The sequence below is a fragment of the Nicotiana sylvestris genome, chromosome 5, assembly GCF_000393655.2.
Source record: "Nicotiana sylvestris chromosome 5, ASM39365v2, whole genome shotgun sequence".
In the NCBI taxonomy this organism is placed as follows: Eukaryota; Viridiplantae; Streptophyta; class Magnoliopsida; order Solanales; family Solanaceae; genus Nicotiana; species Nicotiana sylvestris.
Window position 1 is genome coordinate 173,689,085 of NC_091061.1, and position 72,089 is coordinate 173,761,173.

The 72,089-nt window shown below is 36.9% G+C and overlaps 4 protein-coding genes across 5 annotated transcripts; 3 read left to right on the top strand and 1 right to left on the bottom strand.

Moving 5' to 3' along the window:
- Nucleotides 1-13,818: 13,818 nt before the first annotated feature.
- LOC138869670 (secreted RxLR effector protein 78-like) lies at nucleotides 13,819-14,244 on the bottom strand. Its single transcript, XM_070147309.1, has one exon. The coding sequence runs from the start codon at nucleotides 14,242-14,244 to the stop codon at nucleotides 13,819-13,821; it is 426 nt and encodes a 141-aa protein (XP_070003410.1).
- Nucleotides 14,245-16,493: 2,249 nt separating this feature from the next.
- LOC104238663 (hyoscyamine 6-dioxygenase-like) lies at nucleotides 16,494-23,103 on the top strand. 2 transcript variants are annotated; one of them, XM_009793089.2, is made up of 5 exons: nucleotides 16,494-16,722; nucleotides 18,284-18,448; nucleotides 20,644-20,894; nucleotides 21,535-21,853; nucleotides 22,596-23,103. In XM_009793089.2, exons 2-5 carry the CDS (start codon nucleotides 18,374-18,376, stop codon nucleotides 22,848-22,850), a joined length of 900 nt encoding a protein of 299 aa, XP_009791391.1. In that variant the 5' UTR covers nucleotides 16,494-16,722; nucleotides 18,284-18,373; the 3' UTR covers nucleotides 22,851-23,103. The 2 variants fall into 2 exon arrangements, with proteins under 2 accessions (XP_009791391.1, XP_009791390.1); XM_009793088.2 differs by lacking the exons at nucleotides 16,494-16,722; nucleotides 18,284-18,448 and adding an exon at nucleotides 19,637-19,926.
- A 1,029-nt stretch (nucleotides 23,104-24,132) lies between these two features.
- LOC104238665 (uncharacterized) lies at nucleotides 24,133-27,511 on the top strand. Its single transcript, XM_009793091.2, has 5 exons — nucleotides 24,133-24,449; nucleotides 24,787-24,885; nucleotides 25,097-25,283; nucleotides 26,777-26,878; nucleotides 27,151-27,511. Exons 1-5 carry the CDS (start codon nucleotides 24,231-24,233, stop codon nucleotides 27,204-27,206), a joined length of 663 nt encoding a protein of 220 aa, XP_009791393.1. The 5' UTR covers nucleotides 24,133-24,230; the 3' UTR covers nucleotides 27,207-27,511.
- A 7,781-nt stretch (nucleotides 27,512-35,292) lies between these two features.
- LOC104238664 (uncharacterized) lies at nucleotides 35,293-38,616 on the top strand. The gene is made up of 5 exons (XM_009793090.2): nucleotides 35,293-35,599; nucleotides 36,515-36,613; nucleotides 36,739-36,925; nucleotides 37,936-38,037; nucleotides 38,332-38,616. The coding sequence occupies exons 1-5, from the start codon at nucleotides 35,381-35,383 to the stop codon at nucleotides 38,385-38,387; spliced, it is 663 nt and encodes a 220-aa protein (XP_009791392.1). The 5' UTR covers nucleotides 35,293-35,380; the 3' UTR covers nucleotides 38,388-38,616.
- The last annotated feature ends 33,473 nt before the right edge of the window (nucleotides 38,617-72,089 follow it).

Genomic DNA, 72,089 nt, shown 5'->3' on the forward strand with positions numbered 1-72,089 from the left:
GATGGTCGGGACAGGGCCTCGACCTACCTATTAAACCTGTATATATATAATGGACTCCAAGGTCTAGAACTGGTAACTCCAAAGAAGTGGAGCTTACCAACCAAGCTGATGTTTGACTCTATCTGTTGGGAAGGTCTCTCCAATTCTCAATGAGGACCTGTAGGCATGAAATACAGTGTTCCCAATAAAAGGGACGTCAGTACGAAATAATGTACCGAGTATGTAAGGAAACAGGATAACTGAAAGCTGAAACTGAAGTGATAATATAATAATTGAAAGTAACTAGGGTCAAAGATAATCTGAGGATATGCTTACCTGCTGATACTGATTCAACTCTCTCAATATAGTAATTAAAATAGTTGTCCGGCCTTATAAGGCTCGGTATGTGTAACTGCTCTGTCGTAGTAGGCTCGATCATAGGCACTCGGCCATACTACACTCTGTATCTCGGCCATTTTGGGCTCGCTCATAGGCGTTCAGCCACAGTAGACTCGGTATATAACTCACCATCTGATCAGAGGTTGCCCAATAGGGTCCTGGCCATCGATTATAGCTCGATGGTAGTCAAAATACTGTAATACTATATATATATATATATATATATATATATATATATATATATATATATAGAGAGAGAGAGAGAGAGACTCTCTGCTCACTTAGCTGAAAGAAGACAAAACTAAACTGAATATGAAGTCCTGATAAGGGAGAACGCTGTAACTTATGAGACTAGGAAAATGTACATAAATTCAGGAATATGAATATGAAGTCCCCATAAGGGAAAATGTTGTAACTTATGAGACTAGGAAAATATAAATAAATTCAAGAATATGAACTTCTCTTTATGTCTTATCAAACACATGTAGTTACTATATTATGCCAAAATGAAAGAAAGGTTTAACCTTAACATACCTTAGAAATCTTCCCTTCAATCGTCAACCAAGCTCAATATGATCTTCTTACGTCTATAATGAGTAACCCGCCTTCTTCGTCATCATATAAGCATTGTAACACTCATATTTCAAAACCATTATTCTACAAGAAAATGGACAGCACCTCCCCTATTTTTATGACATCCCATAAGTGACTAAAAGTCACCAAAACAGCCCAAAGAACAATAAAATAATTTACAATAAGCTCTCTGATTACTTCAACAACCATTTTGAGCGACAAGCTCGATATACAATTAACAAAATATAATTTAATCCAATTCCTTTTCCATGAATCTTACTACAACTTATATAACATCATACTTATGCTTACCATATCATTTTCAGCCCAAAACATCATAAGAATAATTCTTCAAAAATAGTCCACACGCCTAGCACCTTAACCTTTATCGTCAACCTCTTGTTTTTCATTTTATTTTTTTCAATCCATTGAATTAGCACATAGAAAAGCTTAAAAACAACATCCACAATATAATCAAACTATTTATAACAATTTTCAGCCATAACAAACCATATATATAGACACAACACAACCCACAGAAAAAGATAATGATTTCTTATGCCATGTCAATTACTATCTTGTAGATTTTCACTTAAACAGCTCAACCAACACATGATTAATCTTAAGCACAAACAAGAACATAATTTAATTACTTTATGTTGTAGATAAAACTTGAAATCCCCAGCTTGTGTAGCTCACAACAACCCTCAATCACACCACAACACTATAGGAGTTGTATTCTCTTCTTGAATCAACTTTTGTATTCAAGTTGATGTGTAAACACTTGTATTTTGCCTTGCAACTCTAATATATATGAAAGAGGGACTTACTATTATCTTAATAATAAGGAACAACACTAAATATGAGGTAACGCACCTTTGAAGAACCCTCCAAGTTAGCCACATGATGAAGAACTACGATCTAGCAAGCACCACGGGATTTCTAGCGTTGGATTCATGTTTTCATCTTAGGTTTTCACCCTAGAATCATGGAGGAACCATTGGAGAGCATTTAGGAGGGTTTAGGAACTGTTTTTGATGAGAAAAATGAGTGAAACGATTTAGAATTGACTTAAATACAAGCTAGAGTTTACACCGACTTTCTGGGTCCCATGGGAGCTTCTTTGTGTAGTCGCACGAAAATGCAAATATTTTGCTACTCAATATCGTATTGACAAACGGTTAAATGTGTTAGAAACTAGACTTGTAGATCTTCAATTTGTTAGGTATATCATCCCCTAATTCCAAGTATATTGGGAGAAAAGCTCTGCTATATTTGACCTAAGTTTCAACAAATTTATGAATGTAACTTGTGATGCCCTTTTCCAACTTTCGTTATACAACTCGCTTGACTTCAAAACATAACACACGACTAGCATACGACTAAAATAACTCAAAAAATAATATCCTTATAATTTTAAGCACCCTAATCTCATCCCAAAAGTATATGTTATAACATTCTCAACCGTCGACTTTCGACGAAACTTATTTTCTTCAATTCGTTTAGCTTCTAAACCTTCAAACCCTCTTGGTACTTGGTAATCATGATCTTAAATTTATAACCTCCAAGGTAACATGATTAACTTACTTTATATGTTTTCAAATATAATCTTATTTGTAACCGTCGACATGGGGTGTAACACTCGCGAACGCGAAGGATGGGGGGCAAGCCTATGCGAATGCGTAGAGTTATTCACGATTGCGATGGCCATTTGGGAAGTGTTCTTCGCGAACACGTCAGATGTCTCACGAACGCGATGAACACCTAACGCCCAGTTATTTAAACTTTTAAAAATGGGATTTTCTTCATTTTCACTATCTTCACATTAGAGCTCGGTTTAGAGGCGATTTTGGATAGAAATTTCATCACCATTTCATAGGTTAGTGTACTTTAACTTGTTTTCTTCCATTTCCATCGCACCTATTGATTTCTAACCTTAATTTATGTTTCACTGTAGAAAATTAGGGATTTTGGTAGAATTGGGAGGGGGGTTTTGTAAAATTGAGATTTAGACCTCAAATTGAGGTTGAATTTCGAAGCTAATTACATAATCGGGCTCGGAGGGTAAATGGGTGATTGGGTTTTGGTCTGAATCTCGAATTTTGACCAAGCGAGTCCGGGATTGACTTTTGTTGACTTTTTTTGAAATCATTAAAGATTGAATCTTTTTCACTCATGGGTAGTTTCTAAAGCTTATTTTGAATTGTTTGAACAATTTTGGAGGCGAATTTTAGAGGAAAGTCCCAGGTTGAACTTTGATTTGATTGCGAAATGAGGTAAGTGTCATGGTTAATCTTGACTTGAGGGGTTAGGACTTGTTTGCATATTTGCTACGTGATTAACATGTGAGTACAACATATATATGAGATGACGAGAATTTATGCGTTGTTGTTGGGATAAAGCATGTGGTTTGAACTTGCTTCCTTGTGATTTGTTGCATTTTTAATTATGATATCCATGCTTAAGTTAGTTTATTACTTATTTTATCATTCCTTCTGTAATTATTGCTTAATTAGTAATGGTTGAGTATTTTGGAAGTTGAAGTTTGGTATCTTGGCATCATATTTGACGTAAAGCACAATCTCTGCACTATTTATCTCCCGCATTTATAATATCTTTACTACATGATAAGGGAGAGTGTTAAAGCACGAATGGTGATGTCGTGTCATTGAATTATCTCATTTATTGATTAATACATAGTGAGAAAGAAAATTAAAGCACAAAGGGTAATGTCTTGTCATTCTTCCCAATTATTCATTAATACATGGGCAAATCGAGAGTAAAAGCACGAAGGGTGATGTCGTCCCATTTTATTTTACTTATATCATCATTTTATGGTAAGGATGAGAGTAAAAGTACGAAAAGTGATTATGTGCCATCTTTATACTGTATGTTTATCTGTTTTCATTGGTTGATGATCTATTTGGATATCTTGTGATGTCTTCCCTGTCGTAGTTATTGTATCTTTTCTCCCTTCCGCATGCCCCGTCCCAATTGTACATTGTTAAATCTCTGTTTTGCTATTGTTTTATGTGTGTGTGTCTATATATATATATATATATATGTGTGTGTGTGTGTGTATAAAATCTTAATTACGTGAGTATCTTGTCATAGCTTCGTCACTACCTCGTCGAGGTTAGGATTGACAGTTACGGAGTACATTGGGTCGGTTGTACTCATATTATATTTTTGAATTTCTTGTACAGATTTTGGTATTTGTCCTAGCGGTGCGTGAGGTGCATCAGCTCAGATTAATGCATATGGAGACTTGAGGTAGATCTGCTAGCGTCCGCAGACCTTGGAGTCCCCTTCCTCTTTCCTCTTTTACTATTTATTTCCTTCAAAACTGATGAGTGGTGATTTTACCACTCAATCTAGTCTCTTTTAGCTTTTATGTCCTTTAACTATAATATGAGGTCGTTTATGGTGTGTATTGTTAGATTTTTAGGTAAGTGATGCTATGAAGTGATTTGAATTGAATTGAAGTGAAATTGAGCAAAAGAGGGTGAAAATAATGCAAAAACTCCCTTGTGATTCCGCATCTGCAGAAGGATGGTCGCAGAAGTGACCCGCTTCTGCGTGAGAAGAACTGCTTCTGCGGTGGAGTCTGGGCTTGGAAGAAATCGCATTTGTGAGTCACTTTACGCTTCTGCGGTAGCGCATCTGCGGTGGCAAGCATATTTCAACATTCTGCTTCTATGATAAGGTATCCGCATCGGCGAGAATTCATCCGCAGATGCGGTCAACGGGCATCAGACCTGGGCAAAATTAGGCATTTCACATTTTCTCATTCCCAAACCATTTTTATACTCGTCCAGGCAGATCTTTGGATATCTTTGGGCTTATTTTCAGTTCTTAGGGCTAGAGAGAACAAGTTTTGGAAGCTAGGGTTTCCACACACACTTGGGTTTTGAAGATTTCAAGCTTGTGGTTAAGGATTTCTTACCCATTTATGTTTATTTCTTTATTTCCTTGCTTTGTATTGAATATCTAAGTGTGTAGTATTTTATTCAACACTTGAATCTTGTTTATGGAAATATTCATGTTTAAAGTGTAAATTAAATACTTTGTTGTGCTTATGTATTGAATGATTTTTATCCTTTTATGAAGTGAGTTATTGTTACTTTAATTATTCTTATTCTTTAATGTTTCCAAAGGGATTAGCTAACCCTAGGACTCGCCCATTAACTCCGAATTAATTTTGGAAAAGATAATTTGGGGTTGGAAAAGATTAATTAACAAGAACTTGAGGCGTTAACCCTCATTTTATAGATTCTACCTAGGGATATGATTGAACTACTTGTAGCCATATCCGGGTGTGCTTAATATCTTAATTAGGTTAGGAATAATTCAATTAGAAAGTCTTGTTAGTCTTCAAAAGAAGCTAATTAAGAATTATTATCCGTGGCTAATTAACATAAACTCACTCATATTTGTAAAATCGTGAAATACATTGGATCGTTACTTGAGTGTAATTCCCGATGCATTCATCCTTGCAGCCAATAATCATTTTAATTGCTTTCTAGGTTAGTTTACATTTCCGCATTTAGTTATAAAATTTTTTCAAAAACCAATTCTAAGTGTTTGGCATTGCGCGATAAGTGATAATTTTCTTACATTCCTAATCGCCTACATATTGTTCTCTATGGGATTCGACCCCGACTCATAGTTGGGTATATTATATTGCATGCGACTGTATCCATTTACTTTTTAGTAGTGGATTTGGACGTCATCAAAATTGGCGCCGTTGTCGGGGAACAATTTGGCGTAATTTAGGTTGTTTGAGAAATAAGCGTAAGTGCTTTGATGCAAACTTGTGAATATTTGTGTAATTAATTTTTCTTACCTTGGTCTACTTTTCTTGTTTGTTTCTTGTTTATTTTTCTTATTTTTTTGAAAAATGGCATCATATAATGAAAATTGGTCGGATGGTAGTTGTTCATACTTTGATGACCCTTGTCCTTATTGTGGAGGACCACACTAGTGGCAAAACTGTTGAATTCTCCCAGAGGTGGATTGTGCGCACAATCGCAAACCCATGAGTGGAGTATTTGTGATAGGTGTGGTTTTATAAATGGTCATTGGGATGATTATGCTTATTTTTCCTTCCCTTCCCCAAGCCCCCGCTATGATGATTCTACTTTTTGTGATGAAAATTATAGGGCTATGGAAGTGGAAGAAGTTGAGCATGGCCGAAATGGAGAATTCAAGCTCATGTTGGAGTGCTTACTTGAAGGAGGAAAGAAAGAACAAAGTGCCTTGGAGGAGCTTTTTGAGTATAGTCTCCAAAATGACTTGGCACTTGCAAGGTTGCACTCACAAATGGGAGAAATACTTGAAGCTTTAGAGGTCCAAAGATCCTCGGAAGTTAATGATAGCCAAGAATTATTCTTAGATGTGGAAGCCGAAAATCCTTCCTTGGCGCTTGATCAAAACAAAGAAGAACTCTCAAATGCTCCAAATGAGAAGATGATGCTCATGTTAGAGACCATTCTTGAAAATGAGGATAAGCACAACTTTGCACTCGAGGACTTGAAACAAGGCTTGACTTACAATGATGAACACTCGAGGAAGATCAAATGAAAATATTGGTTGAGGCTCACTATGCCCACCAACTTGAGAGTGTGGAAGGAAGCTAAGAAGAGTCCAATTCCGAGGAATAAAGTGAGCTTTACTTCAAGGAATCAAGAATTGAACATCCGCCAACCAACTCCAAGATTGTTAGCAATGCCAAGAAAAATATGAAATTAGAGTCAACCAGTGTAAATGAAGATTTGGTTGAGATTGGCTCTAGTTTGGGGGAAGAAGAGGATGTCAAAATCCGAGAAACATTGCAAGTTGGAGGTTTAAAGTCACATTCCAAGCATTTTTCAACATTGGAATTGTGTGGTGATATGGGAATTAAACTACACGATTCAATGAGGGATTGCGAGGAGGAAAGGCAACAACCATACATCTTACAATTTGAGGGAACAAGAAGGCAAAATGACATTCCTCACATGAAAGCCAAGAAGTGCAAAATGAAGAAATTAAGTCTTGGCTTGATCATCGACTTACCACCTCCCATCACTTGTGGTCACAAGATTGATTTCAATCTAGATGCCTAGTTTATATCATCTAAGTGGCGAGAAAAGTGATAAAGTTGACTTGCGTCATGACACGACGTTAATTGCGGTGCTTGGTGGGAGGTAACCCATCGGTTTTTCAAAATTTTTAGTCATTTTTAAATTTTTCTTTTCTTTAAATAGCTTATAATATTATTTGTAACTAATCTACCAAGTTTTAGATTTTTTTGAGTTGATTTGAGCAGGTCGGAGTGATCCGGAGGGCTAAAACCAGTAGCTACAGAATCTGTGCATCAATCTTCTGGTGTAACCGCATCTACAGATATTTGACTGCAGAAGCGGTCTCGCAGAAGTCGGTTTCCAACCGCAGATGCGCTCCATATCGCAGAAGCGGCCAGCTGGCTGCATAAGCGACGCCGCAAATTGAAAAAATAACCGCAGATGCTGTAATCGAGCAGGTTTTAAAAAATTAGAAATCTCATTTCATCAGGTATTCTCTGCACACTTCTCCCCCCAACCCTAAACTCCCCCATCTCTAACATACTCCAAAACCTCCATTGCTTGTGAATTCTACTGCACTCACACGATACTCAGGTATTTTCTCTTAGTTCTCATCTACTCCTCTCTCCCTTTGTCTTCTCTTCTCTCCCTTTTCTGTGCTTAGATGCGCAAAATAGTTAGAAAGATTCTTATGAGAAGATGGCAGCATCAGTGACCAAACTTGAGACAGCCTACAACACCTTGGCCAAGGCGCATTTAGATCTCCAGTCAGACTTTGAGAAGGAGAATAAGAACAACAAGAAGAAGAACAAATTCATGATAAAAATGTGGAGAGGCATAAAGGCCATCTTCAAATGGGGGGAACCCAGGCAAGAAGATACCAGTGGCGAACAAAGATGATAGCGAGGAGTATTCCTTCATGTCAGAGGCTGTTGGTGATGGTGGTGATGGTGATGATGAGGAGACTGATGATGATGAGGCCAGAGTTCAGCACAGCATTGATCAGACATCCTCCCACAGTCTGCTAGTCTGATGCAGACCTCAGGGAGACCCTCAAACTATTTGTGCTTTATATTTGATATTGTGCAGTGAGGACACTGCAATGTTCTTAGTTGGGGTGGCTGTAAGAGTATACTATATTCATGTTATGATATTGTGTGCCCTTGCTGGGCTTATTTTTGTGCTATGGATATTGTGTGCCCTTGTCGGGCTTATTGTGCTGTTATGGATATTGTGTGCCCTTGCCGGGCTATTTTGTGTAGCAGGTGCTCTTGCTGAGCTTGGTGTGATTAGTCTATTTTTTTATCTTTCTTTTGTTATTTATTTTCTTTAGTAGCTTGTTGTTATTAGTATTAGTCGCTTTTATTTTAGTATCCTTTTTAGTAGTGTTGTTTTCTTTTATTTTTATTTCCTTAAGTAATATTTCCTTGGGTTTTCTTCATGCTACGGTTCTTTCCCAAGGAACATTTTTTAAGTGAACCGGGTGACTTTTCCCTATGATAGATGGCGTGACAACTTTCTTAAGAGAATTAGTCATGTTTTGCTAGGAGGAGACTTTTGGATTATTTGGTACTAATAAAACTAGTCTCATGTATCTGAAATGTGAATTAAGAATACCCCTCCGAATTTTGGTTTTGAACTAAAACAAGTAAGTTGCATGATGAAGAATAATTTTTGTGTTAAATTTTTGGCTCTTTTAGTGACTCTTTGCCCACTAGTTTGAATATTATTGCTCTAGATGTTACTATTAGAAAATGAAATTGATCCATCTTGATTAATTCATGTACCATGTGTGTTAGTGTTTGTACAAATAAATCTTGTGTTTACTTCTATCATCTAGAACTTGCCCGGTTGATCTTTCAACGCTAATGATAGTATGTTTTGGTTGGAGGGATGATCTTAGGCATTCTTTGTTTTGTTTGCAAAACCTCTTTAGCCTTTCAAGACGACCATTGCATAAAAGAGATCACTAGTACCCTATTTGAGCCTTTAACCTTTTCTTTAGCCACCTCATTACAAACCTTTCCACTTTTGTAAAATAATTCCCTCTTTTGAACCCGTCCCTCCTTGAACATTGAGAATGAGGCTAAAAGCCTAAGTTGGGGGTGTGGTGTCAAAATGGAAATTGGTAAGGTTGTAAATTGAGTGTAGGAACATATACCTCAAAGTGTTCATATCAAAGTATTCAAGCTCCAAAAGAAAAATATGTATATAAAAAAAGAGAAGAAAAAAAAAGAGAAATATATGTATGTATATAAATATGGAGCCTTGAAGAAAATTAGAGAGGTATGTAAGGTGGTTCGATGTTGGTAACTAGATGCCAATGAGGCTATGTGGTTTGAAAGAAACAAAGTGCAAAAAGAAAGGCAAGTGTGAGTAGTGTTCAAGGAGGGTGAAGTCACTTGTATCCAAATGCTTATCCGACCCTTCCTTAAACCTACATTACAAGCTTAAAAAGTCTTTATGGGACCTCTGACCGAACATTCTTGAATAGGCGATGAATTAAAATAAAAGCAAGCTTATGGTATGAGATGTTGTAACACTTGAAATTCTTTGTGAGAGTGAGTGTCTTTGTAAATTTATTCCTTATGTTGTATTATAAATATAGTGATTTTGGGACTTTCTTTCTTGTGAGGGCACATGAATTAGAAAGGATTGGTGAAATTGAGTAAGCTGAGCATATGTAGTGGACTAGTGCTTTTGAGTCACTTCTTGACGCTTATTCTTGTCACTTGATTATTTTGAAACTCCCTTGTACATTCTTGAAGTTGTTTTTAAATGAGGGAGTTATTCGGGAAAGATACACATACTTGAGCCTAATTATTAGTACCAACCAAATCCATAAGTATGGTACTTAATTGGAGAATGTGATTTGTAAATAATAGCAATACCACTTGTGTTTTAAATGGTAAATCCTCATTGAAGTGTTGGTTTTGATTTGCTTGAGGACAAGCAAAAGCTTTAAGTTGGGGGTGTTGATGAGTGGTGATTTTACCACTCAATCTAGTCTCTTTTCCTTAGCTTTTATGTCATTTAACTATAATATGAGGTCGTTTATGGTGTGTATTGTTAGATTTTCAGGTAAGTGACGCTATGAAGTGATTTGAATTGAACTGAAGTGGAATTGAGTAAAAGAGGGTGAAAATAATGCAAAAACTCCCCTGTGATTCCGCATCTGCGGAAGGATGGTCGCAAAAGCGACCTCGCTTCTGCGTGAGAAGAACCGCTTCTGCGGTGAAGTCTGGGCTTGGAAGAAATCGCATCTGCGAGTTACTTTACGCTTCTGCAGTAACGCATCTGCGATTTTGGGGTCCGCATCTGCGATGGCAAGCATATTTCAACATTTCTCTTCTGCGATAAGGTATCCGCATCTGCAAGAATTCATCCGCAGATGCGGTCAACCGGCATTAGACATGGGCAAATTAGACATTTCACATTTTCTCATTCCCAAACCATTTTTATACTCGTCCAGGCAGATCTTTGGATATCTTTGGGCTTATTTTCAATTCTTAGGGCTAGAGAGAATAAGTTTTGGAAGCTAGGGTTTGTACACACACTTGGGTTTTGAAGATTTCAAGCTTGTGGTTAAGGATTTCTTACCCATTTATGTTTATTTCTTCATTTCCTTGCTTTGTATTGAATATCTAAGTGTGTAGTATTTTATTCAACACTTGAATCTTGTTTATGGAAATATTCATGTTTAAAGTGTAGATTAAATACTTTGTTGTTCTTATGTATTGAATGATTTTTATCCTTTTATAAAGTGAGTTATTGTTACTTTAATTATTCTTGTTCTTTAATGTTTCCAAAGGGATTAGCTAACCCTAGGACTCGCCCATTAACTCCGAATTAATTTTGGAAAAGATAATTTGGGGTTGGGAAAGATTAATTAACAAGAACTTGAGGCGTTAACCCTCATTTTATAGATTCTACCTAGGGACAGGATTGAACTACTTGTAGCCATATCCAGGTGTGCTTAATCTCTTAATTGGGTTAGGGATAATTCAATTAGGAAGTCTTGTTAGTCTTCGGAAGAATCTAATTAAGAATTATTATCCGTGGCTAATTAACATTAACTAGCTCATATTTGTAAAATCGTGAAATACATTGGATCGTTACTTGAGTACAATTCCTGATGCATTCATCCTTGTAGCCAATGATCATTTTACTTGCTTTCTAGGTTAGTTTACATTTCCGCATTTAGTTATAAAACATTTTCAAAAACCAATTCTAAGTGTTTGGCATTGCGCGATAAGTGATAATTTTCTTACATTCCTAATCGCCTATATATTGTTCTCTGTGGGATTCGACCCCGACTCATAGTTGGGTATATTATATTGAATGCGACCGTGTCCATTTACTTTTTAGTAGTGGATTTGGACGTCATCAGAAACAACTGTATTTATTTCAGACTCTGTTTGTAGAACTTCTAGTTGCTTATGTACTCATGATTTCGAATCTTTGAGAGTAGATATTATTACATGACTTATGTTGGTGTTGTATTACATTGAATTCTTATCTCTCGTTATTTATCATCACCTTGTTTAAACTGTTAAAATTTGGCTATTTAATTATCTCATGTCGGCTTGCCTAGCAAGTGGATGTTAGGCGCCATCATGATCCCGAAGTTGGGATTCCGGGTCATGACAGCATAACAATATTTATAACTTTTCATTTGCTTAATGTATTCAGAACTCACTAGTCCGACTAACTTAAATTCGTACCAAATAAGCTCACTAAAGGATAAAGTGTTTTCTATGAAGAATTTCTCCATTTTCAAAACATAAACGTGAGATTTTTGGTTAGGGATGAAGGAATTCCAACCATTCTACCGCACCCCTTAGTGGTCAAATGTTGACATCTCTCCATATCAAACACATACATTAAAAATTGTCTTAGTGAACCTCTTTTAACCTTCAAAATTTAAAGATCTTGTTGGTGTTGTTCTGATGGTAAGCAACCTCCACTTCCAACCAAGAGGTTGTGAGTTCGAGTCTACCCAAGAGCAAGGCGGGAAGTTCTTGGAGGGAAGGATGTCGAGGGTCTATTTGGAAACAGTCTCTCTACCCCAGGGTAGGGGTAAGGTCTGCGTACACACTACCCTCCCCAGACCCCACTAAGTGGGATTATACTGGGTTGTTGTTGTTGTTGTGAAAACTTATAATAAGAGTAAATTCTACTTGATCACTCCAACTTTTAATGATCGAAAACATTTTCTCCATCTTTTGAGTGGAACAGATAATTTTTTGAACAATATTTCCTAATGATATTTAGAATCTTAATACATGGAAAAAAGTACTATTATTGCCTCTTTTTTTCTATACGTGCGCGGGCGGGCTATTTTCATCAACAAGGATAATGTTGGTTCAGCTTGGAATTCGTTGACCTTGAACTCGGTGACGGTGTTAATGTGAACATGATCACTATCGACCAACTTTCTATCATGTTAAGGAAACTGGACGTAGCTTCGTTGGAAAAATATGAAGTACTTTTTTTTTTGTTGGTAATTAAACATTTTATTAATCACCAAGGAAAATCTGTACAAAGCCATAGTTAGTTAACTCAACTAACTATCTAAAAACAAGAAAATTATCTATTCCTCTATCTGTTATCCTAGGGAATTTAAAACAAACAAGACTGGAAATAACTCCTAGTTCTAACAAATGCTCTAGAACAACATAAATATGCTCTAGAACAACATAAATATGCTATCTCTTTTGCAATGGTGATCCAGTCTTTACTCAAAGATCCTTTGGTTCCTTTCTATCCAAATAGCTTGAACTGTTTCAGTATATAGCAACTTGAAAACCTGGGCAGCTGTTGATTTCCCCTTGGCATTCTCAATAGTCCACTGTTGATATTGGATTCATTCAGTTGGAAAGGTTGTATTCTTCTTTCCCCATAACAGAACCCTATCCCATATCTTTCTTGAGTCTTCATTGGACAAAGAGGTGTTTATTTGTCTCATTGTGTTCTTGGCATAGACTACACTTTAGTTTCTTATTGAGTCACCATTTTACTAGTCTATTTGCAGTGAGTAGTTTTTCATGCAAGTGAAGCCACATAGTAAATGGTGTTATAGGTCTAGGCATCATTGGAGAACATTAGGCATTTCCATGGTATTCTTGATAGGTCTCCTAGGAGCTGCAAATAGGTCTGCTTAATCAAGTTTTTCCTTGATGTAGATTGATCGAGTAGTTGCATCATGGTAGTTCTAGCATAAAAAATCTTCCTAACCATCCAACATGCACATTGTGGCACCTTCATACTAGCAAACTGCCACCCCTTAACGTAATAGCTATTAATCCATCGGATTCATAACCTGTCAGTTTTATGTGCTAAGTCCCAACAAGTTTTCACCACTGCTTCTCTATTCCATAGCCGTATGTTCATAAGGTTGAGTCCACCTGCAGACATAGGGGGGCAAACCTTTTCCCAGGCAACTAGAGCCTTCTTATTTATAGTGTTGACACCTGACCAAATATAACTGTGACAGTATGTATCAATGATATCCAATACCTTGGCAGGGATCACGAAGAGTTGAGACCAGTAGGCTTGAATGCCAAATATGACTGATTGACCAGTTGAATCCTCCCAGTATATGATAATTTTATAGCAGTCCTTGAGGAGATTCTTTTGACTATCTTCTGAATAAGAGGCTGCCATTTTGCTGTGGTCAGCTTCTTAGTTGACAAAGGTATACCCAAATATTTGAATGGTAGTTCCCATAGTGTATCCCAGTAGCTGTAAAATTTTATCCCTTTCTTCCTGTATCATCCTCCACATTATAATGAACTTTTGCCTAGATTAGCTTGTAAACTTGAGGCAGCAAAAAATTGATGAAAAAACTTATGAAGGTGATGTACAGACCCCACATCTCCATGAGCAAGAGGTCATCTGCAAAGGACAGATGTGTAATCCAAAGCTTAGCACATTTGGGGTGATATCTGAAGGTTTTCTCATCTTTCAAATTGTTCAATTGCCTGCTAAGATACTCCATTGCTATGACAAAAATGAAAGAGGACGTGGAGTCCCCTTGTTTCAGGCTCCTTACATCAGCAAATGGTTCAGTTGGCTCACCATTGATTAAGATAGAGTAGTTCACTGTTTTAAGGCATTCCATAATCATATCAATGAATTTCCTAGGAATAAACAATTCCTCCAGAACCTGTTCCAGATAGCACCATTCAACTGTGTCATAAGCTTTCTCAAGATCAATCTTGATCATACACCTCGGAGACACATGCTTCCTAGTGTAAGCCTAGACTAGCTCATGAGCCAAGATGATGTTATCTGCTATTTTCCTCCCTAGTATGAAGCCTGCTTGTGCTTTACAGATAATGCCAGGCATCTCCTTTTGTAATCTTGATGCTAAGACTTTTGAGATAATTTTATATAGAACAGTGCAGCAGGCAATTGGTCTATATTCTTTCACTATGAGAGGATTCTCAGACTTAGGGATCAATGTGAGTGAAGTGCAATTAAGAGCTCTTTGTAGCTTCCCTGTTGTGAAGAATGATAAACAGCCTGGTTTACCCCTTCCTTGATTATGTGCCAGGTCTTTATAAAAAAGACAGTATTGTACCCATCAACTTCAGGTGCCTTGTCATCACCAATCGAGTATAGGCTGTCATAAATCTCAATAGTGGTAACAACTTCACACAATGCCAATTGTTGTTGATGAGTTAACTTTGGTCCTTTCTGCATGATCAACCTGTTTATAGCAGGTAGCTCCTTGGCTGAGGTCCCAATTAGGCTTCTGTAAAAGGTGATGATTTCATCTCTTATAGCCTTTGGATCAGTGATCTTATTTTCTGCTAGTGTATTGAGTTCCATTATTTGTTTCCTGACTGTTCTCTCCTTGATTACTGCTGTGAAGTACTTGGTGTTGGAATCACCCAATTTGATGCAAAAAATTCTAGATTTTTGTCTCATCACACTCTCCTCTATTAAAAACCATTTTTCCATGACTTGAGCTGCCTCTTTCTCTTCTATCACCTGTTCATCTATATAGTGTTGAGCTATTTGTTCTCGTACAAGTTTCAACTGTTGTCTAGTGATGTCAATCTTTTGTGAGATGCAACTAAATTCTTCTTTATTGAGCTTCTTGCACAAAGGTTTCAAAGCCTTCAACTTCATCCATATATTCTTCATGGGGTTGTTATCTAACTGTTTTTTGCCACACCTCCTTGACAAGTGATTCAAACTAACTATGTTCAGCCCAAATGTTAAAGAACCTGAAAGGAGTCTTGGGTTATATGGTTGCAGATTTCAGGTATAGCAATATTGGAGAATGATCAGAAATGAATGGGATGTCATAGTCCACTTTAATATGGCCACAACATATCATCCAATCTCCATTATCCAAGGCTCTATCAATTCTACTGCACACTCTATCATTCTCCTGTTGCTTGTTTGACCAAGTATAGTGATGTTCTCTCCATTGCAGCTCATTAAGGCCTAAGTTGAGTATACAATCTTTGAAGTCTTTGATCTTAGAGGAACTGATTGGGTTGCCTCCTACTCTGTTTGTGGGATACAATACAACATTAAAGTCCCCACTCACCAACCGAGGGAGGTTGATTGAAGGGTCCAATGTATTCAGTGCAGCCATAAGGATAGCCTCTGCTCCACAATATTGAAACAATAGATGATTGTCATCAGTTGTTCAGTTACAGTAGTTTTATCTGTAACTTTACGATGGACCATTTGGGATGCAACAACTAACAGGTTCACAGAAAACTTGTAACCATCCCAGATTAGCCATATTCTTCCATTATCTGCTTCCTGATAATTATTATGAAATCCCCAACCAGGGGCAATGTTGTTAAGTATCTTCATAGCATTATGTTGCTTGACTCTTATCTCCACTAATCCTACTAAATATATTTTGACAGTTTTGAGGTAATTCTTTAGCTCCTTTTGTTTATAGCTCTTATTAATGTCTCTCATATTCCATGTATACCAGGTCATTGAGAGGTACTTGGATCCTCCCCTTTATCAGGAGGCATTATGTTTTCACTTCTTTGTTCCTCACGTAGGAAACACTTTTTTTAAAAGCGTTGTTTGATCATCACTCTTCTCAACGAGATTGTTATAGATTGTAAGCAAACAACTTTACTAAATATGACAGCCTTTGAATTTCTGCACAAAGCAAATTATGACGAAATTCATCTAGAAAAGCAAGAATTTGCAACTTGATCTTTTGGACAAGAAAATTAGAGAAGAAACGTAATTTTGAAGAATAAATGGAGGAAACTATTCAGGATTAACAAGTTATAATGTTAGATTTTTTTATACATTGGAAGAGCATGAGTTTCAACATGCTTGCTTATGTGTATTTTAAGTTTTGTTTGAGGGCATATTAGACTTTTGAGCTTATCTGTATACCTGGCTTTTCTATATTTACCCAATTTCTGTACGTCACAATTTACGGAGCTTCTCAGATATCTTCGGTCTTCTTTGGTTTCGACCAGGCTGTTATTTGTCATTTCAGACAAAGCTGAGGATATTTTAAACAATCGGCATCTCTTATTGATGTCATTTACGTGTCTTTTAATTGTTTAATTGTATATCTACGTGGACACTGCGGATCACTCCACCCAGCATATTAGTTATTTTCCTTTCTTTCAAGAGTTCCAGTTTCTACGGGCTCTCTGCCAACTCAAGTCCCTGTGTTCTTGCTGGTATTAATGTCAAGGATGAAGTATGTTCCTCTTTTACTTTTTCCCTGATTGCCTTCTCTATGTACTTCATCCTTTTTTCTTTTCTGTCTTTTTTTGAGTTCTCATCATGCTACTTAATTTTTGTAATCCAATGACACACATGAGTTAAATTTGCAAGTGTGATTAAATGCAGATAGAGAGTAATTACATTTGCTTTAGACTCATTTTTTAAAAAGTATTCTCTCTCGATCTGGTTAGACTCCTAATTTTGCAACTTCGTAGTTGTTGTGTGCAAAATCTAAGGGTGTGATTGGGAGTACATGGAAATTAGCTCTATAATTTTTCTAAATACGTAATGAGTTCCCTACTTAATTTGGTTGCAGATCCCTAAAAATAGATAGATGAGTTAATATTTAAATTGGGCTGTGATGGCTTGTGCTTATGTTGGTTTCAGGTCCTCTTAATTAGGGACTGTCAAAAGTGTTATGTTTTGCACAAACAATTTCTACGGTTACGTTTTTGTACTCAGAAGGCTAATTATTTAGCTACTTTAAAAGTTGTTTTGATCTTTATATTGGACTTTGAGAAGAGTACTTTTAGAAGCTTTGACGTTATATTTGTCATCTTGATGTTCATGTTGTGCTCCATTTATTTGAAGTAAGACAGATGCGGTTATAATTCGTATTTTTGATTACCTAACTATAAGTATATTTGACAATTATTCAAAGGCGAGATTAAATTAGCTAACAGTGATCCTTGTTTGTTGTTTTGTGCTAAGAGTATTGGCCGCTAGAAGCTGCAAAGTTTTGAAATGTTTCTGAAATGCCCTATCCTAAGTAGCAGCTGAACTTTTTGATGCATAACTTAGGCTTTTGTTTGAATAATTGTATTTGCTTTAGATTTGTTTCTGAAGATCTTAATCTAGGAAAAAGGGGTTTTGTCTTCCAATGTTGTTTGATTATTTGATCTTAGTCTAAATACTACACTAATTACTGTCCGAATGATAGTTCTCTTGCATATGGTAGAAGAGAATCTCAACTCTCAATACTGTCTAGCTTGAAGCTTCTGGCGGCAGTTACTTTGCAGATATAAATCAAACATCCTTTTCCAATGTTATTGAATTATGCATGTCTAGCTTTCAGCTTTTTCCTTTTTGAGCGTTTGATTGAAAGTAAACTAGCGAAGAATTGACATAATTGTTTTGACATATTTAGTTGATATCTTATAGTTGACTCTCAACTAGCAGGCATGTCAAGTCGTGGAAGCCGGTACGGGGTTGGTTTTTATTTTTGATGTTATATAGGTTGTTATTGTATTAATTTTTAAAATGGTAAATAATTGATTCTGTCATACATATTTGGGGGCGCATATGACTTAGGGGGGTAAAATTGCACACAACCTTTATAAAGCTTGAGGTTATCTCTATAGCAAATCATGTACACAATGTGTATTTGACAATGACATGCACTCCACTATAGTCTACTTATAGTGCTCAAATGATTATTGATGTTCATCAGAATTACTGACGAACAACTGATGAACTAACGTGTCTGTGTCTTGCTGCTTTTGATGGAGTAACAGCATTTTTAAATGTAATTACAGTTTCAAATTCGATCCTATCTAAAAAGATAGGGGGGCAAGATCAGGAAAAGAAAGCTGTGACTGAAGCAATTCGAATAGAAGAAATTCTTAATGCAGAGATGGCTGCTGAGTATGATAATACGGGGCAAACCCCTAAGAAGTTGCTATGATGCACTGGATGTCAAGGTTGTGAAATGTTTCATTTTCTGGTGTAAATATTCATGTTTGTTGTTGCTTCCTATGTTTTATTCCTATATATATGTAGATAAATTTTATAATAATATACACGTATCAATTTTTTACTTTTTGTAATTTCATAAATTTGATCAAAATTAAAAAATTTAGTGTCTATATTATTGGGCATCATCACTGTCTAGTTTTAACTAAGAACCGGTGATAACCAAATTATGGAAGGATTCAGCTCTTCACTTAGTAGATACTTTTTCATTTAAAATGCTTATTATTAATTTTATTTAACCAAATGGGAAACAACATGTATCTTTTTCAACTCTTCTTGGCCAGAGTCATGCAAGGATGAGTCCTTTTCTTCAATTCCTGTTGAAGATCTCATTGAGGAATAAGCTGATGCTTTTTGGAATTTTTTCAGTTAATTATTACACCTACTTCTAGCATTTAAGTATATGATTAAGAAAGTATTAGTGACGATAGAACAAACACAAGGGCTCAAGTTTATGTAGACCACAAATACGAAATCACCCGAAAGCTTAGTGGAGTATCTTTTTTCCTTGTATTAAATCCTGAATTTCATGGAAAATTTAAGGGGGTTATCGGTCTCATTCAAAAGGTGAATTGAGTATTATTTAAGGAGGTTACCGGTCAGGGGTTGTTTGATAGGACGTATAAAAATATTACTGAATATGGTGTATTAGTAATACTGAGATTAGTTATGCTGAGATTATTTCTTATCGATTATTTGATTTGGTGTAATAAAGGTTTTAAAAGAGCAGTTCTGTCTTTATATATGCTTATCTATGTATTAATAACCATGGCACTGCTGATATTATGGTTTGCTATGTATAAGAATAATACTGAATAGAGTATATAACTAATAAGAAACTACCAAACAATGGAATAATAATATCAAAGCTAATACATATATTATTTTCCTAATACATCCTACCTAACCGTCCCTAAATGCTAAGGGGATTAAACTGAATTTTCTCCTTTGATAATGCAATTCCTACACTTGTTCGTATTAGGCTCAAGGAATCTAAATGATTGATACTCTGTAACAATGGCCTTGTCCTCACATCTTGAAAATGAAATCTCTTTGTTTAATTGATAGTACTCATTCCTTAATTAATAACAATTTATAGTACTCCTTCCTTAATTAATAACAACAAAATCATTTGAATGCTCATGTTATTTATATAGATCATCTATGTACAAATAGAATTAAACACGTAAGAAAAGTATCTTTTGAAAGAGATCAAAAACTCAAGAAAATGGAAGTCTTGATTTCAAACTGGTCGAATGTTGAATCTGTGCCTAAAACATACATTTTTCCACCAGATAGTAGACCAGGAAAGTTTGAATTTCCTGTTTGTAATGATATACCACTGATAGACCTGGACCATAATCATCCAGCTGATGAGATAATTCAACAAGTTATTAGCGCATGTCAAAAATATGGATTCTTTCAGGTATAATTTTTTATTTTATTAATTTTGTTTTTCAATCCTCGTGTCCGCTTTGAGGCCTGACTAACCAAATTTCGCGTCGAAGGGGTAAAGTGTTCCTAAAAAGCATAGGCAAAGCCAGTATTCCGTACAAGGGGTAGTAGGGTTAGTTTGGTAGTTTTTTCTTGTACTTAGATTACTAACTGTACATGTTTTCATATTATCATCCGCATTGGTTTCCTAATTTCTTGATGTGCTTGATGATTGTTGCTACTGCTTCGTTCCATCTATTTTCTAGCCTTAGTTTGCTGTTATTATCTTTATGGCCCTTGATGTTAGTGTTGCTTATTTTTACTATTTTTTTTTCTTTTTTTCTGAGCCGAGGGTCTATTGAAAATAGCTTCTCTACCATCCTAAGGTAGGGGTAAGATTTGCATACACACTATCCTTCTCACATCCCGCTTGTGGGACTTTACTGGATTTGTTGTTGTTGCTGGGTTAAAGATTCTAGTCTTTTTAAGTAATTTGTGCATTTTTAGTGTATTTCTTTAGATAAAATACAAGATTTGGACCAAAGTTACTGAACTCGGCCGAACTTGTATTTAACATGCTAGCACCGCCCTACCTAAAAGCGACTCCTTACTCTGGACTCAAACCTGAGACCTCTAGTGATGGAGGGTTCCGCTACAACTTTGGTAGGTTGTTGTGTGCTTAATAATGTTTTATTTTGCATATAATCAGGTGATAAACCATGGAGTATCTGAAAATCTAATGGATGAAACCATGAATATGTACAAGGAATTCTTCAAATTGCCAAGTGAATACAAGGCACAGTTTTACTCAAATGACATCAACAAAAGCTGCAGGATATATTCTAGCACATTATCGTATGACAATGAAGAGTTTCATTACTGGAGAGATAATTTTACTCATCGTTGCCATCCTTTAGAGGAAAACATTCAGTCTTGGCCTGATAAGCCCACCAAATATAGGTAATTTATGTCTCTGTTGTACATATTTTTCATCCTTGTGTTTCACGTTTAATGACCCTCTATAATAGTAAAATGGAAACCCGAGACTGTTCTTGCAAAAGCAGCCCCCATTTGACTCAAAAAGAGTTTAGGGCTATTTGTGCAAAACAATCCTTAGGACGGACTAAAACTGCGACTCAAGGGTATTTTTGCAAAAATAACCGCTATCTACTTTTCCAAAAAGGATTTAGGGCTAATTCGCAAAAATAACCACTAAACCGGACTAAAAAATGACTCCGAAGGCTAGTGTTGTAGAAAATGGATTTCGAGCTTGCTTTGAGTCATCAGGCTAGTAAAGCGTTACTTCTATAACGATTGTTAAGGTCATTCACTTGATTCCCTCCGTGGATTTGCTACTGATGGATCAAGATATGATGTCTGCCTATCATGCCAAAGGCGTTGCTGGTAAGCCCCAATCTACTTTCGAAAAAGAATTTAGGGCTAGTTCTGCAAAAAATGGACGTGACAGACAAAAATGGACCCAAAAGGCTATCTTTGCAGAAATAGCCCCTATGAGTTTAATGTCAAATTCAGAATCCATAAATTTCAAATCTTGGCTCTGCCTCTGACGTAATAAATATATTTTTTTGTTGTTTTCCAGAGAAGTAGTGGGTGAGTATTCCATCGAAACGAGGAAGCTACTATACAGGATTCTGGAGATAATATGCAAAGGATTAGGACTAGAGCCAGGGTATTTTGAAGGTGAAATCAGTAAAACTCACTTGATATCAGTGAATCATCATATTCCATGCCCTGATCCAAGTTTGACACTGGGAATGCCAGTACATTCTGATCCAAATCTCATAACATTACTTCACCAATGTGATGTCCCTGGACTTCAAATCCTTAAGGATGGCCAATGGATTGGCGTTCACCCTGTTCCTGATTCTCTAATTGTCATTCCTGGTCTACAATTAAAGGTATACAAGTACTTTTTGGTGCTAATTATGAAATTACGGGCATTTGGTGTGTTGTATATGGGGGGGTGTGGTTGGGATGGGAGGTTGGGGATTATCTCACTATAAAATTTGGGGCCCATCTTATTATTCCACTCCAAATGTCGGGAAAAATAAAAGTAGTCACATTTACAACTTATAATTAAAAAATAGCGACAGTTTTAAAAGTAATCAAAATTGAGCTACTTCTTTTTATGTAAAGATAAAATCTGAATAAAAACACTCTTAAAATCCGGAAATATTCCAGCATAATATGCTGGAGTTCGAATTTTTTACATATGAGATTCTAGCAAAATGTGCTGGAATTTCATAAGGTGATGGAGTTCCAACATAATATGCTGGAAGTTTATATGCAAGAGTTCCATAATCCATTATATTATTCTAGGACTTTTCGTGTGCTAAAATTTCAACATAATATACAGGAAGTTTATATGCAGAAGATCCATAATCCAACATATTATGTTGAAACTTTCCATGTGAAGATGTTCAACACAATATGCAGGAAGTTTATATGTAGGATCTTCGTAATTCAGTATACTATATATAAAACTTTTTGTGTTTCAGCAAAATAGTGGCTATTTTAATGACTTTATAAACGCTGACTATTTTTTAATTACCAATCTAAAAACTGGCTAGCTCGTGCTATTTTCACCCAAATGTCGAGTCCTTGGCGTGGAAATGTTGAGTTAATATTGTAATAATGCAGGTAATAAGCAATGACAGGTTCATAACTCCAGTTCATCGCGTCGTGACACATCCGAAAGACGCTCGAACAACGATTGGGGTTTTTCTTGGTCCGTCGCCCGAGTCTATAATAAAACCAGCCGCTGCTTTGGTTAATTGTAGCAATATTGAACCAGTGTTCAGAGCTTTTACCTATCCAGAGTTCTTTAAAGCATTTTCTGCTGGTGCAAAATGTGATGCTCAAATTGCACTCAACCATTTCAGGAACAAACCATAGGTTTTAGTTAGTTCTACATGCTGATATGTGAAAAGGAATTGTTGTAAAAAACCATGTTATGGTCTGTTTCTGTACCTTAATTTACCTTGTCACTCGTATATGATAAGTAAAATTTGTACTTATCATAGGTTTGTGTGTGCTAGAAATCGCTTCCATTTTCTTAATGTACGTTTGAGGATATTGCTTTTTATCTACTCTTGGCTCATGTAAAACCGTGTGATATATATATAAAATACTTTATGTTTCAATTATATATAAGCAATCTGAAAAAATTCCATCTTATTCCAGTGGAAATGACGGATTAGCGCACCAGCAAATGGTGACACATTTTCAATTATGTGACCTATCAATGTTGTGCATGAGATAGGACTCTTTTGCATATATAGGAAAAAATTGCTCCATTTCGAAGATAAACAACAACAAACTCAGTGCAATCTCACAAGTGATGTATGGGAAGGATAGTATGTACGCAGCCCTTACTCCCACCTTGAAGATAGAGAGACTGTTACAATTTCGAAGATCCAATAGTATATGCAGTTGTTTGGAATGAATTCAACAGGCCATTAGATATACAACAATAAGTACTTAGTTACTTTTACGATTTGACATTGATCAAACGCAACTTATCGATGATAATTGCAGCACAAGGAGCTTTCAAGGGAGCTTATGGGTGATAATCACAACTCTATGAGCTTCCAAGGGAGCAGGCCAGAATCTCCAGTTCTGGAATCAAAACACAAAACTTAAATCGTATTGCTATTTGAATTCAAGCAAAAAAGGTTGTGATGAAGGGAATATATTCAAGCACTAAAATGGAAGTTGGCGTTGGCAGAGTCCAACTTTAGACCCGAAGATCTGATCTTGAAACTTGAGACCCGCAACTTCAACTTCAGAATCACATATCTAAAGTTGATTCTGAAGCGGCTAAATTTTAAATACTTGATAAATATTGACTATTCTTTCAATAACGGTCCTTTAAAAAGTGATTATGTGTGCACTTAGCCTTTATTCCTTGAAGGCTGAAACCCAACATGGAGAAGGAGAGGAGTCAAAATGGAAATTAATTGCTCTATAATAAGGATAGCAATTCTAGCCCAAACTTATTGGACATGCCCAATCTGCCCAAGGTTGGGCCGATAATTGACCCACCAATTTATTGATTCAGTCCATTTTAATCCGCCCAAAATCAGTTTAACTGGTTTATTTGACACCCTACACTATATACTAGTACAAAATTACAAAGTCCACCAACACTAGTAGTTGTTGGTCATTTTTGGCTGAATGATGGGCTAGTACTTAAAGAGACCACGTGACAACCTGTCATATAATGCCTTACATTTTCCAGGAAAATTAAAAGAAATATCAAAAGGCTACCTAACAATGGAAAAAGAACCAGACAAGAAGAAACCAAGAATCCTTTGCCTCCATGGTTTTAGAGGCAGTGCTGAAATCCTCAAGAAATTGGTTCTCCGGTGGTCGGAGTCCGTCGTAGATAAATTAGATTTGGTGTTTTTGAATGCACCTTTTCCAGCTCAGGGAAAATCTGCACTTGAAGGTTTCTTTGATCCACCTTACTTTGAATGGTTTCAATCAAATAAGGTATTAGCACTTTGCTTCTTTCCATCCTTGATTCACTCTTAATTCTTCTATTGACGATTCAGTATATAATCAACGGGTTCAACTAAATTCAATGTGCCTGTGAAAATCACTAGAATTTTAACAAAGTGGATTGCGTTAACATAATGGTTGAACTCGTTAAGTTTAAATCTTGAATTTACCTCTAATTTTTGCCTGTATTAATTCAATCTTTTTATTTTTTTGATTTTTCGAAAGTCAAACTTACCAATGAAGAATACATAAAGATCAAAACTTTCCATGTTAGTATTTGTGTATAACATGTGGATGATTCAAAATTGCAAATAGTTTATTTTTGTAGGATTTTACAGAGTATTACAACTTTGAAGAATGCCTAGAATACATAGAAGATTTTATGTCAAAGCATGGACCTATTGATGGTGTTCTTGGTTTCTCCCAAGTAAGCCTTATTACCATTTTCTTTCTGTTTTCTGTTTTCTGTTTTTTTTTTTTTTTTCCGGAAGCAGCCTCTCTAACTCCATAAGATAGGAGTAGGAGGAGTAAGGTTTGTCGCGCACTACCCTCCTCAAACCCCCGGTTGGAATACACGGGGTATTTTGTTGTTATTATTTTTTAATTTTTTATTTTTTATTTTTTGGTTGTTGTCATAGGGAGCAGTTTTAGGTGCAGCAATTCCAGGCATGCAAAGGGAAAGAGTGGCTCTAACAAAAGTTCAAAAAATAAAGTTTGTAATCATAATATCAGGAGCTAAATTTGGAGGACCTTCATTTGGGGTACCACAATTAGCTGCCAATGCATTTTCATCTCCTATCAACTGCCCATCCCTTCACTTCTTAGGTATGTTCATATTATAATTTGTTTTTTTAGCAGTTGTTGAAGATCCATTCCTTTTCAATAGATTATTTTCTGGGCAAATACCGTTGGGTTTAAGCTTGGTTAGCTTAAAATAGAGGGTGAATGGGAAATAGAGGGAAAATGAAATATTTGGATTTCCCTCCCAGACAAAGGGATATTGTCCTATATTAGAGGAAGAAAAGGCTTTTGATTGGTATATATATATATATATATAATTGTTCTTCTTCTAGCTCTTAAAGAGTTAAGAAGAAGGCAAGTCTTGCGTCGTCGTCGTCGCTTGCGCTGCTTCGGCTTCAGTCAAAGATTGATTGATTAATCTTTTTGGACAAAATTTACCGGATCCGTGCGCGACCCGATTCACTTTCTTCCTGAATTTTTATTTAAATTTCCTTCCCGTTTTTAAGTGACTGTTCTCAAGAATTATAAACTTTCAGAAACAGTACTTCCATTAGCTATAAATTCGTTTGATTCCTCAGATTTTTCCTTACGAATTTTCTGAACTTTAAGTCTTCATCTTCTGCACAAATCTATTCCAGTGTGATTTACTATCATTGAGTGATTCGCTGACACTGTGGCTTTTGATACCAATACATCTGGGAGGATAATATTCCAGTACATCGGGTACTTGAGGGGAATAATTTCCTTAAGAATATACTGCGCATTCAGTGGGCTCGATTTATTTCGAAATTATTTTTTGCAGATATTATTTCGACATCCCGTTGTTGCTAACTTTCGATTTCTGTTTCTTGTTTCAAAAAGTTTACTGTTTAGTAATACAGATTGTCTAACAAATAGTTTGGTTAACATTAGGCTCATGTCTACATTAGTCCACATATTGAGCGTGTGCTCAAACTGATTCAACCAATAAACATGATTTGTGATTTATTTGTAAGTTGTTACAATGAAAATATAAAATAATAGATAGAAATACGGCGAAATAAGATCACTGTGACACCCATCAAAGAAGTTGTTCATCCCCTGTCAAACCTTACAGATTTCTTGAAAAAAAAAAATTCAAGCTCCAAAAATTGATGGTGAAAGTTTATCTTCCACTCATAAAATTTTAATTTTTTTTTCAAATAAAATACATGTCCAAACACAATTTCAACTTTCAAAAATTTTATCACCACAAATTTAAATTATTATTTTTTCGTCAAGTTTCAACCGAATCTATATACAAATGCCTATTAAAGTGTTATATGAGTGGGAGCTGGACTATTACTCTGTTTGACCAAACTTTTGAAAAATAAAAAAGTGTTCCCAAAAAGTACTTACTAAGGCCTAAGCTACCGCTATGCACGAGATCCGGGGAAGGGCCGAACTACAAGGGTTTATCGTACGCAGTCTTACCCTACAATTCTGCAAGATGTTGTTTCCACGGCTTGAACAAAATAGTATAAATGAGGGAATGAGCTCGTTAGCATTTCATTTATCCAAAACACTTATTTTAAATATATTTAATTTCCTTTTTAAAGGAGAGGCGGATTTCCAGAAAAAAGATGGTGAAATTCTGCTGGAGAGTTTTGTAGATCCACAAGTGATTCACCATTCTAAAGGCCATACCATACCAAGACTAGGTGAGTATTTTATACAGTTGCAGCTTTGTAATTTACAATCTACTTGGTTTAGAATATAAATATAATTATTAACTTGACTAATATTTTAAATTCAAATATTGAAACACTCCTTTGAAGTAATATCTTGGTCATCAGTTAACTTTTCGAATTGATTTTTACTGCCACTGCAAAAAACTAATTATTTAACAATCAGAGTAAAATGTAGGAAGATAGCACCCTTGAAATTATCTCCTGGAATTAAACTTGATTATATATTTATTGTTACTTTGCAGATGAAAGCAGCCTTGAAATAATGCTTGGGTTTATTGAAAAAATTCAAAAATTATGAGACTGCACGAGGAATTAATTGTAGTTATGGGTCTCACTGTTGGCCCCTCCACAAGAATTCTCGATTGTATGACAAATGAATAATCGTTAAATGCTTTTTTCAATTATATTTTCTTGATTATGGACATCTACTGATGTAATATTTCACAAGATTAACACGATAATTTACTAGTATATCTCAATATAAGATTTAGATTTTTTGATAATTGGAGAAAAACTTCATAGAAGGAAATGAATGTATGCAGTTGTATATTATTTCTTAAGGGTAATCTATATCAATACTATATTACGCAATTCACAACTTCAGTTCATCGCGTAGTGACACACCCAAAGAGGCTCGAACAACGATTGGGGTTTTTCTTGGTCTGTCGCCTGAGTCTATAATAAAACCTGCCACTGCTTTGGTTAGTTGTAAGGTCTGTGTACATATTACCCTCCCCAGACCCCACTTATGGGATTTATACTGGGTCGTTGTTGTTGCTTTGGTTAGTTGTAGCAATATTGAACCAGTATTTAGAGCTTTTACCTATCCAGAGTTCTTTAAAGCATTTTTTGCCGGTGCAAAATGTGATGCTCGAGTTGCACTCAACCATTTCAGGTCCATGTTTAACCAAAAATAGATATTTCGGTCAAAGTCAATATTTAGAAGAGAACGAGTTACTGATAACCAAAATTTACTTCACTTTCCCAACAATTTTAGGAAGAATCGATCAAAGAAATTATTTTCTCTACATACCCTTGTGGATGTTTCTCCCGTGCCTTTTTTGCATTCTTAATTCATCTTATTGTGAATGCCACTTGTCGCTACATCGATGTTCCACGTGTCATGCCCTGTTAGCTTGCTGACAATTCACGTGTCATGTCTTTTTTCCACCAATACAGATAGTCTCCCCACTTTCCGAATATTCTCAACTGAATATTCGGGAAGTGGTATGTTTTTATGGTAGGAATTCTTTACCGTCGTTTCTCGAGTGTCATCATGTCTCCTTCAGAATCGATGCGACGTATGTCACATTCATTTAATGCCCATGACATGTGGCTTCTTGCGATTGGATCTATAGTTTCTCAGCGCTTTTTCTGCGGCTGCGTTAGTCACGAAGTGACGGTTCCATTATGACGCTTCATAATGATCAATTTTAACGACGATTGTATCTTCTTATAAATACTTCAATCTTTTTGATTTCTTGAAGCCCTCTTATCTTTTTGATTTCTTGAAGCCCTCTTTCTTCGGTATCCATTACCTTAATCTTTCTTCGTATCTTTGTACCCTTTCTTCTGTATTTCCTTTGATAAACATGTCTTCGTCAACACCAGACCAGCGCAAAGTTGTGATCGTTGATGAACTTGCTCCTTGCACTGCCCCTGCTAGAAGTAGGAGAGGTGGTAGACTTCGTATCCTTGGTTCATTATCTAATCATGGTTCCGCTTCTCAAAGTAGTTCTGTCAGACCATCTTCTTCTAGACCTAGGGCTCCTCTAACCCCTATATCTCCTTCTAGAAATAGGGACCTAAATGAATTTGTGCATGAACCTACAATTGCAGAGATTGTTCCTCAAGAGTTTTCTTTTGTAATAGATCGTGAGACCATGAGAAATCAAGTCTTTTCTATAGCTTCCCTTAACCCTGCTGAACTTTATCCAAGTTTAATTACTGCCGATCTTCTTTCCTTAGTTCGAAAGAGTATCATTGGAAACCAGATTTCTCGATTTTAGTCCCTGGTGCCAACCAAAGAATCACCTCTTACCATGTTGGTTTCTCTTTTGTTTATACCTACCCTTTTACTTTAGGGTTTAAGCCTCCCATTGATCCAGTTATTATTGAGTTTTGTCGCTACTTTAATGTGTGCCTTGGCCAGATTGGCCTCATCGTATGGAGGGCTGTAGCATGCCTTCATTACTTGTCGGATTTGGTTTCTGTTCCTTTTACCTTTCGACACTTACTTCATCTTTACTCCCTCAAGTTGTTTCATGAAGGAGTTTTTTCCCTCGTGGCTAGAAGTAAAATAGTGTTAGTTAGCCCTGAGGATGGCCGGGATCGTGGCTGGTACGCTCGCTTTGTTGTTGCCCCCACTAATGGGTTAGCAGGTGAAGAAAATATGTTTTTTTCTAGAAAAATGAAACTTTGCACATACGTTTTCTTCTCTTTTTTCTTTTTATATGTCTCGAATTACTTCATGTAATCACATACCCATATTTTCAGCAACCATGAAAGTCTTTGATAAGATTCCCAACTTCCATGCTTGCGTAGAAAAGATGTGATTGTTGCTCCTATGGACAAAAGATCTTGGAAGCTTCTTAGATGTTGATTGTTGTTCTTATGGACAAAAGATCTTAGAAGTTTCTTTCTTAAAAATTTGATCGGAAAGTGATAACGCACGGTACTTTTTACCTTCATAATTCTTCTTCTTCTTTTACTTGTTCATATGAAAAAATTTCATCCTCCCTATTTTTTATTAGGGTTTGCTATTCGTGGCATTAGTCCTGCATCTGTTCCATCAACCAGGCTTTCTATGAGTTTTGCCCAGGAACGGATTTTGAGTGCTTTACCCTCTTTTGGCTTGGCTAGAAAAGGCGGATTTGATAGATACAACTTTAAGTCCTTGAGAGCTTGTTGGCACTTATCAACCCATTCAAACTGATTTTGCTTCTTTAATACTGAAAAGAATTTAAAGCTTTTTTCCGATGACTTTGATATAAACCTCGACAGGGTTGCTATCTTGTATGTTAATCTCTACACTTCTCGTAAGTATATCTGGTATTTCCTTGATAGCTTTGATATGTGCAGATTCACTTCAATACCCCTATTAGAAACAAGAAAACCTAAAAACTTACCTGAAGCCACGCCAAAAGCACATTTTTCGAATTTAGCTTCATATTATACTTGCGGTGAATCTCGAAAGTTCTGACAAGTGTTTAAAATGATCTCCCGCCTGTGCTAACTTGACTAACATATCGTCTATGTAAACTTCCATAGTTTTCTCCAGATGTTCTTGAAACATTTTAGTCATCATTCTTTGATATGTGGATCCAGCATTTTTCAAGCTAAATGGCATGATTTTATAACAATAAGTCTCTCTGTCTGTGATAAACAAAGTTTTTTCTTCATCTAGAGAGCCCATTCTTATTTGGTTGTATCCTGAATATGCATATAAAAAAACTCAAAAGCTAACGTCCTGCGGTGGAATCAATTAGTTATTCTATATGAGGTAAAGAAAATGAATCTTTAGGACAAGCCTTATTTAAATCAGTATAATCTACACAAACTCGTTATTTTCCATTATTTTTGGGAACTACCACGGTATTAGCTAACCAGTCAGGGTACTTTACCTCTCGTATTGACCCAATTTTTAAAAGGTTTTGTACCTCATCTTGGATCACTTGATTTTTGAAGGATCCTTGCTTCCTCATATTTTGCTTTACAGGTGGGCATGACAAATCCTTATTCAGTTCGTAGGTCATCACCTCCGGTGGTCTGCCTTTCATATCTGACACCAAGTAAAGCAATCTATGTTAGTTTACAAAAATTCAATTAACTTACCTTTCATCTCTGAGCTTAAATTTGCTCAGATGTAAACTTTTCTGTATGGCCAGTGTATAAATAGCACAACAACTTCGAGTTCTTCGGTAGTTGTCTTCATATTTTCATTCTTTTTTTGGTTCTTGAATAACATCAGGTCTCGAATCAACATTAGTCTGTTCTAGTATGTCTTCAGTTGGGGTCTTTATAACGATGTCCTCAACCAAATTATGTAGTTGCTATTTTGCATCTGCCTCATTGATTACCGTGCTTGCAATCATTACTGAATTGATACTTCTTGAAGCTTGCTGATCTCCAAGGATTTGACAGATTCCCCACTGTGAAGGAAATTTGATAACATGGTGAGTACAACTTCCCCTTTTGTGATAACGCTTGAATTATCAAACCCGGACAAGGATCGTGCCTTTGGTATCACCTTGTTATTAGTTGCATTTCATTCACCACCCTCAGTAAAATGATGTTCACCGAACTACCTGAATCAATCAAAACTCATTTTAAGTTAATATCGTGTACAAGTAAAGATATTACCAGTGCATCGTTGTAAGGAATCATCAAGTCGTCAGCATCTTCATCATAAAATGTATACTGTCACCATCCAAGACCTGGAGAACTCTCTTCCGGGGGGTAACCGTGACTTTTTATGTCTTTTTTGCAGTTGTATATATTATACCATTGACCTCATCTCCCTCAGTTATTACGTTGACTGTTTTTTTTGGTGACGGAGGTTTTGGGAGCTCTTGTTTGTTCTTCATATATGATTGTCTTCCTTTCTCACTGAACAAATCATTAAGGTAACCTTGCTTCAACAAAAACTCGATTTCAGTCTACAATCTGTTGATTTATGGCCATGATCATTATGAAACTCGCACCAGAAATCTGGATTTCTTTTGCTTGGATCTAATCTCATTTCTTTAGTCCACCGCACCTTATCCCACATACCTCTTAAAGCAACTACTAACTCGGAGGTGCTGATATTAAAGCTGTAATCTCCTATCCTCGCTTGCGTATTGGAATTATTGCCTCGGGCATCCTGTTTCTTTCTGAAGGTAGATGAAAAAATCGTGTCTTTTTGCCTTGGTCTTGAGTCGAATCATGCGTTTTCCTGTTTAGATCGAGAGTCTCGCCCCCAGGTCCCATGTACGGCTCATACCTATTTTTCGGACCTTTTACTTATTCTGAACGTCTCGATCCTCCTCTTTCATCGGCCCTTGGCCGTGCGACTGTATCTTCTTCTATACGCAACTTCATATTATACCTGTTGTATATATCGTTCTAAGTTGTTGCTAAAAATTCTCACAAACTTTCCTTCAGCCTTCTCGAGGCTTCTAAACTTTTCTCGTTCCAGTTGCTCGCGAATGTCATGGCTGTCCAGTTATTAGGTACTCGAGATAACATCATCCTTTTCCGCTAGAATCTGTCTACGAATTCTCTGAGCAATTCTGTATCTCCCCACTTAAACTTAAAGATGTCTTCCATCCTTTTCTCAACTTTTTGAGCTCCCGAATGTGCTTTTATAAATGAATCTGCAAGCTCAGCAAAATAATCAATAGAATTTTCAGGTAAATGAGAATACCATGTTAATGCTCCCTTCGTGAATGTCACCAAACCTTTTGACCAAAACCGATTTAATTTCTTGTTTGGTTAAGTCGTTGCCTTTCACGCACATAGTGAACACAATTACATGATCTCGAGGGTCAGTTGTTCCATCATATTTGGAAATATCAGACATTTTAAACTTTTTAGGAATTGGTAAAGGTGTTGCACTTGGCTTCTATGGTTGTTGTGAATACTTGTCAATATTTACCCTTTTGATTATGGATGGTACGCCTGGTATCTGCTCCATACGATCATTCTGCTTCTTTAACTATTTTTGCGAAGTTAGCACTAAACTTTGTAAATTAAAATTATTTGGAGTACCTGACCCTCAATCACGAGATTCATTAGGATTTTCTCCACTTCTAGAATTATCAGACCCCGAACACGGGTTCTCCAGAGTAGTTGTGTTAACTGGTGGAGGAGTTTGCACCGTATTAGGTAATCCCATGACAAAAGCTTGCAGTGAATTATTCATGTGCTCCACAATTAATTGCTTTAGAGCGTCTTGCTCCATAGTTTGTTCGTTTCCCTGTTGATCGTCAGCACGGGAGGTGGACCTTGCAAATGAACTTCCACGTGACTATTGAGGGGATCCTTCTGGTGTGAGGTGTGGTGGAGTTGTACCTTGTTGGTTCAGCTATTGTTGTCGTTAACGGTAGACATATTTGATTGTTAGAGATTGAAAATTGAACAGATTATCAGTTTTTCGGTAACGGAATCAATTTATTTAACCAAAAATAGATTTCTCGGTCAAAGTCAATATTTAGAAGAAAACGAGTGACTGATAGCCATGATTTACTTTACTTTCCCAATAATTTTAGGAAAAATAGATCAAAGAATAAAAATGATTGGCAAAGAAAAATAAGAAACGAATTGACAATCACTCCCCGAAATCAAGGCTTAAAACTTGAAGAGTAAAGAATAATAGTATGTATTTTAGTAATAATCGTAACTTGCCCTTACAAATGAGATTTCTGTCCTTATATAGGAGCTTATAATTATAACAATTCTCACACTTAATTTGGGCTCACTAATGGTATTAATTAAATTGAGTGCTCGTTACCATACGTAAGCGTAACTGACACATTTATGACTAAAAATTCCTCGTAACTGCTCCGATTTTCCTTCCTTATTTACTTCTGATTCATGTATCTTCCCTTCTTTGCAGTCTTTGTTCATTTCGTTCTTGTTTCTTCTTTAACAGCTGTCAGGTCCGGTTCTTTTCTCTACATAACCTCGTGGGTGTTTCTCCTGTGCCTTTTCTGCATTCTTAATTCATCTAATTGAGAATGTCACTTGTCACTTTATCGATGCTCCACGTGTCATGCCCCGTCAGCTTGCTGACTGTCCACATGTTATGTCTTTTTCCCACCAATGTAGTCCAAATCATAGGTTTTAATTAGTTCTACATGCTGATATGTGAAAAAGAATTATTGAAAAAAACCATGTTATGGTCTGTTTCTGTACCTTAATTTACCTTGTCTGATAAGTAAAATTTGTACTATCATAAGTTGTGTGCTAAAATCGCTTCTATTTTTCTAGTGTACGTTTGAGGATATTACTTTTTATGTACTCTTGGCTCCTGTAAAACCGTGTGATATATATAATAAAACACTTTATATATCAGTTATATATTAGCACTAGGAGCTTTCAGGGAAGCTTACTGTGATCACAACACTACGAGCTTCCAAGGGAGTGGGCCAGAATCTCTGGTTCTGAAATCAAATCACAAAATGTAAATCTTATTGCTACTTGTATTCAGGAACGTACGCATAATTTTTTGTAAGCGATGTCGTATTTACATAAATAAATAAACGTAAGTATAATTTAATATCATTTTCCCACAAGTTAAAAAGCTTGGCCAATGGTTTAGTTGAATATTACTACAAATGGAGGTATAAGTTCAATCCTCCTTAGCCTTAATTTTTTAATAAAAATTCTCGCTCAAAGATCTTCAAAAAATAGGATATCTAGGTCCAGATTCAAACCTACAATATTTACAAGTCAGCTTGACCAGCGGACCAAGAAGTACTCTCTACCAAGAAGCAGTGTCATTATTATATAATGCTTCATTTTTGTGGAATATTAGTATAAATTTTTTTCCGACACAGTAGTATCGGATGACACCACTTCCACTTATGTAAATCCGCCCCGCTTGTATGCTCGCAAAAAAAGAAGGAAGTATATTCGAGCACTAATGGACGTTTGGCGTTGCCAAGAGTCCAACTTTAGACCTGAAGATCCTAAAAACCTTTGTGGACCCACGACTTCAACTTTAGAGCCACTTTTTTCCGAAGTTAATTCTGAAGCGGCTATACTTCAAAAACTTTATAAATATCGACTATGCTTTAAATAAGAGTCCTAAAAAAGTGATTGTGCACATCGCCCTTATTTCTTGGTAGAAATTCAAAAATTGTCAGATTTACAAGTGATCATTTAAAAATAGCCACAATTTCAAAAGCAATTGAAATTTAGTCATTTTTCATGTAAAGATAAATCTAAACGAAAACACTATTCAAAATCCGGAAAAATACTTCAGTATAATATACTGGAGTTCCAGTATAATATACCGGTCCAACATAATATACTGGAACTTTCCGCGTGTTGGAGTTCCAGCTAATATGTTGGAAGTTCATACACATGTGCACCGATCTCCAGTATATTATGCTAGAACTTTCTGTGTTGCAGCAAAATAGTGGCTATTTGTTAATGACTTTACAAACGCTGGCTATTTTTGAATGATCAGTCCGAAAACTGGCTAGCCCGTGCTATTTTTACTTATTACTTATAAGGTTGAAGCCCAACTTGGATCTATGTACCCAGGCTAGGAAAAGTAAACACTCCGAAATGAATATGGGTGGCTATTCGTGTAAAGATCCCATAAGTACAAAGTCCACCAACACTGTGGTAGTTGTTGGTCAATTTTGGCTGAATTATGGAATAGTACATAAGCAGACAACGTGACAACTAGTCATATAATGCTAAGTGGTCTTACATTTTCCAGGAAAAGAATACTCCTAGCAAAACTAAGACTACCTAACAATGGAAAAGGAATCAGAGAAGAAGAAACCAAGAATCCTTTGCCTCCATGGCTTTAGAGGCAGTGCTGAAATCCTCAAGAAATTGGTTCTCCGGTGGCCGGAATCCGTCGTAGATAAATTAGATTTGGTTTTTTTGGATGCACCTTTTCCAGCTCAGGGAAAATCTGCACTTGAGGGTTTCTTTGATCCTCCTTACTTTGAATGGTTTCAATCAAACAAGGTATTAACACTTTACTTTTTCCCATCCTTGATTCACTATTATTTTTATTATAGAAAGGAACAATTTGTTGAGAATGTTGATAATGAAACCACACAAGTTTCTTTAATAATCTTTTTAAAGTTGATTAATTCTTAAATATAGTAGACATAAATCATTTTTTCACTTTGGGGGTAGATTTGAACATTTTGAAGCATATGAAAGTATTTTAAATTTTCTATTTAGTAGTAAAAAATTGAGATTATTAGATGATGAAAATTTAAAAAAACATTGCCTTAACCTTGATTGATCCCTTAAAAAATAATATTAACTATAATATTAATAGTTTAGACTTATTTTTTGAATTAAAAGTGTTGAGAAAATAGTACAAGTAGAAGATAACACTCGAATTAATATGCTCAATCAGATAAAAAACTTAAATTCTTTTTCAAATGATTATATTGATTATAGAAGAATATTAACGGTTCATGTTAGAGTTGCCTCAGCTAGCAGAAATAGCTTTTCCAAAATTAAGATGCTAATATTACATATTAGCTATATTATCAATTTATAAAGAATTATAAGAGAACTCAATTATAGATAAATTATTAACATCTCAGAAATAAAAAAATAAACTTAAAACAAAAATATATATTAAAGTTTTTTGTTTAAATTTAAGGCCTCCAATTAAATTTTTGCTTTAGGCCACAAATATTCTTAAGCCGCCCCTGGACAATGGGTTCAACTAAACTCAATGTGCCTATAAAAATCACTTGAATTTTAAGAAAATGGATTGCATTTACATAAAGATTGACTCATCAAGTTTAAATCCTTGATTTATTTCTGATTTTTGGCTGTATTAATTTGATCAAAATTTTCCATGTTAGTTTTTTTATATAACATTTGGAATAATTAAACTTGCAAATATTATTGTTGTAGGATTTCACAGAGTTTTATAACTTTGAAGAATGTGTAGAGTACATAGAAGATTTTATGTCAAAGCATGGACCTTTTGATGGTATTCTTGGTTTCTCACAAGTAAGCCTTATTACCATATTTTTTGTATTTTTGTAACCTTCCTCAGAAGTTTACTCTATCCTGTTTATTTATTTTTTTTTAATAATAATTTTATTATTATTTTTTGGTTGTTGGGTGAAAAATAGGGAGCAGTTTTAGGTGCAGCAATACCAGGCATGCAAAGGGAAAGAGTGGCTCTAACAAAAGTTCCAGAGATAAAGTTTGTAATCATAATATCAGGGGCAAAACTAGGAGGGCCTACATATGGGGTACCACAATTGGCTGCCAATGCATTTTCTTCTCCTGTCAACTGCCCATCCCTTCACTTTTTAGGTATGTTCATATTATAATTTGTTTTTTAGCAATAGTTGAAGATTCCTTAATTTTAAATAGATTATTTTTTGGGCAAATAGATTGGTTAACATTAGGCTCATGTCTATATTAGTCCACACATTGGGTGCTCAAAATGAGTCAACCAACTAAACATGAGTTGTGGTTTATTTGTAGCACCGAAAATATAAAAATATGATGTGTGTGTATGAACAAAGTCCTATAATAGTTGCTGAAAAGATTGAAAGTCTATATAAAAAATGTAGGGATCTCTTAACGGTGGGAGGTTTTTCGAAAAAATCGTGCGGGTCTAGCTTAAAGCAGACAATATCACCCAATATTTAGAGTATATTTGGGCTAGTTTAGCCCAACTACGGATATCAGAGCGCGGATTCGGCGGAACGAGTATGGAGATGGTAAAATAATGGTCTGAGGCGGGCACACACAAGAAGAAGCTAGTTGCGGGCTTCAATTGCGATAATATTCTAACAATATGGGTGGTACATAGTGAATGTCAGAAATTGACCCGTGGATTGTGGCAATGGGCCATATGGAACTTAGTTCGAGGGGGGACCCGTGAATCGCGGTAGTGGTGAGCCACGTGGAACTTAGTTCAAGAGGAAGATTGTTGGGTGTGCGAACAAAATCCAATATTGGTAATTGAAAACCTACATATTAGGTGTAGACATCTATTAATGGTGCAAGGCCTTTTTAAAAAAATCGTGTGAACTTAACTCAAAGCGGATAATATCACATAATTGTAAGAGTATATTTGGACTAGTTTAGCCTAACAAAATAATAGATCGAAATAAGGTCATCGCAACACCCATCAAATGAGTAATTCAACCCATGTCAAATCTTACAGATTTCATGATTTCAGTTGATTCTTGATACAATAACTTTGTATTGAGTGTTGGATCCTTACTTTAATATTATAAGGATTTTTTAATTTTTTATGTAGCACCATTTTCTAATACAATTAGTATAAATATATTCATTTTTCTTTTTTAAAGGAGAGACGGATTTTCAGAAAAAAGACGGTGAAATTCTGCTGGAGAGTTTTGTTGATCCACAAGTGATTCATCATTCTAAAGGCCATACCATACCAAGACTAGGTGAGTATTTTATACAGTTGCTGCTTTGTAATTTACAATCTACTTGGTTTAGAATATAAATATAATTATTAACTTGACTAATATTTTATATTCAAATGAAACTTCTTTTTGAGGTATAATTTCTTGGTCATCAATTAACTTTTCAAATTGATTTTTACTGCCACTGCAAAAAAACTACTCCTTAAACAATCAAAGTAAAATGTAGGAAGAAACGTACGTTTCCTTGTTTCATCAATTTAGTTTCAAATTATCTATTGGAATTAAACATGATTATACCTTAATTATTTTTTGCAGATGATAGCAGCCTTGAAATAATGCTTGGGTTTATTGAAAAAATTCAAAAACTTTGAGACTGCACGACGAATTAATTGTAGTTCTGGGTCTCATTGTTGGTCTCCACAAGAATTCTCGATTGTATGACATATGAATAATGGTTAATTTTTTTTTTCCAGTTATATTTTCTGGATTATGGACATCTATGTTGGGTTTTTAAATATATTAATGTTTAAAAGAGGGTGAATGAGAAATTGAGGGAAAATGAAATATTTGAGTTTCATTTGAGATTCCCTCCTTGATGAAGGAACATCGTCCCATATTGGAAGAGGAAGAGGTTTTTAATAAGTATATAAGCAATTGCTCTTCTTCTAGCTTTTAAAGAGTTCAGAAGAAGGCAAGTCTCGCGACGTCGTCGCTCGCTTGGCTTCGGCTTTGGATTTGATCAAATGATTGATTGATTAATTTTTTGGACCAAATTTATTTGTTAATAGTAAATATTAACAGAAATGTTATTAATTATCCGTTTTAATAACTAAATATTAATATTAAATCCAAGAATATTAATATTAAAATCCAACCGTTTCCACTTTCCCGTTTTCTGCTTTGCTTAGATTTTTCATACGATTTTCTGAGTTTCTTCTCCTTCTTCTGCATTGTTTTAACTTCAAAGAAAGCAACAGTAAGTGTGATTTGCTACTGAACTTTGTGTTCGCTGAAATACTAGGGTTACCACTATACCAGTGTGTAATTCGTTATATCCTGGGAGGAAATAATCCATAACCTTGGGTACTAGGAAGAGATTAAATTCCTTAAGGGAACCCTATGAATTCAGTGAGCTCGAATTAACTTTTGTTTCGTTTATATTTCTGTTTATGTTATTTTATTTTCTCCAGAATTATTTTAGAAATACAGTTTACTAACAATCTAATGATGTAATATTTCACAAACACGATAATTTACTAGTATATATAATTACCACAGACTTTTTAAACTACATGCTTTAACTTTATGGAGATTCTATTCCAGTCCAACCTTTGTTAGTACTTTATCTCACATCATATCGTCTTAAGAGTATATACTCAGATAAAAAAAAGTTAGGTGTTGTAGGAGGTAACTTATATTATTCTTTTTTGTTACTAATTTCATTTTTATTTAAAAAAAATTCTTCTAATTATTTTTCAATTGATACACCTAACACAAGCGAGAAGGAGAAAAGTAAAAAATGATACTATTAATTACTATGTTCAGCTTGTGAAAAAATACAAAGTCAAGACAAAAATTGTGGTAGTTGTGGGTCAATATTGGCTGAATGATTAGAGTAGTTCTAAAGGAGACAATGTGACAACAAGCCATATATAATAACTAATAAGTGAGAAATCAAAGTGGCCTTACATTTTCCAGAAAAATAATATCAAAACAAAAGCTAACATGGCAAAAAATCTCAGCAGAAGAATCCTCTGCCTCCATGACTTTGATCCTCCTTAATTTTAATGGTTAAAATCAAATAATTTACTACTTCCTCCTCTCCACAATAAGTGACCAATTTATTACGCCCATAAAGGAAATACAAAATTCTGAACCAAAATAGTTAGTGTGACTAAACTGCCCTTAGTTAAATGTTGCAGCATACTTAATGTGAAGAATAAAAGACTTTTTAAGGATACGTACATAAGGATAATTTTAGAAAACAAATTGAATTTTTTCTTAATTATATAAATGGACACTTATTTTGAACCGAAATAAAAAGACAAATTAATCACTTATTGTGGATCAAATGGAGTATTAATTAACACTTGCTTCATTACCGAAGTACTCCCTATCATAATTTCTTTATTATAAGAAAATGAATTGAGACATTTAATTAAGGAGGAAGGGATCCAACTATCTCACCAGGTGGTTCATCCTATCCTTGATTCACTACTGTATCTGCTCATATTTATTCAATTTTAGTATATCTTTTTCTAGTATATCTTTTTATAAGGTCCGTGTACACATTGCTTTTTTCAGATCCTGTGAGCGGAATGTCACTGGGTGGTTGTTGTTGTAGTATATGTTTTGTAGGATTTCACAGGGTTTTACAACTTTGAAGAATGCCTCGACCTGTACATAAATGTTAATTTTATCTTACAATAGGTTTATCTACGGTCAACAACAATAACAACATACTATTATATTTCCACGAATGTGATCTGGGGAAGATAGTATATACGCAGACTTTACTCTTACCCTAGGTAGGTAGAGAATTTGTTTCCTATAGTTTATCTACGATCAACTACCATATTTCTGAGAATTTTTAGATGAGAAAGTGCCTAGGTGGCAACATAAAGCAACTTTTCAGAAGCGTAGACAACAGAGTGCAACAAGTAAAGGCAAATCCTAAAAGAACAAAGATAAAATCTCTAAAGGTACGATAAACTGCATATATCCAAAATGCAATAAGGTAATTACTTTGAAACAAAAAAATGTAAGTGTCATATTTGGGCATGCATATGATACAAAAGCTGCAAATTGAATTTGAACTTGCCCTAGGCAGGGGCGAATCTAATGTAATGGAATTCCGAATTCATCTGAATTTAATATTTTCGAAGCGAACCATAAATTTATGTGGAAAAAACTACAAAAATTGTAATAAATAGCAGATGTAAGCCCCACAACTTTATAACTAAGAACCGTAAATATAGAACATGCAGAGTTCAAATTCTGAATCCGCCTCTGCGCCAGATATATCTAATTTGTCATTGGGAAAACCCTAGCCTTGATGTCCTCCATAGTTAATCCTTTCTCCAAATATTCAATGTTAGAAGGGTCAAAAGGTCCTTTTATTCTATCTACACATTTAATCACTGCCCTAGCTGGAATCACACTCTTTGATGGATCTGGACAAGTCCCATAACTCAAACAAGAAGAAAACCCTTTGAATATTAAAACTTCCACTTCTTCCTCATTCACAATAGCTTTCACAAGAAGAGCTTCATTTCTCACTGATTGACTATAAAACTCTAACATTGCTATTTCTTCATTATGTCCATATTCTTCATCATCTTCTTCGTCATCATTATCGTATATAACTCTCCTCCTTGCACGGCAAAATACGGATGCCAGAGGCCGTCCGACGTTTGATTTCCGAGTAGTGGTGGAGGAGGAAGAGTGAAAGGTGACAGCAGTTTTAATTGAGTTGTTATTATGGCTGTGAAAGTAAGGTAAAAGATATGGTAAATATTGTGAATTGCATGTTATTCTATGCTTCAACATACTAGCCAAAGTATAACTTGTTTTTCTTCTTTCTTGTTAGCCTTCTGCTGATGTTTTGTCCTTATTTTTTAGGTGTAACAATCCCAGGCATGCAAAGGGAAAGAGTGGTTCTAACAAAAGCTCCAGAGATAAAGTTTCTTATCATATAGGATACCACTGGGGGTGTCAAATGGAGGGTTGGGCCTATTTTAATCGGTTTAAATGGGTTGAGTCAATAAATGCACGGGTCTAATGACCTGCCCAAAAATTACTTGGATTGAGATGTATTGAGTCAAAATGGGCTAAAATTTGGGTCACAGCCTAACTCGTCTAACTCTTACCAAACTTTAACTAATATGTAATTTTTTCTTATAAATTGTATAATTACTAAATATGACCTTTTTTTCTTTTGTTATAGTCATATATAACATATCAAATAAAAAAAAATATTTTTAAAATATTTTGGCAAAGTTACTCATGGATCAATTTGGGCTAAAAATCAACCCAACTTTAAATGGGTTGAGATGAATTTGGGTCAATATAGCTGAGTTCAATAATGGGTTGATCAATAACCAGCCCAACCTTGAACACACGGGTTGGACGGGTCATTTGAGCTTGGGCCAAATTGACAGCCCTAGTACCACCGTTGACTGCCAATTTGGGCAGACTTACTTGTATTATTGAAGGGTCATCGGAGCCGTATATGTGTGAATATCTTGAAAATGATAATATAAATAACTTGGTACCCTAAATACTAAAAGAGTTTAGAGGGCATCGGTTGAGCAGTTTGCTCAAATTTCCTTACCCAATCTGCTGACCTTGGAAAAGAAATAATGGTGCCTGTGTCGCGTTAAAATCTTAGGACCGTCTTTGATTCAAATGCATTTTCTTATGGATAATATGAGCAAAAAAGTAGAGCAAAATATAGGAAGGATCATTTGCTTGGTTTAGTAATTATTTACATGATCTAAGTTTGAAATAATTTACTAGAACAAAACTTGATTATACCTTTATTTATCTTTGCAGATGATGGCAGCCTTAAAATAATGCTTGGGTTTATTGAAATAATTTAATAGTATGAATTAATTCTCAAATATTTTTGGTTTCGGCTGTTTCGTTGTTGATTATGGGCATCTTGTGATGGAATTGTTCACAAGTAAACGCGACAATTTACGCTCTATTTTATCTAATGACTATAAGATAATATTTTGACAATTGGTGGAAAATGTTAAAGATGAGAAGAATGTCTACAAGTTAAATGTGATGGAGATGTTTGATTTTTCAGACAAACAAGCTAGAGGCGAAAGAACACAATGCTTTTTTCACTTTTAGCCCGCGCTAAAAATTATTTACGTTCAATAATCGAAAAAGTGTATAGAATTTATATAATTTTTGTATATAATATGCAGAATGTGTGTGTGTGTTTATATATATATATATATATATATATATATATATATATATATATATATATATATATATATAAATTATACACTTTTTCGGCTATCGAATATAAATAAAGTTGTATTGTTTTTAAGAGTATCTACAAAATTACTATATTTATACTACAATTAAACTACAATTTATGTTGGAAAAAAATGTTGACTACAAAATTTTCTCTTCACCTACAAAATTTCTACAAAAAAGTTGACTAAAAGTTGAATCTTTGAATCAAAGTCAGAAGAAGGGATAGGGGATTGATTGGTTTCAGGGGTGATTTGAAGGTAAATATTGTATAGAATTTTGATATGGACATCAACATTTGACACGACTGAGGCTGGGCTTATGCTTCTCTTCTCCAGCGGCAATAGCTCTATGTCGTAAAACCATAAGAATATGATTTTGAATCCGAAAAGAAATAGGAAAGCGTGGGCCCTACTATTTCGTACGTAACAAAATTGCAATTTTTATCTCTGTATTTTTTGAGAAGAGGAAGAAAGGGGAGGGGGAAAACGGCGTAGGTCTTGGGAATTAGGGGGATAGAGAAACGTGGGATATATGGGCACCTTTAATTAAGGAGTAAAAACTGCCCATTAATTAGACCATTAATTAAGTATGGTATAGGATTTGTAATTTGTATACTAAGTGTAATTAAATCAAACCTTAAACATTAAGGGTAATAAAGTTTCCTATGTGGCATAGGAAAGTAAAAATCCTAATATGGGATTTTTTCCTTCCTATACCATATATGAAACTTTATTACAAAAAATGTGCATATTTTGTAAATTACCCGCCTTGTGCACTGTTTTTCTATAATTTTTATACCATTCATTAATTAGTAATTAATAGTAGCTGAATCTTCCGAATATGGCGCGCTAAAAATCAGGAAAAGAATATCATATACAGCCAAGTCAGATTTTGGTTCTCAGTTCCAATTATTAGAAAAATTATCATTTAAGTCTTTAAAACCTTAGGAATGTGACTAAGTGTTTCGAAACAGTGTTAAAAACTCAGGACTGAAATCATATAGCATGCTGAATATCATGTAAACAGTGATAATAATCCCAAAGGGATTCAAATAATCGGCACTCGGCCCAAATATATCATAACAATCCAAGTAGGATGTTTACTAATCAGTCTATAGTCCAAGGCACAGCTTGAACACCACTCAGGGTGGACTAAGCCACAATCCCCCCAATCACAAACGACCCCGCACTCATCATGGAGTGCGTGTCTTGCCTCAATATAGCGTCACAGTGTGATAAATCGAGGTTTCAAACCCTCAGGTCATCATCTACATCTATTACTCACCTCAAGACGGCCGAAGACTAGCCCGCAATGCCCTTTCCTCTCGAATCGACTTCCTTGCGCGTCGAATCTGGCCAAAACCGCAACGAATACGTTACAATAGGCTAATAGAACACAACCCAATCGAAAAGACTCGAAAAACACCAAAAATCACGAAGTTGGCAAAACCCGAGCCCCAGGCCCACTTCTCGAAAAATTACGAAATTCACATCACCGGATTCCTCGTCTCGCCACGAGTCCGTACATATATAATTTACCAAAATCGGAGTTCAAATGCTCCCTCAAATCCCAAATTTTCATTTCAAAAACCAAGCCCTAGCTCTTCCAATTTTTTACCCAAATTTCCAAGAATTAAAGGTTGATTCTTCAATAAAATGATGTTTCTAAGTCACGAGACTCACCTCCAATCAATTCCCATTGAAACCCTCTTCAATTTCTACCAAAAAGCTCTCAAGGTGGTCAATTGAGGAAAAATGAATAGGCTCGCGGATGAAATAATCAATTAAAACCCTTCTGTCCAGGTGTTTTTAACCCTATGCGATCGCGGTCCTAGGCATGCGATCGCGATGAACAAATTCTCAGGGATTCAAAAACGTTCTATGCGAACACAAAGGAGCTATGCGATCGCGGTTAACAATTTCCCAAACCTATGCGAACGCGTCCAATTTTATGCGAACGCGTAGAGTAAAAATATGCTGCCCCAAAATCCTCTCGTGCGAACGCGGGATGAACCATGTGATCGCGTAGCTTTACCTCCCAGTGCTATGCGATCGCGACTCAATGGATGCGATCGCATCGGCCAATATTTCCTTCTGCAATATCTGTTGAAACCTGCAACTTTCAATAGCTAAACTTGGTCCGTTTGACCACCCGAAATCACCCCGATGCCCCCGGGACCTCAACCAAAATCACAAACATGACCTTTTGCCTTATTCAAACTTGCTCGAACCATCAAAACGCTATTGTTAACATCAAAATCCCCTAATTTCCTTAAATCAAAGTCTAAGTTTCTTAAAAACTTCCGAATCGCACATTCGATCAAAAACCCGACCTAAACACATCCGAATGACATGAAACTTTGCACACATATCCAAAATCACCTAACGGAGCTACTGCAACTCTTGGAATTCCATTTCGACCCCCGGATCAAAATCTCACCTATCCACCGGATTTCGCCAAAATACTAACTTCGTCAATTCAAGCCTAATTCTACACCGGACCTCCAAAATCAATTCCGATCGCACTCCTAAGTCACAAATCATTTCCCGAAGCTAACCAAATCACCGAAAATCACATCCGAGCCCTATAACTCATAAGTCAACGTCCGGTTGACTTTTCCAACTTAAGCCTTCCTTAAAGAGACTAAGTGTCTCATTTCTTATCAAAATCATTCCAAATCAACTCTCTCACACCACATACCGATAATGAAATATGAAGAAGCAATAAACGGGAAAAACAGAGCAGCAACACATGAGACGACGGGGCGGGTCGTCACATCTTAGGAATTAGGGGGAGCAGATTAAAATTGTTATGTTACAAATTCTATGTAAGTCTGATTTTATGTTAATATCTACAAAATTCCTACATTTATCTACAAATAAACTACAAATCAGTTTAAGTATGTATAAAGCAGTATTGTTTTTAAGGGAATCTATAAAATTACTACTATTATACTACAATTAAACAACGATCTATGTTGAAAAAAAATATTGACTACAAAATTTTCTATTCATCTACAAAATTTCTACATATAAACTACAAATCAGTTTAGTATTGTATAAAGCTGTATTGTTTTTAAGGGTATCTATAAAATTACTACATTTATACTACAATTGAACTACAATCTATGTTGAAAAAAAATATTGACTACAAAATTTTCTCTTCATCTACAAAATTTCTTCAAAAAAACTAAAAATAAACTACAAATCAGTTTAAGTATTGTATAAAGCTGTATTGTTTTTAAGAGTATCTACAAAATTACTATATTTATACTATAATTAAACTACAATTTATGTTGAAAAAAAATATTGACTACAAAATTTTCTCTTCGCCTACAAAATTTCTACAAAAAAGTTGACTAAAAGTTGAATCTTTGAATCAAAGTCAGAAGAAGGGATAGGGGATTGATTGGTTTCAGGGGTGATTTGAAGGTAAATATTGTATAGAATTTTGATATGGACATCAACATTTGACACGACTGAGGCTGGGCTTATGCTTCTCTTCTCCAGCGGCAATAGCTCTATGTCGTAAAACCATAAGAATATGATTTTGAATCCGAAAAGAAATAGGAAAGTGTGGGCCCTACTATTTCGTACGTAACAAAATTGCAATTTTCATCTCTGTATTTTTTAAGAAGAAGAAAGGGGAGGGGGAAAACGGCGCAAGTCTTAGGAATTAGGGGATAGGGAAACGTGGGATATATAGACACCTTTAATTAAGGAGTAAAAACTGCCCATTAATTAGACCCTTAATTAAGTATGGTATATGATTGGTAATTTGGTATACTAAGTGTAATTAAATCAAACCTTAAACATTAAGAGTAATACGGTTTCCTATGTGACATAGAAATATAAAAATCCTAATATTCCAATATTTATAGGCCCATTTGGATTAGAAACTCCTAGTGGTCTTTCACCTTCCTTCCTCCTGTGCCTCCACTTTTCAATATGAACAAACATATGTTGGTTGAAGTCCTTTTTTCAAACTAATAGCGAAAGAACATATCTTTAATTATAGGCCCTTGTTGGATTAAAAAAAATTCCCCCTTTAATGTGACAAAATATGTTTGAGATCATATATATGGTTTGAAATACAATTTGATAAAAGCAAAACTCAATCAACTATATCTCCTCAAGTTTAAATTAGTTGTGTTGGCAATATGAATCCTCTGATTCTGCTATATTCAAGCAACATCTAGCAAACTAGTAGCAAAATAGCATCTTTGAATTATGTGTGACCACTTAATGTAACAACTAAAGCTTTTGAAAGTATCTTTAATACATCTCGCGTGCAGCGACGTACGCAAAAAAAATTGTAATTGAGGTCAACATGTAGACAACAAGGAATTGCTTAATTTGTGGAGTTTTGTTTTTGTAAATTTGTGGAAATTTTCGACCCCTATAAAATGAATGTCACTGTTATATTTGCCATGAGCTATTTTGCGACGGTTTTCTAAAGCCGCTATGACGACCGCCACAAAATAAAATCTTAACTTATGACGGTTTTTTAAGGCTAGTATTGGTGGTTTATACCCAATATTTTTATTTTTCTTATTATCTATGTACATACATATCTATGACAAAAATTGATGAAATGGTGTCACGTAATACAACTTGAGATAAGGTGAGTGTATATGATTTCTTTTCATGGGTTTAGCATGTGAAAGATAAACTTTTAAATGATATGTAGTAGGTTATGAAGTACAAAACACACTTAGACGCAGGGGCAGATCTACATAGAGACGAAGGGGTGCACCTCCACCCGTAGTCCTCGGTCGGAATTCTCTGTATATATTTGTATATGTAGATGAACTATCTTACATATAATAAAATGGCACCCTGAAGAACAAACTGTCATTGGGTGCCAATGGTAAAGGTCCGAAAATTTCTCCAAGGCAGCGTGAATTTGACTCTGGCCCAATACCTATGGTATATGTTTTGGAACTTTGCTTAGTACTTTGGACAACTAACGTGAGTTGTCATATGTTCAATTGTTTTATTTTTTATTTATTCTTTGTTTACTTTATTAATTCTTTTTTACCTTTTTATTTATTTAATCTTGTTTGACTTATTTATTGTGCTTTTCTTTGAGTACATTGTTTGACCCAAACATTATCGAACACTTTCCGAGTAAATCAATCAAAATAAATCAAGGGTAAATCGTAATCGAAGATAATAAGACCTTAGGATATATGGTATGTTTGTTCGTTTTTTATCTCTGTATGCAAATGGTATTCAAAGATGAAGAGAGAGAGATAGATAGATAGATAGAGAGAAGTTCAATAATAATCCTCCCCTTTTTACAATGCTAGGATCCCTTTTATATATTAAGAGACTCTCCTCCTCGTATTAAAATAAATAGAAACTCAACATATATCCTCGAAGGGACGACGGAACCTATGGTGTCGCTTCTTCAAATGCTACTAAGTCGTACCTCTACCCTAGCTAATGCATGCTTGACGGTTATTCGTGCCAACATAGGGACGTGGTTGATCAAATTTGACCCCATACAATTAGTCCCTCCGTTCGTCGGGGTCGCAGTGAGGTGCGTCCTCGATGGACGGAATCAATAACCTCGTTCAGGGAGAGTTTGACCTTTGTTCAAAAGTGGTAACATAGCAGGTGGGAGATGGCACTCATGACTATTGAAATGCTGACATGCAATTCCTTTACTTTGGTGACGTCAATACTCGCATGCGTCATCATTACGCATATTTTTGAGGCAACACAAAGGGCGCTCTGACGTTTAGTTTCTCGTGTTGGTTCGAAATCTGTCTCTTCGATTTTAGTGCCACCCAACCCTATAAATAGGGGAAGGTTTTAACCTAAAACAAGTTTTGATCACTTGCAGGAGATATTCCATTTACTCAAGTAGAGTTTTCCTTCTCCGACTTTTCTCCGTGGTTGGAAAATTCCCTCTCCTCCGTTGTGTTACGCACATTTCCTTTTTGAACGGAAACCATGGCCAAATATCGGCGGGATAACCCGAGGGTTACTGATACTAATTCATCAAATATACTGCCTCCCTCTGGCGGTGGTAAGAGAGAAGAAGAGGAAGATATTAGTCCTCTCACAATGGATACCTTGCTGCCAAAGAACCTCCTATCTCGGAGCGACTTTAACAAAGATTCGCCTGCGCAACCATCGAAACTCTCCAAGTTATTACAAGATTATTTACATGATTTCCGCACGACATACGGTATATCTGCTCACGTGGAGATGGTTCCAGCGGGGGCGGATCACGTAGACGTGCATAGACCGGGATATTGCATCTTCTACGAATACCCATTCGTGATTGGCTACGGTCTCCCCATTTTCCTTTTGGCGGAGGAGCTCTGCCGCTTTTACAACGTATGCCCATCTTAGCTTACGCCATATACCCTAAAGGTATGCCGGATACTGTCCAAATATGCGGAGCTGGTCAGGTATGAAGTCTATGTCCACCATCTTCTGCAATTATTCAGTGTCGGCTGCCTGAGAGGCACCATGCTACATTTGAGAAGTTGTGGTACAAAGGGGCTGGTGAGCAAGACCGATGACCGACCTAGCCGCGGGTTTTGGCGTAGATATTTTTATGCTAGGACCGAGCACCTGGTCTCTAACCCTGCCGGGTTCCCGAAAAAGTGGAATTCGAAACGTAAGTGTCTCTATTCGCTGAATTCCTCGCTACTTGCGACTGCCACTATTATAACTTTTTTCTGTTGCAGCCATAGCTCACATACCTCGGCTCGTTACCGGTATTAGGATATGGGTTACTGAACTATTGTCGTACGTAGAAAGGACTCGCACATTGCCAGCTTTCTCCAACATTATGGCCCCGCGGCCCCTTCAGGTAGATTTTAGGCTTTGTTTAATGGGTTTTGCCAATTTCGCTGACTGGTTTATCTGTATGACGACAGGACGAGCTGCTTCTAGGAAAAGGGCGGTGGTACCGACTTCTACCTGGTCTAGTGCTACTTCGGATACTCAAAAGATACTCTGCGTGTCCGTCCGAGGAGGCGTTACTATGGTACCTTTGTAGGGATTCACGTCGGTGGCAATGTTTGTGAGAGAGTTGGCATCATCAGTACCGGCTCCGCAGCCTATAGATAAGTCTCCTTAGGGTGAAGAACGAATGGAAAGGAAAAGGCAGAGACTTGTGACGGGCAAGGCAGTGGCTACAGAAGATGAAAGGAGTAGCATGTCTCAACAAATGCCTAGACCCGTGTCCATGGCCGACACCATCCGTTTTGGGAGGTTGGCCCCGAAGAAAAGTATCGTTGTTGGTACTAGTTTGGCACGTGTCACTGAATATGGTTCGACAACCAACATCGATGGAGTTGGCGGGGAATTCGATGGATAAGACTCCGAGATCGCCCAGGAGGATGTGGACGAGCTTGTAAAGGGTCTCACGCAGGTGGAGATGAAGGCGAACGGGTCCGACCGTCGAATTGTGATCTCGAGGGCTTACAATTTACTTCTAAATAGCGAACACGCCACATGAAAGCGAGACGCTCAGGGTCGTCAGTGATGCAGAGTTGTCTCGAAGGGTCGCCCGCATGACTTTACAGTTAACCTTTTTATTATTATTTTCTTTTTTTTTTGCTTGTTGTAAGGTTGGCTCGATGTGTTCTGATTTTCGCGGTTATTTTCAGACCCTCATTTTGGAGGTAGAGCAAAGGCGTCGTGAGCAGAAAAAGGCGATCATCTTTGACAAGATGGTCAAGAGGTACCGATGGTACTGCTCCAAACATCGAGCGGCGGCGGACCTTTTCCAGAAAGACCCTGAATTTCGGGTGTTCCGTGAGGGTCTTGAGCAGAGAGAGGCCCACCTAAAACGTAGGGAGGTTGAACTGGAGAAGGCGGAGGATGAGCTGGTGAGATCCGTAGCTCGTAGTAGTGAATTGGAAGCACTTCTCAAGGCAAGAGATGATGAGCTTGAATTGACTAGGGGGGTGGCGGAGGAGAATGCCGATCTTCAGTGTAGGGTGGCGGATTTGACCGCTAAACTTGAAACCAGGGCGGCAGAGATTAGCGCTCTTAGGCAGGGTCCCCCCAAGGTCTGGGGAGGGGGTTTGACCTTCAAAACTTTCCTCATCTTGCCCCCCGTCTGATTAGAATGTGCGTCGCAATGCGCATGAGATGTGGATTTTTGCCGAAGCCAAACTTGACGTATATAGTGAGCTTTACACTATGGGTCGAGCGACGGAGGAGGAAGTCCAAGTGCGACGAAGCGAGGCTCGCGCCGCCCACGAAGCTTGCTGGTATAGCTCTAACTCCCCTGACCGGAAAGGCTACACTTTGGAGGACATCGACCGTCTAGACTCCAACTCCTGGTACAATGAGATTTATTGCCCAGTAGGCGACGTGCAGGGTGGCAAGGAGCCTTGAGCTTGTACATGTTTTGTTGCTTTCTTCTTTTTCTTTTTGGAATGTAATGGGGCCCTTCGCGGGGTTAAATGTAGATACATTTTTGCTGTGATATATAAACTTTATTTTGGTCGTTATTCTTTTTTGATCATTTTGTTTGTTTCTTTTCTTCCCCTTTTTTTATTTAAACCCTCGTCGTGACGTGATTGGGTTCAAAACGATTTTGACGTAGCTAATAGGACGTTACTTCGACTGTCGTCGAACCTTAATGGTGATGGCCTTAGCCAATAAGATGTTACTTCGACTGTCGTCGAACCTTAATGGCGATGGCCTTAGCCAATATGATGTTACTTCGACTGTCGTTGAAGTATTATCCGTCGTGGTCAAACTGGATCGAACCTTAATAGCGATGGCCTTAGCCAATAGGATGTAACTTCGATTGTCGTCGAAGTGTTATTCGTTGTGGTCGTACTGGGTCTAACCTTAATGGAGATGGCCTTAGCCAATAGGATGTAACTTCGACTGTCGTCGAAGTGTTATCCATCGTGGTCGAATTGGTTCAAACCTTAATGGCAATGGCCTTAGCCAATAGGATGTAACTTCGACTACTGTCGAAGTGTTATCCGTCGTGGTCGAACTGGGATGAACCTTAATGACGATGGCCTTAGCCAATAGGATATAACTTCGACTATCGTCGAAGTATTATCCATCATGGTCAAACTGGGTCGAGCCTTAATGGCGATGGCCTTAGCCAATAGGATATAACTTTGACTGTCGTCGAAGTGTTATCCGTCTTGGTCGAACTGGGTCGAACCTTAATGGCGATGGCCTTATCCAATAGGATGTAACTTCGACTGTCGTCGAAGTGTTATCCGTCGTGGTCGAACTGGGTCGAACCTTAATGGCGATGGCCTTATCCAATAGGATGTAAGTTCGACTGTCGTCGAAGTGTTATCCGTCATGGTCAAACTGGGTCGAACCTTAATGGTGATGGTCTTATCCCATAGGATGTAACTTCGATTGTCGTCAAAGTATTATCCGTCGTGGTCGAACTGGGTCTAACCTTAATGGCGATGGCCTTAGCCAAATAGGATGTAACTTCAACTGTCGTCAAAGTGTTATCCGTTGTGGTTGAACTGGGTCGAACCTTAATGGCAATGGCCTTAGCCAATAGGATATAACTTCGACTATCGTCGAAGTGTTATCCGTCGAGGTCGAACTGGGTCGAACCTTAATAGTGATGGCCTTAGCCAATAGGATGTAACTTTGACTATCGTCGAAGTGTTATCCGTCGTGGTCGAACTGGGTCGAACCTTAATGGCGATGGCCTTAGCCGTTTACATAATGGAGATAATGGCCTTGGCCGTTTGCATAATGGAGAAACTTTTGTACAATGAAGAATTCTTTAAAACGTAGAGTTTTGCCCATACAATGGAGATTTGACTAGTCTAGTCCCTTTATTATATCGGTCCGGAGACCGAGTCGACTGGACGATGTGATAAAGTTGCTCTCAGATACCGCCATGTGTCCCCTCCGCAACCTCGTTAAAAACCTCCCAGAGAAAACCCAATCGGGACAAAACTCATGTAAGGGAAAAAGAGTAAGACTCGGGAGACGCCTTTCAGAAGTGGAAGTATTTGAGGTGGGCGACGTTCCAATTATTTTGGAGTGTTTTCCCTCCTTTTGTTTCCAACTGGAATGCTCATTTGTTCGCTGTTGCTGTGATTTTGTATGGTCCGTCCCAATTGGTACCCAGTTTTCCTTCACTCGGGTCTTTTGATGCCAATGTTTTGGCTTTGAGGACGTAATCGCCCACTTTGAGTGGTCTTATTTTGGCTTTCATGTTGTAATACCTTTCAACTTGCTATTTTTTTGCCGTCATTCTTATGTTGGCCATGTCCCTTCGTTATTCGGCTTCGTCCAGGTCTTACAGTCTGTTTTTGTCGTTCTCTGCCCCGCTGGTATATGAATATCTCAAGCTTGGCTCCCCGATTTCAACGGGTATGACTGCGTCGGTCCCGTAGACCAATGAATACGGTGTTTCTCCTGTGCTCGATTTGGGTGTGGTCCGGTATGCCCACAATACTTCTGGTAGTAATTCTGGCCATAGCCCTTTAGCTTCTTCGAGTTTCTTTTTCAATATGTTCAATATTGTTTTGTTAGAAGACTCGGCTTGGCCGTTGGCGGCCGGATGATATGGAGTGGAGAGTATCCTCTTAATGTGCCATTTCTCGAAGAACTCAGTTGTCTTTTTACCGATGAACTGGGGGTCATTGTCGTAGCTGATTTCTTTGGGGATGCCGAAGCGACATATGATGTTTTTCCATATAAAGGTGATAACTTCCTGCTCGCGTATCTGTGCATACGCACCTACTTCCACCCACTTGGAAAAGTAGTCAGTCAAAACTAGAAGAAATCGTACCTTTCCTCATCCCGCTGGTAGGGGACCGATTATATCCATTCCCACTTGATGAAAGGCCAAGGCGAGGTCACTGAGTGGAGAAGCTCTCCCAGTTGGTGTATCATGGGGGCGTACCTTTGGCACTCCTCACACCTGCGGACGTATTCTGCTGCCTCTTTTTTCATAGTGGGCCAGTAATAACCGGCTCGGATGATGTAGTGTATGAGGGCGCGATTACCTGTATGAGCACTACAGTGGCCTTCATGCACCTCTTCTAATACTTGTCTCGTTTGATGCAGCCCAAGGCACTTAGCGGGGGGTCCGCCAAACGTCCTTTTTGTAGAGATCATGATTTATCAGGTTGTATCAGGTGGCTTGTACGTGGAGTTTCTTGGCTTATTTCTTGTCGTATGGGAGCATCCCATCCTGTAGATAGGATACAAACTGGTTGCGCCAATCCCAAGTAAAGTTTAAGAAGAGTACCTCAACGTGATCGATGGCCGAATGGAGGATGGTGACTACACTTTCCTTGCTGATATTCTTGGTGTCCTAGGCTAAATTTGCTAAGCCATCTGCCTCGACATTTCGTGCCCTAGGGATTTGTTCGAAGCGGCATTAGTCGAATTCAGGCATCAGTTTGTGGATTTCCGATTGGTATTTTTGTAGCCTCTATTCTTTAACTTGGTAAGTCCCGGTGACTTGATTTACTACGAGTTGGGAGTCGCATTGGAGGATGAGTCGTCGGGCCCCGTATTTGATGGCTAACTTCATACCTGCAATCACGACCTCATACTCGGCCTCATTGTTAGTCATCTCGGGGCATCGTATGGACTGCTGAATTATTTCGCCTATGTAGACTTCAAGGACGAGTCCCAATCCCAATCACGAGGCATTAGCGGCACCGTCAGTTTAGAGAGTCCAGAGGTTGGTGTTAGGGGAAGCACGGAGGGCCTCCAGTTCCACCTCTGGCAGTATCTCTGCGCTGAAATCGGCGACAAAGTCGGCAAGTACCTGTGATTTAATAGCGGTTCTTGGATGATAGGATCTGTCGTGCTCCCTAAGCTCTATGGCCTACCTAGCGAGCCTACCCGAGAGTTCGGGCTTATGTAGGATGCTTCTCAGGGGGAAGGTCGTTATTACTTTTATGGGGTGGCACTGAAAATAGGGTTTAAGCTTTCATGAAGCTACGACCAGTGCTAGAGCTAACTTCTGGAGGTGTGGATACCGTGTTTCAGCATCCACTAAGGTTTTTCTGATATAGTAAATAGGATATTGTGTACCTTTGTTTTCGCGAACCAAGACTGAGCTTACAGCAACTTCGGATACGGCCAGATATACCAGCAAACTTTCGCCCGGGTTTGCTTTGACCAACAACGGCAACAAAGATAGGTAGGCTTGTAATTTTCTCAAGGCATCGATGCATTCCTCGTTCCATTGTAACCCATGATCTTTTCTCAGTACGCTGAAGAACTTATGACATCTGTCGGAGGACCGTGAGATGAACCATGATAGGGCGGCTATTCTCCCCATTAACTTCTATACCTGCTTCTTGTTGTTCAAAGCCTCAGGTATTGCATCTATTGCCTTGATCTGATCTAGTTTGACTTCAATACCTCGTTGTGATACGAGGAAACCCAGGAATTTTCCCGAAGTTACGTCAAAGGCGCACTTTTCCGGGTTTAGCTTCATCCCGTACTGTCTCAGTATCCCAAAGGCTTCTTTCAGCTGATCGATGTGATCCTCCTTCTTTGCCAACTTTACTAGCATATCGTCGATGTAAACCTCCATCGTTTTGCCGAATTGTTCCTTGAACATTTTGGTGACCAATCTCTGATACGTTGCCCCTATATTTTTGAGTCCGAAGGGAATCACCTTATAGCAGTACGTCCCTTGGTGGGTGATGAAAGTTGTCTTTTCTTGGTCTTCTTCGGCCATCATGATCTGGTTGTAGCCGGAGTAGGCGTTTAAGAAACTTAGCATTTCGTGCCTTGCGGTTGCGTCGATCAGCTAGTCGATGTGGGGTAATGGGAATGAGTCCTTTGGGCATGCCTTGTTCAGGTCGGTAAAATACACACACATTCTCTATTTCCCGTTTTTCTTTTTTACCATGGCGATATTAGCGACCTATTGCGGGTACTTTGATTCTCTGATGGAACCGTTGGCTAGTAATTTGTCCACTTCTTCACTGACCGCCTCGTTGATTTCGGCGTTGAATTTCCTTCTTATCTACCGCACGGGCAGGTACAGTGGATCGACGTTCAGCTTATGAGCGACGATGTCTTTCGAAATTCCCAGCATATCTGAATGAGAGAAGGTAAATAAATCTGCGTGGTTAGTTAAGAATTCGTGGTACTTACTTGGCTCTTAGAGACTGTGCCCGATGTAGGCTTTCTTTGAGCGGTCGGCATCGTCCAGTTGGACTGGGTTGAGGTCTTCGACCGTCGCTTTGCAGGCTTCTACGATGTCTGGGTCTTTGATGGCTTCTGTTGTTGGGTTAGTTTTAGTCCCCGACATAGCTGATTGCTATGCTTCTTCACTTGCTCCTTTCAGCTGTTTGGTATGTGTACAGTCTTGGGCTATCCGATAGCATTTCTGAGTGGTGCGTGGCTTGCCTCGAATGCTGAATACTCCCCTTGGGGTAGGGAATTTAATCACCTGGTAGAAGCTCGAGGGGACTGCCCGCATGGCGTGTATCCAAGGGCGCCCTATGATGGCATTATAAGTCGTTTGCTAGTTCATGACATAGAATGTGGTCTCGAGCATAACTCCCCCTTCTAAGACTGGCAATGATATCTCTCCGGAGGCCCGCTCCACTACATTGTTAAAACCCGTTAGTGTTATGCAACGCGGTATTATCTTATCTTCGAGTCTCAATTGCATGAGGACTATTGGATAGATAATACAAGCGCCGCTTTTGTTGTCTACCATGATTCTCTTGACATCAGTATCGGCGATACATAAAGTTATAACTAAAGCATCATAATGAGGAAAAGACAAACCGTCGGTATCAGATTTATCGAAGGTGATACTATCTTCGAAGTCGTCATACTATTCATGGGCGATTGTGCGCTTCAATTTGTGTGTGGTGGTGAACTTTATGTGGTTGATTGTTGAGTTGTCGCTGTCGCCGACGATCATATTTACGGTGCGTGCTGGAGAAGGTGGTTTCGGTGGTCCTTGGGATTGATCTCGCCCTCTGGCGAAATTGGTCTTTCCCTTATTGCTAAGCAGCTCTTTCAGGTATCATTGGTTTAGCATCCTGACTACTTCCTGTCGTAGACCTATGCAATCTTCGGTGTCCCCTTTCCTGATGGAATTTGCATAGGATGTTCGACCTCCTTGTGCTAGGATCTGATTTCATTTTCTGCGGCCACTGCACCTTTGTGCCCAGCTTCTCCAGTGCGTACACTATTTTTGAAGGGGACACGCAAAAGTTATGGGCAGATAATAAAGGAGGCATACCTCTTTCATTCCTGACGTAAGGCTGATGCCTTTCTTTATTGAAGTGGGGGGGCTGTTCACATCGTCCGTCATTGCGTCGATCCCTTCTTGCTTGTGATTGTATCATCGTTAGCCGCTGGGTTGGCCCGTTGAGATCGTCTTCGTCCACTCTTACTTCGGCACAGTAGGCGTTGTGGATCTCTTCCCATGTGGTGGGGGGGATATTTCATGAGTCGGCTTAGCAGCGTCTTGGTCGCTCTTGAACCATCTCTGTTCAACCCGTTTTGGAAAGCCGCGACTGCCATGCCTTTCGATACGTTTGGCAAAGTCATTCTTACCCTGTTGAATCTGGCCAAGAAGTCCCTGAGTCCCTCACATGTTGTTTGCCTGAAGGCAAAGATAACGTTGACCCTAGCTTCGGCCTTCTTCGCTCCTGCATAGGCGGTAGCAAATTCTTCTGCCATTTCTTCGAACGTTGATATTGTCCTAGCTGGCAGTTGAGAGTACCACGTTAAGGCCCCTCCTGGCAACGTTTCTCCGAACTTTTTCAGCAGCACGGACGGTACTTGTTCTTTCGACAAATCGTTGCCTTTCACAACGGTCACATAATGAATCAGATGATCCTCGGGATCCGTAGTCCCATTATATATTCTTAAGTATGGTGGAATCTTTAAGGTTTTTGGGATTGGGTGAGGGGCAGCCTCCTCAGTGTATGGTTGTTCGACGAACCGTCCTGCGTCGCGTTTTGGCAGTAGCTTGGGGGCGCCAGGAATTTTGTCTTCTCTTTCCTGGTGCTCTTTTATTTGATCACGAAGCGCTTTGTTTTCATTCTCCATTTCTTCCATTTTCTTAAAGATGGTTGCAAGTGCACCATCGCTGGCATTGACATCAACGTGAGTGTTGCTTGCTTGTACAGTACCGAGTTCACCGGTGGCAGTAGTGACATCTGCTGCTGGCGAGTCCCTAGTATTCCCTTGAGGTGATTTTTCGAGCAGACAACATAGAGTGTTCGTCAACCATTCTTCTAGTAGCTTCTTAACTACCGGGGGTGTTTCTTTGGCTGCAGATGTAGAAGCCTATTTCTCGTGAGAAATCGTTAAATCTTCAAGTGAAGAGGGTGAGATCTCCCCATCTGGTGCATTACTGGGTGTTGTGCTCGTGATATTTTCTCTACCGGCCTCGTTGAGAGGGCCTATGAGGTTGGTTGCGACATCTGTTATTGTCTTCATCCTTGCTTCTCTTTCTGCCATCGCTCGGCTTCTATGAGGTGTGAAGAACGGTGATCGTTTTTTTTATATCCTAGGTATGAACAATGATTTCGATTGCCGAAATTCCCACAGACGACACCAAATTATTTGACCCAAAAGTTATCGAACACTTTCCGAGTAAATCAATCAAAATAAATCAAGGTAAATCGTAATCGAAGATAATAAGACCTTAGGATATATGGTATGTTCGTTCGTTTTTTATCTCAGTATGCAAAAGAGATTCAAAGATAGAGAGAGAGAGAGAGAGAGAGGTTCAATAATAATCCTCCCTTTTTTACAATGCTAGGATCCCCTTTATATATTAAGAGACCCTCATCATCGTATTGAAATAAATAGAAACTCAACATATATCCTCGAAGGGACGACGGAACCTATGGTGTCGCTTCTTCAAATACTACTAAGTCGTACCTCTACCCTTGCTAATGCATGTTTGACGGTTATTCCTGCCGACATAGGGACGTGGTTGGTCAAATTTGACCCCATACATACATTAAAATAACAAAGCTTCATTCCTTATTTCCCCAAAATCGTTTCCCACCCAAAACCCTTCCCACCTACGGAGTTGTTGTCCCAAACTGATTACAGTATTTTGTTAATTAGAAGATATTTTCAAGTGCCAATAGATGAAAAAAGTGATTGTCTTTTTTTTTTTTTTTCGTATAGATAAAACTTTATGATATTGGTAATACTGTTGGAAATTTTATGATGTGCACTAAGTTGTCAAAAAAAATAAAATTCGTTCGATATATTTGTCTGTATCAACTGAAATGATGAATAACCTAAATCAAAACCCAAAGTTGATCAAATTGGACATTTATACTTTTTGGACCATATAAATAATAATACGTCTACGTACAACATAATATGACACCCGCAACCTTCAAATTCTAGATCCGCCTCTGCTTAAACGCACATAATATTCTATTTATTTGTGTTTCTATGTTGATACGCAGAATTTATCTTTTATGCGCAGGAGCTTAATTTTCTTATAAAGAAATGTGAATAAACATCCACCAAATGACAAATAGTGGCATGTTGTAATAACATATGCTCAACAAGACACTTTTATTTGTGTCCAACCTATGAAGCTTAAGATTACCATTGCTCTTTCACAGCAAGCTGAATGTTTGACATGTCACAACATGCAGATAGGATGACTAGACATTCAATATAATGTTTTTTATAAGTAACAAATTCAAATATAATTCGCAATAGTATGCCATCAAATTGGCGTGAGTTTGTATTGATAAAACAAGCGGTAAATGCTTTGTTGTGAATCTTTATTTGGCAGTTTAAATGCCGCTTCCATTCAGGAGATTTCATTAATACGAGTGTTCATATTTTAATAATTTATCAGGATCTGCATAAAAGGGAAGCCTTAGCGTAATTGGTAAAGTTGTTGTCATGTGACGAGGAGGTCACGGGTTTGAATCATGGAAACAGTCTCTTGCAGAAATACAAGGTAAGGCTGCATGCAACAAACCTTGTGGTTCGGCCCTTCCCCGAACCCCGCGCATAGCGGCAACTTAGTGCACCAGCCTACCCTTCTTATTATATCAGGATCTGCATAATTGATTGAAGTATGTATGAGGTACATTTATAATACTGTTGACTGCAAAGAAATGTAGCAGGTAAATTATCGTGCTATACAACATGTCTGAGTATTTATTTTATATTTTGTCAAGTATCTTTATCATTTGCAGATTATCATATCTAGTGTTTGCAGATGATTTATATTTTGGATTCTTGTAGGTGAATATAGACTGAATAACAAGCTGGAGTGACTGTTGTGTGGTCCTTTTGGTCACTGATTGCCCTTTGAGCAAGTGAAAAGTGTCTATCTTGTTTTAATTGTGCTTTGTTGGAAGCATTCACGGTGGAAAATTTTATTTTGTGTCTCATACAACGTACACTAGTTGTATGAGCCAATTTTTTGTCTCACAGTTTTGTGGACCTAGAAGTGTAAGATTGGGGTCCACAATTTTGTGAGATACAAAGGAGCATCATACAACTAGTGTCAGTTGTATAAGACACAAAATAAAACTTCTCATTCATTGTCAATATCTCAGTTTCAGAGGAAAAATTCAAATAATAAAGGCCACCTTTAAATATTGTTCTTCCCACCTAATTTTACTATGCTTTATGAAAAAGCAAAGTAAAGAGTAGTATGTACTGATCAAAAATTAGAATAAAAGATGAATGTTTTACCACTAGCAAGTGCATAGTAGATTACCACTCTCTCTTCGTGGTAAAAGAGATTCTCTCTACCTCAGTTAGAAATATGTTACCACCATTAAGGTTTAGCGGTTATTTTAAGGAAAAAAATCTATGTCCATTTATAAGTAGCTTACTATAAAAATTGGTCAATTTATAAAAATAAGATATATTAGCCGATTAGCTATTTGTAGCTAAAAAAGGGCCAAATTTTTTCTTTCTTTTGAGTGGGTGTTGTTATAATAAAGTGGGTGCATCTTAAAGAGTTTAAATCTCAGTTTTGAGATGATTTAGCAGAGTTTTGAGATGGTTTGAATTGAAAATTCGAAGTAGAAGATGAAACATGAAAAAAAAATGATATGTATATCACATATGTATCAAATGTGTATCACATGTATACCTGTATGTGTGATACATGTTTGATACATGTGTCGTAGAAGAATTTTTTGAACTCGATTTTAACTATGAATTTTTATATGAAATTAGTCCAAATCACCTCTTCTTCAAAATTTGTATATTGACTCATCTATATGTTTTCAATGAATTTCAATATACCAATTGAAAAGGTCCTTTTTTTGCTTAGATTTTAGAATTTTGTATATATATTTTTTAATATTTCATCACCTTGTTTGCTACCTCACGCGTGAAATTTTCTTTCCGTCTTGCATCTAAGATTGTTGATCATGCTTAAAAATATGGAAGGAGATTTTTACATGTAATTCTTGGAGAGAAAGAACATTATTTATTTCAGTTTTCAATTTTTATATGTACTTGGTTAGTTTCGGTAAGTGTATGATTAATATCTAGAGGTTAGTAAGTTGAAACTTATTTCGGACATTTTTGTAAGATTGCCTTATTTTAAGCCCTTAAAAGTTTTGTTTGGTTCAAAATCATGATATTCTACTTACTGGGCATGTCAAAGTGGCGGGTTGGATTGATTTTGGGGGGTTAAAATAGGCTGAGATAATAAATGGGCTGGTTATTGACCCACCCAAAAATTACTTGGGTTGGGTCAAGAAGGGCTAAAATTTGGGTTATAGCCCAACCCGCCCAATTATTACCGAGCTCTAATTAATGTGTCTTGTTTTCTTATGAATTATTTAAGTAATAAGGCTTTATTTCTTTTATTATAGTCATATATAACATCTCAAATTAAAAAAAATATTTAAAATATTTTAGCAAAATTACTCAAGGATAAATTTGGACTTAAAATCAACCCAAATTTAAATGGGCTGAGATAGGCTGGATGAAGATGGGGTAAGTTCAATAAATAGGCAGATCAATAATCAGCCCAACCTTGAATGGGTTGAACGAGTTAACTGAGTTTGGGCTCAAATTGTAACCCCATAATTTCACCTTTAGGTTTCATTCTCATTAAGAGAGAATCTCATTGCTCGCAAAATATAAGAAATCAAAGAATTTTGGCCCTCTCATATCTCATAAATCAATCCTAAAAGGAATTGATTAGAAAATTATAATAACTCTTTCATTTGCACCCTATTTTTGGACCAAAATAATAAATGGTATGTGATATACGGCTTATATATGATTTGATCACTTAACTAACATAACTTAGTGGGCGTTTGGACATACAATTTATAAAATTTCGAAAAAGATAAAAAAAATTCAAGTGAAAATGGTATTTGAAAATTAGAGTTATGTTTGAACATGAATATAGTTTTAGTTGTTTTTGAATTTTGTGAGTGATCTTAGTAAAAAAATTGAAAAATAATTTTTTTGAGTTTTTCAAAATTTCGAAAAAATCCAAAAATCATATTCAAGAAAATTGAAAATTTTATGGCCAAACATTAATTTCGAAAAAAAAAAGTGAAAAAAAGTTTAAGGCCAAACGGGCTCCTAGTATGACTTGGTGCATGCATCATGTTTGGATATGTTTTTATTTTTCCTTTCTCCTTCCTTCCTCCCCTCTCTCGCCACATACATAACAATCACATTTTAATCTCAAAAAAGTTAAGTTGGTTATATAAATTCTTACTTTTTCATACGAGTCCTCCCGCCTCATACCAGACGCTATTGTACCTTCCCCCTATCCGGAGGAAGGGAAAAAAAAGAAATTGGCTAGTTGAAGGACAAGAAGAGAGTACAATTGTTCTTGCGATTGAGATGGGCATTACAATTGTAATGGTCCTAAGCCAAAGAAGAGTGAAGTTCATGTTACCAGTGGCAACTGTAGGTTCGACCGAGTCTAGTCACGTCGATTCAAATTATGTATTTGTATTTATTTAATATGTATCAATTAAAAGAAAGAAGTGAAGATTCATATTATCAATCTCAACTTGTTTGGAATTAAGACATAACTATTATTGTATGTATAAATTATTAATTTAATCATCGATCTGCCACTACTTGTTACCATGGAGATGGACATTCGTCAGGTCCCCAAGATGTTATGTTTTATTGGACCTAAGTCCCCCCCCCCCCCCCCGCAATTTAGCAAGTGTTGTGCACAGATAGCCATTAATAGCATGTCTTTATTTTTAAGCCACTGTTTTAAATATTTTTAGTCTTTAGCCACTGCTTTAATAAACTTTTACCTGCCTGGACGAAAATACTCTTCTGTTATAAGCTTATACCTACGCTCCTTATTAACAAATGTAAGAGGTAATTCACACTTTTAAACTATGAATGGCTTTCATTTTGTTTTCCATTAAACTCTGAGCTCTTTTCTAATGAATAATACAAGCCAATTTTCTGGATATAGTGTCGGATTATTGAACGAATTTTGGGTAGGTTTTCGAAAAAATTGCATTTTGTTTATGCATACTTATTTTGGGCGAGGTGTCCTGTTTGATTGATATGATTTGGCTTTTTAATATGATGTTTTCCCTCTGAATGATTGCCCTCTTTTCTTATATGTTTGGTGTTTTTTGTGTTCTTTATTCAAACCCTTCTATGCTTTGAAGTTAATAGTGTTCTAGCCAAATAATTGCTCTGGATTTAATTTAACTATGTTGCTCTCACAGCAAGGGCTTGAATCACCAAACTAGAGTAGAGGATGCAAATCAGCAAAAACACCAATGAAGGTCCTTATCTTAAAGTTTCAAGTTCAAAGTTAATGACACTTGGTCCTGAACTTCAAGTTTCAAGTTCAAAAGTTAAGGACATTTGGTCCTAAACCTCAAGTTTAAAGTTCAAAAGTTAAGGACACTTGGTCATAAACTTTGACTTACAAGTTCAAAAGTTAAGGACGTTTGGTCCTAAAGTTTGAGTTCATAATTCAAAAGTTAAGGACACTTGGTCCTGAACTTAGAGTTACAAGTTCAAAAGTTAAGGACACTTGGTCTTGAACTTCAAGTTTCAAGTTCAAAAGTTCAGGACCAACTGTCCTTAACTTTTGAACTCGTAACTCTAAGTTCAGGACTTCAGGAATATGTCCTTAATTTTTGAACTTGGAACTCGAAGTTCAGGACCACCTGTCCTTAATTTCTGTGCTTGTAATTCTAAGTTAAGGACTACTTGTCCTTAACTTTTGAACTTGTAAGTCTAAGTTCAGGACCTATTATCCTTAACTTTTGAGCTTGTTAGTCTAAGTTCAGGACCAAGCGTCCTTAACTTTTGAACTTATAACTGTAAGTTTAGGACCAAGTGTCATTAACTTTTGAGCTTGTTAGTCTAAGTTCAGGACCTATTGTCCTTAACTTTTGAACTTGTAACTCTAAGTGTAGGACCAAGTGTCATTAACTTTTGGGCTTCTTAGCCTAAGTTCAGAACCTATTATCCTTATCTTTTGAACTTGTAACTGTAAGTTCAGGACCTATTGTCCTTAACTTTTGAGCTTGTTAGTCTAAGTTCAGGACCAAGTGTCCTTAACTTTTGAACTTGTAACTCTAAGTGCAGGACCAAGTGTCCTTAATTTTTGAATTTGGAACTCGAAGTTCATGACCAAGTGTTCTTAACTTTTGAACTTGTAACTGTAAGTTCAGGATCTATAACGCAGCAGAAAACCAAAAATACATCACAAAAATCACAAACCGAAATACATCTACCACCATAATTGCATGCGATTAAATTTTATTTTAAGAAAAGCTGTAATTACTCATTCTTTCTCCCTCCTAAATTTCATTCCTTTCTTTGAACTCACGAACATGGCACCACATCTTTCTCCATTTTCATCGCTTCTCCTTTTAATAAAAAACCAATTTTTAAATCACTAATTACATTCATAGATCCTTTTGACCCCAAAAACAGACAAATCAAATAAACATGAAAAACCCCACTACTCCATTTTTTCTGTGGTCACTTTATATCAAGACTCAATTTATTCTCCTAATCTGAATCATTTTGCATATCTCGTTTAATTTTTCAATACCCTTTTGCCGTCTGTTTTCAATTTTTACCTCTTCACTTTCAATCAAAACTCAATTTTTTCCTCTTTTCGTCATCCTTTAAGTCATTTCGTTGCGCTTCCTAACATGAAAAAGATAGAAGAAAGGGTAACACAATCTTTTCATATTAATTTTAATAGAGTAGTAGTTACTATAAATAAATACCACTTTAAAAAGTGGTTACCCCACACAATTTTTACTCATTTAGCAGCTAGGGTTAAAAAAAATAAAAAAAAATAATAAAAAAAAAAACGGTCAAAAACCAGCATATGTTACCCTGACAAGTAATTAATATATTTGTTAGATACTCATTTGTACTTTTGTTACAAGGAACTAAGAACTCTCCTTAATAGAAAGCCAAATTAAATTCCCAATGGTTAAAAATCCTGCCATATTCCCACTAACGTAAAGTTAAAATTCTTGTGCAGTTATATACTATTAAACATATAAGTACTTACTTTCCTTTTAAAATTCTGTCCTCAGATCCATACATTTAAACAAAAGAAACCATCTTTTATTAGACTCAGAATGTGCATATACACAACAACAACAACAACAACAACAACAATCCAATATAATCCCACAAGTAGGGTTTGGTAAGGGTAATATGTACGCAGACTTTACCCCTACCCCGGGGGCAGAGAGGTTGTTTCCAGGAGACCCTCGGCTCAAGACATCAACAAGAGACGATAAGTTAGTACTATCAATAGACTCATACTAAAAATAACATAAAATACACAACATAACATAAAATAACAAAATAGCAGCAATATAAGAAATATAGGAAATACGAAATAGATGAAAGGTATACTAATATCCAACAGATAACTCCCTGTATCGCTAGCTGATTAGTAACATCCTAAGATTACCTCATAACTAGCTAGTCACACTCTAGTGCGCTATAGAAACATCCACAACTTTCCCCTAACCTACAACTTTAATGTTCGACCTTCACAATCCCCTATCAAGGGTCATGTGCTCATTAATCCTAAGATGCGTTAAGTCCTGTCTTATCACTTCTCCCCAGTACTTCTTAGCTTTCCGTATAACGTGCATATACACAAATGAATCCAAAATAATAATAAAAGAGCTTCTGAATTTCTGAACAAAACCTTTAACCTATCTCATAGAAAAGTCCTTGTTCTTGGATAATGTGTTTAAAAAGTGATAATTGTCATCAAAAAATCATATCAATAGTACAAAAATTGAGGTGAAGGCCAAGGGAAAAAGGACCAAGGACAATGTCCTATCTATATCTGTATAGCAGTTGTTAAATTTTCCAACAACCTAACCAAGACTTTGCATTGATAGAATTTGTTGTTGAGATTTGTGATCCAATAAATGGGAGAGGGGCCATAGAATGACAAAATACAGTCAAACCTCTGTTGTCACCGCATGTGATTTTTGGACTTCTCCAAATTTTTTATATTTTAGCACGTAAATATTTAATTTAGATATAATATAGCTATTGTAACTCATTTTAACTCTTTTATTTTATTTTTTTACAAGAAAAATAAAAATTACAAACAAGTATTTTAGTTTATGTACTTTTCATAAAAAAAAAAATTTAAAAAAATAGTACCTTATGTTTATCTTTATATAATTTCGAAAAACACAAAAATAGTTTATATTTAGTTTAATTAATTAGGATTAGCTTTGGTATTGTGCAATATTTCTATCTTATTTTAAAATGCATTATGTAGTATTTCAGATTATGAAAAAATACAAAAAAATAATATATTGCATCTACATTTTGGATTTTATTTTACATTTTTAGATTAATTAAGTAAGTTGTTGTTGAAAAAATAGAAAAAGATCATAAAAAATAGTCATGTTAAATTTTACTCTTTAATTTTCAAATTTTGGCAATTTTCTTTTAATTTGGTTTTTAATTAGTTGTAATAATTATTAAAGGTTAATTAATTTAATTGTCTAAGATAATTTGGGGATAGAAATTAATTTAGCTTTTATTTAAAAAAAAATGAAAAAAGAGTCTTACCTAACTAATTAGGAAGCTTCTATATTGGTAGGGTAAAACTAGCACTAATGAAAATTAAATAATAACACTAACTAGTGGATAATTAAAGAAGTTAAAAGTATAATTTGTAATGGAAGATGCACTAATTTGATGCCTATTTAGAGATTAGAGAGCTGGAGAAAGAGGAGGGGGAAGTTCAAAAGGTAGAGAGGAAAAAGAGATGGCTTCTTCTTAACGGAGACAGGGGGTATACACTCGATATACAGTCAGTATACATTCTATATACACTAGAGATACTCTCGATATACACTGGATATACACGGACAGCCAACGAAAATAGGGTCTTCTTCCTCCTAAAAATTCTACATCTAGAGCTTAACATCCACCATGAAAGAGCCATGAGAGCTCATATTCTCCACCTGAAAAACACCCCATAAAATGCCCCAAATAGTCCACTTCCAAAACTGTTCCGACGAGTTTCGAGGTCGTCGAAGAACGTAGTTCTGAGGTTTCCGGTTCGAGGTCTCGATTTTGCTTGCGGTTCCTGTTTGACTTTGCCGCTGTTGTTTTGTTTGAATTTGGAAGATAAGGTCAGCTCCTATTTTCTAGCACTTTGATAATACTAACTGTATCAGTGTTGATCTTCTCAGCTAGTTTGGTTATTGTCGATTTTGCATCCCTGTATTTGTTTGACGTAAAATATTTTATTATCTTTGGTTAGTTGGAAACGTGAGTTTAAGTTGAAGGCCTTTTGATTTATTTGAAGGTTGCTGAAGAAGTACATGATTTCCCTTTGAATTTAAAACTCATTATTTAGAAAGTAAACAACAAAAGCTATGGAAATTGTTAGCTAAAGTTGAAAAGTATTGCTATTTATATCATTGTGTCCTTTAGATGTGTTTTAACGATGTGTTGTATGTAGTTGTCATATTAGTGCCTTTATTTATTATATTAGCGGTTAACTTTAAAGATGCATGAATGATGTGTTGTATCATATATCTACTTGTGAAATGGTCATGTTTCATATTATTAAATCCTATGAATATTCTCACGATATTTTGTCAATAAAGAATTTAATATCTTTTGATCTCTTCTATTTTGGTTAGCAGTAATGTACCGCAGATGTATCCACAATAGTTCTCCTATTGAAGATGGTTTTTCACAATATATTTTGTTCATAATCCATAGCCCGCATATAACTAATTTTAATCCTTTAGAAATTGAGGCGTGCCATTAGTTGAATTTTTCATGGCCCTCGCAAATTTGAAAGTGCGTAATTGCTTTAGGCGTGTTATTTTAATAATTTATCTTCCTAAACTCGGGTGCGCATTTATGTGACCCAAATCTAAATCTCAACAATGTTGGATAAAATACGTCACAGACCGCAGGTGCATTTATGTGACGGGGTTCAAGACGTGTTTTAGATGACGTTGAATTTTTCTTAAAAAATTAAATAAAGAAAAGCGGTTTAAGTTAAAATTTGCACATAGGTTTAAACATGTACTAAAATCAGATAATAGGCCAATTATAACAGTTGAGCGACCGTGCTAGAATCACGGAACTCGGGAATGCCTAACACCTTCTCCCGGGTTAACAGAATTCCTTACCCGGATTTCTGTGTTCGCAGACTGTAATACATAGTCAATTTTTTCCTCGATTCGGGATTTGAACCGGTGACTTGGGACACCATTAATTATCCCAAGTGGCGACTCTGAATTTTAATTAAAATAATCTCGTTTCGATTGTCACTTAAATTGAAAAAAAACTCCCTTTATTATACCCTCCCCGGGGTGTAGGTGAAAAAGGAGGTGTGACAGCTCTGGCGACTCTGCTGGGGACATTAACCCAGAACCACTGGTTCAGGGTTAGAAATTTGAGCTTGGAATAATTGTTATATTGGCTTTATTTATTATCTGATTTTATTACCTTTTTTTCATCTAATGTGCTAAATGTTGCTTTTACCGCTTTGTTATTCTGTGAATTGTATATAAATTATTACGAAACTCATCTTCTCTTTGAGTCTTCTAAATCATAAAGAAGGGTGCACTTCGTGTGACTTCTTTTCTGTTTAGAGTCAATCCCATTTTTTTTAGAACGAAGTTCGGATAAGTTGATAAGCCGGTAAAGTTTTTGTATTCCCGGTACGCTACCTCCTCCTCGGCTCGAGTTGTCCGCTCGGGCAAGCCAGGTTTAGAACAATACACTCAGGTTTTAAACCTAGTATGACAAAACCACATGCCGGATCCTTAGTAGGAACGTTTGTTTGCATCATGTGTATTTGACTTTGGAGACTCAACACAGGGGTTGGGTCTGTCTAGGACGGGTGTACCTGAAATAAAAAAGTCCATCATGATGCATCTTACTTGCTACATGTGCATTTATATGATTCGGACTCGCATGCTAACCGGCTTTTAAATATTAGGAAAATGAAAAAAAAAAAAGAGAAATAGCAGTGTAGAGGGTTAAGAGAGTTAATCACTAGTTTTGAAAAAACCAATGCCTGAATAATGTCGAAATTCTGCCAAATTTTTTTTAGAAAATAAAAAAAATTATTTTAAATAGTTTGTTTTATTCAAAAAGCAAAAAAAAAAAGTCTTTATTTTTAGTTTGTCTTTTTTTCAAAATAGTTTATTTAGGAAAAAATATAGTCTATTTTATTTGCCCGAATTACGTCGGTTTGATTCTCACCGGATGTGAGATACGTAGGCAACCCTCATCGGGTCCAACTTCCCCTTTTTGCAAAAATACCCAGAAAATGTCAAAAAATTTATTATAAGTCGGGCGGTGCCGTGGTTGTCAAAAATAGCCAAATGTTCCTGAAAGGGACGCCGGAGGGTTGACTTTGCATAAACGGCCACTTTTGGTCATTTGTTTTTCTAATTTTGACCAATTAGCCCACACAGCCTTAGAATCCTCGTCCCCGAGGCTCTGTAAGGCCGTGTTCTCAATGTCGGGTTACTATTTTGGAAAAACTAGAAAAGAGTCTTAAATAAATCAATTGATGCTATTTTTGTCAAAAATAGTCAAATGTTCCCGAAAGGGACGCCGGAAGGCTGACATTGCATAAACGGTCAATTTTGATCATCCTTTAGAGTTTTGATCGGTTGACCCTCACAGGCTTCATCCCCGAAGTGCTGAAAGGTCGTGTTCGGAAAATCGGATCTTTCTTTCTGAAAATATAGTCAAATCATTTTTTGAGTCAAATCATTTTTTGCTTTTGTTTAAATCGCCTTAATAAATGTGCAGGATGAGCACAAGTGAAAACAAACCTTTCACCGTCTTTAGCGAGGTCCCTCTCCATCTCCATATATGGTGGGACGATTTGGGAAAAAACATCAAAGAAATAGTGGTCAGAGTCTTGGGGGGTCTCATCAATCTACTAAATGTCAAGGCAAGGATGGATGTCATCGAGGCTTTGATACCATTTTGGGACCCGACCTGAAATGTATTTCGTTTTGCGGATTTTGAGCTTACACCCACACTGGAGGAAGTAGCAGGTTATGCGGGTATGAATGGGAATCTGAGAAGTCAGTATCTGTTGTCACCAAGGCCGGTATCGCCACACCGATTTCTGGACTTGTTAAATATCAGCCGGACTGTGCAAAATAATGATTTATCAAAAGGATGTTGCGCTCTTCAGTTCTTATATCAGTGTTATGGTAATCCACGGGGTTTTGACGAGCCAAATTTGGGACTGACTCACGCCGAAAATGGAGGTAAATGGGAAGCAAGACGAACCTTGGCATTCATAATGGCATTCTTGGGAATCATGGTTTGCCCACGAGACGACAAAAAAATAGAGATAGGTCTCGTGGGGATGGTTGATGTCGCAATGAAAAGGGCTGACAGCATTATAGTTCCCCTGATCTTATCAGAAATATACCGAGCATTGACCGTGTGTAAAGAGGGAGGAAGTTTTTTCCAAAGTTGCAATCTATTACTTCAGTTGTGGATACAGGAACATCTCTACCATTGAGTGGGGTATATGAACTTCGGGCTAACTGGTTTAAACTGCATTGAAAAGTTTGAGAAGCGGGTAACGGGTGTTGCGTTCCCCGAGGGTACTGTAGATTGGTTTATACGACTGAGATCACTAATGGCGGACCAAATTGAATGGGCGTTTGGGTGGTTGCCCGCTACTGAAGCAATATACATGTCGGCCAAAGAATGTTATGTTCTTCTGATGGGTGTCCATAGTATCCAACCATACGCTCCCCATCGAGTATTGCGTCAATTGGGAAGGTTCCAGATTATCCCTCATGATGAAGATTTGAGCAAGCATACCATCGAGCTAAGACCGAATGCCACAGTCCGGAAGATACAATTCACAAATTGTGGCATGAATGCAGATTCCTTGAGCCCAAAACTATGGTGCGAGATTTAGCCAAAGGTGAGGTGGACCCGAAGTATGATGCATGGTTTGGGAAAAGGTTCCGGATTCGTCAAAGGCCTGCTAAAAGAGCCCATGTCCAGCAATTCACGAATGACTCGCAAGAACAATGGGGCTGGCTGGCAAGAGAAGAAGGCTATCGGGTTGAAATTGGCAAGCTGAAACAGCAAATTGAGGATCTGAAATATGAAAATAGTGTGCAAGTCGATGCTGACACAGGAAAAAAGAATGACTCAAACAAATAAGGCCTTGAAAGCCCAAATCCAACGAGTCAGAATGGATGCCGACAACCAACAAAGGAGTCGGTCCGACGAAGGTCTGATAACTGGGTTGAGAAACCAAGTCATTGAAATCCGAGAGGGTTTGGCAAGATCAGAGGCCTGCATAGCAAGAATTCGGGCCAGGTGGGCAAAAGGTACAACAGCGCGAGCAAAGCACTTACAGCAAGTGAGAAGGGATTATGAAGCGAGCATTCAAATATTAAGAGAAACAAATTCCACTCTCAAAGATCGGGTCTTTAAACAAGCCCGAGATGCCAGAACGGACAGAAAGCGCTGCTATGATTTAATGGCCCAAATAGAAGAACAAATGGAGAGGTTCCAAGATCAACTCGCTGACAACGCTCAAGTACTAGGAGCAAAGAATCAATGAATAGAGCAACTGTTCATGGAAAGGGATAGAATCAGGGGTAG

Bases quoted from the DNA above. Each gene is read 5' to 3' on its own strand.
- LOC138869670 (XM_070147309.1), bottom strand. From the start codon at position 14,244: ATGATCAAGATTGATCTTGAGAAAGCTTATGACACAGTTGAATGGTGC.
- LOC104238663 (XM_009793088.2), top strand. From the start codon at position 19,729: ATGGAAGTCTTGATTTCAAACTGGTCGAATGTTGAATCTGTGCCTAAA. The intron at 19,927-20,643 runs GTATAATTTTTT...GCATATAATCAG, and splicing joins AAAAATATGGATTCTTTCAG to GTGATAAACCATGGAGTATC. The intron at 21,854-22,595 runs GTATACAAGTAC...GTAATAATGCAG, and splicing joins TTCCTGGTCTACAATTAAAG to GTAATAAGCAATGACAGGTT.
- LOC104238665 (XM_009793091.2), top strand. From the start codon at position 24,231: ATGGAAAAAGAACCAGACAAGAAGAAACCAAGAATCCTTTGCCTCCAT. The intron at 24,450-24,786 runs GTATTAGCACTT...TTATTTTTGTAG, and splicing joins AATGGTTTCAATCAAATAAG to GATTTTACAGAGTATTACAA. The intron at 24,886-25,096 runs GTAAGCCTTATT...TTGTTGTCATAG, and splicing joins GTGTTCTTGGTTTCTCCCAA to GGAGCAGTTTTAGGTGCAGC.
- LOC104238664 (XM_009793090.2), top strand. From the start codon at position 35,381: ATGGAAAAGGAATCAGAGAAGAAGAAACCAAGAATCCTTTGCCTCCAT. The intron at 36,614-36,738 runs GTAAGCCTTATT...GGTGAAAAATAG, and splicing joins GTATTCTTGGTTTCTCACAA to GGAGCAGTTTTAGGTGCAGC. The intron at 36,926-37,935 runs GTATGTTCATAT...TCTTTTTTAAAG, and splicing joins CCCATCCCTTCACTTTTTAG to GAGAGACGGATTTTCAGAAA.